The sequence below is a fragment of the Equus asinus genome, chromosome 6, assembly GCF_041296235.1.
Source record: "Equus asinus isolate D_3611 breed Donkey chromosome 6, EquAss-T2T_v2, whole genome shotgun sequence".
NCBI classification, from domain to species: domain Eukaryota; kingdom Metazoa; phylum Chordata; class Mammalia; order Perissodactyla; family Equidae; genus Equus; species Equus asinus.
Genome location: NC_091795.1, coordinates 52174767 through 52246855, shown reverse-complemented (window position 1 = coordinate 52246855; position 72089 = coordinate 52174767). Strand labels below are relative to the sequence as shown.

General features: G+C 41.7%; 1 long non-coding RNA gene across 3 annotated transcripts; it reads right to left on the bottom strand.

Annotated features, from left to right (window-relative positions):
• Positions 1 to 19810: 19810 nt before the first annotated feature.
• On the bottom strand, positions 19811 to 67442 carry LOC139045523 (uncharacterized). Of its 3 annotated transcripts, none has more exons than XR_011504018.1 (4): positions 67211 to 67394; positions 66182 to 66285; positions 48135 to 48211; positions 19873 to 20665 (listed from the first exon to the last, which is right to left on the bottom strand). It is a non-coding gene; the product is annotated as an uncharacterized lncRNA (long non-coding RNA). The 3 variants fall into 3 exon arrangements; XR_011504020.1 differs by lacking the exon at positions 19873 to 20665 and adding an exon at positions 46596 to 46832 and having other exon boundaries at positions 67211 to 67403; XR_011504019.1 differs by lacking the exon at positions 48135 to 48211 and having other exon boundaries at positions 19811 to 20665; positions 67211 to 67442.
• Positions 67443 to 72089: the final 4647 nt, after the last annotated feature.

Sequence of the window (72089 nt, the reverse complement as noted above, 5' to 3'; positions counted from 1 at the left end):
TTCGCCATGGTCAGAGGTGGCAGGTCAGGTAGCACGTGATGCTCCAGGGGTGATGCTCAGAAGACAGGAGCCACATGTGAGGAGGTCTAAGAGATAAACATTGTTTATGCAAACATTTTCATAGGGAAAAATCTTTCAAAACAGGACTCCACCAATGTAACAAAAGTAGCTCAATGAGGAAAGTTTGGGTAGCCACCGGCCTAGAGGCAACCCATGACTGGGCAATAATTGTACCTATGCATCTTGTAGGAAGATCACACTGCAATCTCTTGCATCCGAACTCCAACATGCCATCTGACATTTGCACTCCAGGTCAGCGAAACAGAGTAAAAGCTAACAGTGAGTGAACAAAAGGTCAAAAGAACAAAAAAGATTTTTGAATGGCTGGGATTCCTCTCTCTCCTCACCCCTGCAGTCATTCACACTGGCACAGAGTCCTGGGGCAGCCCGCCTTTGGGGAGTGGTGAGGTGGACCAGCTCTGGCCTGGAAGCCAGGAGGTCTTAATTCTACCACTGACCCCACTGCTACCTGGCCTTCTCACGCGGAGCAAGTCCCCATACGTTCTGGCCTCAGTGCCCTCCACTGGGAAGTTAGGTGTTAGACAGTATCTCATCACTCTCATCTTTAAGTATCTGCGCCTCTGTCTAGGGCCCCACACTTGAATCCTACACCTGTTCCCCTCAGGGACAGATGGTTTCCAGCAGACAGGTTAACGTTCTGACATCCTTGGCCCTGTCTCCCTTCTCCCTGACCCACGGGTTGTCTGGAGGAAACAGAGCAATGACTATAGACGTGGTAGAAACCGCTTCTGTGAAAGCCATCAACAGTCGGAAGAGACAGCTCTCTTTCTTCTCTCTGAGAGTTTTCTTCACCCTGAAAATGGAGAGCGGTTTCCCACTCATGTCTCACTCGCAGGATCTACCACCATCATCCCGCTTTGTTTTCGAACCGCCCCCTGCAGCCTTAGCCCCAAAGTCTTCTTGAGAAAGCTTTTTCCTTTCATATGTCTGGCCTTATGATTCATCTGGCTCCTGTTCTAAAACCAATTATTACGTATTGTCTTTTGAATTTCACCCCTGACACCACTTTGCCCTGACTTAATTCTATGACTGGCTTTTATTCAAAACTTTCATTTTTGAGGAAGGTGTAAGGGCTGCAAATGGCTGCCTTCTGGAAGCCCTGAGTAAAACGGCAGCGCTGGTGGTCAAAAATAGAGCACTGGCATTTGATGCCTGCTGTTAAACAAAATGTGTACTTGCTTCAAGTGACATGGATAAAAAGAAAACCAAAACAAAGGCCAAAATGTTGAGAGAGAAAGGGTTCTGGGTCATGACATCAGCATATTAGGCTGAATCTTGCCCCTGAGCTCTGGACCAGGATGACCAAGTGTCTGTTAGAACCTTCCGTCCTGTAGCCCTGCCTACACTGTTGTCTCTTTTAGAGGCTGCTCCTGTTTCTGTATTCCCTCTGGATGTTCACTAACTGCACCCTGGTCTTCAATACGCAATGATGCAACCAATCTCTTCAAGGCCGTCTCATAAATGTCTCCCAAACCCACCCTCCTCTCTACACTCCTGCCCAAACTGGTCCGGCGCAGATTCGCCTCCTCCCTCACCCAGTCTATTGAAAGCCATAACGTCCAAATTGGTTGCCTTTGCTCTAGTTTTCCTTATCCCTAATGTGTTCTCCACAATGCACCCAGGTTTTCCTAAAACAATGGTCTGATCATGCCAGTTGTCAGCTTTCAAACCTCCAATGGTTCCCCAGCATGTGTAAAATAAATTCAGACTTTTTGGAGAAGTGTACTAGCTCCTCCACAATCTGACCTCAACCTATGGTTTCAGCCCCTTCTTTTTTTCCACTACACCTTCTCACACAGCAGATGGTGACCTCAGCTTTGACGCTTCCAGAACGTACTATGCACTTTCCTTCTTCCGCCCCATCCATGGTGTTCCCTCTCCTGAGAATGTCATTTTCTCCACTCCCAGCCTCCATCAAACCCTGTATAAATCATACCCATCCTTCAGGCTCCAGCATTTCCTCTTCTGGAAAACAGCCTCTGCTCGCTCCCCAGTGCAGTTCATGTCTCACCCCTCTGAGGTCCCCTGGGATAGCTGAGGTCCCCTTCTCAAAGCTGGGGAGCCTTTAAAAATGTTTACTTCCTCTTCTAATTAAATCAAAATCCCCAGGAATGAGGCCCTGGGGAGTCAGCATTTTTTAAGAGTCCCCAGGTTATTTTCGTGTTACCCAACTTTGAGAAGCCCTGCTCAAGAATTTGGCTTGTATCCTTTCTATTTTTCACGTTTAATTCACATTGGTTTATTGAGCAAATATACCATGTACAACAATCGCTCTCTATGTGGGAATACGACAATGAGTCAGGCCTAATATAAAAAGTAATAATAATATGGAATATGGGATTATATATTTTATCATGTTTTATACTATATTCTAAAAACATGTTATAATAAAATGTGATACCTTATATTGTAGCCATGTGTGCACAAGTCTTCCTACTGATATTCCTTGAGAATGACAATTTCTCATTTATCTTTGTATCTTTTAGCACCTAACACGATGACTCATACTCAGTAAACAGATGGTGATTTAATTAATTAATATATTTATTGATGTGCTAACTTTTGGATTAATGTGATGGAATGATATTTTAACTTCAAACTCATCTGGCCTGAAAGACACAGGAAGTTGTCCTTGCCTTGCTGACTCTGAAAGTTTCTCATGCCATCATCTGAGGCACAGAGATTGGTGAGGCCCAACACTGGCCTGTGCCCACAGCTGGACAAAGGAGAGGCTGCTGGCCTCTGAACCAAACCTCCACGGGCCCAGGATGAGTTTGCTGACTTCTCACAAAGACAAGGGCATAAGCTACCCTCTTGTCTTCAAGGAAGTACAATTTGCTAAGTCAAGTGGTTTCCATTTTCCAAACACTTGCCCAGCCCCCTAGTTCTTTGGGCAAGGAAGGATGGGGTCCCTTTCACCTGCAGGCAAGGAGCGGGAGGCCCAGAGGGCTGCGTTCAGTGTGAGACCGGGGTGTCTGCTGGCCCACTGCCTGGGCTCTGTGTGCCTGGGAGAGGAAAGAACAAATACATGGAGCCCTCCGGGAAGCTTCACCCTGTACTTTTAAGGAGCCCTTGGATACACTGCAAGCTTCACACTCCACAACAATGAGGGTTTCAACTTTCAAAGAGAATCAACATCTCTCTGAAGAAGCTAAGAGGAGTGAATGTTTTCTTCATGTTTAAGTTTCCAGATTTGAAGCCATTTCCCCTTTGAGAAATTGGAGGACCCACAAACATATTCCAAATGGCACAGTCACATATGGCAACGTGGTTGTCATATTTCTTATAAAGGTAAATATTTGAAACGGACACCTAAGTCTCACTGAGGTGAGAAATTAGTACAAATTACAACTGTAAAGTGCCTAAATTTCACATCATTTATCTTCCCTTTCCCTTTGTTGTAAATAAGCCTTTGAAAGGGGAACATTATTTTCATTTGGTTAGATTTGCCCCCTTCTTTTTCTTTCACGTCATTGAAACTCCCAACCAAAAGAGGAAATAAGGAAAATCAACCTTCAAGCTGAACCTATTGATTCCACCTTCCTTTCAATTTTCCCCTTAAAATGCTTCCGATGAATAATATTTCACTTCTCAGAAAAAAGAAAATTGATATCCTGGGCAAGCCATAATGCAAATGAACATTAAAAGTATCAGAGAATCCACCTTTTTTAATGATTAGTTTAAGTAGGGGAGGGGATCGATGCTCAGTAAAATCCTGACACACAAAGTGACTTTTATGCTCTCATCCACTTTCTACTCTGAGGCCACACAGAATATTCTCAGCCACTTAGGAACCAAGAGACCCCATGCTCTGTGCGCAGGCCCATACTTAACATCCCAGGAGACGAGGTTTGTGTCAGAGGCCTGTCTTCTCTCCTCTCCACCAAAATGTTTGTGAGTCTTCAGCCCCCCAGGGCCATACTCTTCACTGATACATACATTAATCTCATCAATGTGTCAGGGATTTAACATGAGAAATGGGCGTTTTAAAGGGGTCTTCTGGAAATGCCTTTACCCAAAAAAGAACTGTAATAGCGATAAGATGCCAAGCCATAGATAGAGGAGATGTTTGGGGGTAACACTCTCCTGGCATCCTCCAGATCACCCCAGAAAGCCAGCTGCCTCCTTCATGTCCCCACAGTGCAGGGCCTATTTGAAAGATTGAAAGTCTCTTTACACAGACTCTCTCAAAGGAAGTTGTCACTTTAGGCTGCACAAACCAAAACTCTTCCAAAATCAGGTGCTTGGGGAAAAAAAAAATTGAAGCACTTTTAATAATTTAAATGGCTCTTCTCTGCACATGCCCAGAACTCAAATCCCTTTTCTAACTGAAGTGCTTATATAAAAATTTGACAGCTCTTATAATTTTAAATTGCTCTACACTGAGTATGCCTAGAACCTTGATCACTTCCAAATTCAAGGGCTTATAAAAATTTGAAGCACTCCAATAATTTTAAATTGCAATGCACAGTGTAGAGTGATTTAAAATTATTGGACTGCTTCAATTTTTTTAAAAGGTCTTCAATTTGGAAGTGAGTCAAGCGGCATTCTAACACGGTGGTTTAAGACAGAGTGTGCTAATCTAAAACTTAACACCTAAAAATAATGAAAATTAAACCCCATGAGCTTTTTTTTCTTCTTTTTCTTTCTTTTAATAGATATGGGACATTTAGAGCACACATGAAAAGTTGGGAAGTGTCTGGAGAAGAAAGTAAAAGTTCAGACCATAGAGAAAGGTGGGGAGGAAAAGTAAATGCAACAGGGCTGGGCAGAAAAGGCGCTCACGTCACGGAGGTCCTGCCCAGCCGTGGAAGTCTTAGACAGGGAACAGAGAGAACAGGAAGTAGGAAGAGCTAGAAGTGAGCGAAGAAAAATTTGAATATAACTTGGAGCATTGCATTCCATAAGCTGCTCAATATCTGGGGATATAAGTTGGACAGCCACTCTCTCTAAAAATGACTCTCTTTGTTGTTGTGTTGTTGTGGTGATGGTGTTAGTTTGATGGAGCTCTTGAATGGAATTCATACCTGTGTGGATTCAAGGTTTCCACTCGTGATTTTGGTTGACATGACTTTCAAGGGGCTGGCTAATAATCTAAATATCCCCAGTCACAGCCACTTACAAGCAAACAGCACATTGTTGTACGTCTTTCTCATGGAGAGCTGCACCTTTATTTTTAGCTCAGAACGGCTGCTTACGTGGATTTTCTTTGTTTCCAAAGTATCAATGTCCTTTTCTTCTGGCCTGCTTTCTAATTTTCTTCCTGCCTTTCTTTCCCTTCCATCGCTACTTCTTTCTTCACTACCAAAAATTTCACAAATTTAAAGATTGTAGTGACTTGTACTCAATGATCCTGTCTATCTAACCCATAGGGCAAAGCTGCAGGTCATGGAAACAATTGCAGCAACAAGGTTAAGACCCTGAACAGAGTCCCCTTGATAAACATCTTGCCCAAAGGCTCCCTCACCATTTACTGCAAAGCCACCAGTGCTTTTCAACACTGTCTAAACACACTTGATTCCACTAACTTGTTGTGAGCTGTTTTGCTTTATTTGCTAGATAATGTACATCTTAAAATAATCATGTAAATAATTATTTAAATGATAGCTTGGAATGTTTCCCAGGGACCCAGTGCAATCAGGGCTCAGGGTGAGAAGAAATTTGCAGAAGCTGAATTTTGGCACCCTTTTCACCATAAGGGACTAAGCATGTCATATTGTCTTCTGAATGGGGAAAAAAAAAAAAAGAACACAATGTGGTTAAGAAAAAAGTGAGGGAAGTACATTAAAACAAAAATGTTTCTCATGCAGAGAAGCGAGATTCCTAGGAAAAGGATAAGGGGGAATGCAGACCTATGCAAAATTAAATGGTAGGAAACATTTTAAAGAAATAAAGTTTGGAAGGAAGTTAGTGAAGAAGACTGGGGAATTTAGAGCATGTTGTACACTTTTCTTCTAAGCTGGGTGATGTTCCCCTGTGCCCTGGACACAGAGTTGCCTCACACGTGAACACACACTGACCGGGCTGGTGTCTGATAGGACAGACGCCATGCTCATGGGTCCTACTGGCTTCATCACGGGTCTGCACAAGACTTACTGTAAATAAACCTGGACTCCAAAGTTAAACTGTGATTTCTTATAATTTCCTATTTCAAATTTGGAGGATAACTTTTATTGTTATTTCTTACAGTAATGAATGAATAAATTAATAAAAGCCTATTGGCAGGAAAGTAAAATTTTAGAACAGCCCAGATTAAAACTAACTGTTGAAACTGTGGGTAATCAGGAACCTTTAAAATAGGCTGGAGGGTGGTCCTGAGTGGGAAGAAGGACATAAATGCACAGGGAGATGATGCTTCAAATCCCAGAGTTTTCTTAATAGATATGCGAATATATTAAACAGCCTGATCCAGAGTCTAGACCTGGACTAGTATTCTGACTAGATTATTTGGAGAAGGGCAGGTTTGGGGGGAGCAGCCAAATTTAGGATAGCTCAAACAAACAGAAGTGTCAAGTTTTTAAAGACAAGGAGTTGACCAATGGGCTATGGGAATACATCTAGTCCCCCGGTTGTGAAACATACCATCAGATGATTAAGAATACTTTGCTAAGGAGCAAACAGATTTTTAGGTCACGTGTCTGTAGGGATGTCACCATTTAATAAAATGACAAAATCTATCTATCACATAGGCATGAACACAGAACAATATAAAGAGGTTAACAGAAATTGATGGCATCCAAGGTTTAATTTTACACTGAATCGGAGTCTTTGGTGATTGAAATAGACAAAGATGTATAGGGTTATCTTGTTGAAGAGGCTGCGCTAATTACTGGCACTTGTCATTTCTCCATAGCTTTATCTAAGTCAAGAAGGCTAACTAGCTTCTTTTTCCCCAGTGTGCATTGTTTGTTCAGGAGCTTTTGCTGAGGAAGCCTTTTTTCATAACTGCTCCTCATTATTAACAGGTTCATAAATAAATGAGTCCTAATATTTTTCTCCGTTAGCATTTATGATAGGGACATTTGGTCTACAAAAGATTACACTTGTCTTTAATAAAAATAGGCACTTATACATGAAGCCTATTAGGCCCTTGTTACTCTGGAGGAGGAGGAAAGGGGAAGAACCGGAGTTTAAATATAAAACAATAATAATAACCTGGTGTGCTGGCAGCATTGTAAATAGAGAATATTTAATGGAGCTTCATGACTTCCCCCCACTACTAACTCTTCAGGCTTCTCTTCAGTCTCCAGCACGCGAAGACATGAAAACAAACAAAGTCAAGGAGTATTAAGGGAGCATTTTCCATATGACTAGCGCTGTACTATGTATTACAAAGGACATCATATTGTAAACCATAGTGACTATCCTTAAGGGAATTCCAGTCTAGTGCAAGACCTGAAAAAATAATTCAAGGATATGCCTGATCCATGTAGAGCCACTGCTGTCAGGCTCTCACTCTGTAGGATTCAGAGTGGGCAGAACTTGTGTTGGGCTAACTTAGTTTCTTTAAAGACGTAGGGCTTATGGGAACCTCAAAGGCTGTTTTGGGATTTAGAGAAATATGAGGAAGGAGAAACATTCCAGGCTGAGAAACCCACATGGAAAAAGGCAGAGACAGGTAAGAGAGAGGTATATTTGGGCAAATGAGGAGAAAAGTCTGGAGTGAAAAATCTGTTGAAGAATTTCTGACTATTATTGTGGGAAATAATGTTTAATATGTGCCCTGAAGGCCATGATGGGGAGTTGGAACTTTACCTGATAATATGGAATCTCTTTAACTCATAATCAGATGAAAGCCATAGTAAGTAGGGCATTTAATAAAATAATAGTCAAGCCAAGAGACATCTCAGACAGTGAATATCACCATTCAGTCATAAGGGGACCAAATGGTGGTGGCTCTGGTACAGGGAAAGGCTTAGAACCTGAGAGACATTTCAAAAGGAGTCTCAATGAGACTCGATGGCCCTTGGGATGAGAGTGGAAGAGAAAAGAAAGGCACCAATGAGGATGAAAAGGCTAGGAGAGGAGAGAAGACAGGGACAGCAGGTCAAATGCCAGGAGGAAGAAACTAAGGAGAGAAAACCAAATATAGTTTTAGGCATGCTCAATTAGAGATAATGACAGCACAATGCAACTGGGCAACGTATGAAACAGGCAACAATGAAACACAGGTGACTGGTGTCGATCAGACTACAGGCGATGATGGAAGTCATGAGTGTGCTTGGGCTCAGAAAAAGTGAGAATGTTCAGAGAAGAGGAGAGCCAGGAACAAAGCCTTGATGGATACCCATAGCTGTTGGGCAGAAGTTCATCTCTTGGCCACAGGTCAGTCTTTCCTAGAAGCATCCACAGAGCATCACAGGCATAGGCAAAACAAAGGAAGGAAGTAGAGCCATAACCCAGCAGGAAAGCCAGCGTCCAAAAGAGCCAAGAGAAGGTCCTCCAAGTCACCATTAGCGGACTGGCTCAGAAGAAGATATGGACTCTGAATGGGAACCAGGGGCCAGAGCCTGGAGAACAGGCAGATACAAGCCAGTGACTGGCAAAGGAGGGCATAGTCCTGGGCCGTGGCTTAGGATCCCTCAGGTGGATACTCATAGCTTCCTTTCCTGAGCCCCACTGGACGTGATGAGATTTGAGCGAGCAGCACCGAGACTTAAAGTGCCAAGGACAGACAGAAGGGAAAAGGAAACCAGAGAATGACCTGGAACACATGAAGCACCTCAACACTCTGCATCCATTCCTTGTACAAGGGCCATCATTAACTTTTTCTGCATCATTCCAATTGATAACAAAAATCTATGGTTCCAAATGTTGCCCTTTGTTTGTATGTATAACTTTAACATTAACCAGAACAACGCACCTCAAAACTAGGGTATGGCATTCATTAGAAAATGCCAAATACTCTAAAAATGTACAAACTCCTCACATTTCATTAGAGCTAGCATACTAATATTTATTAGTTGACTCCACGACACCTTAGGTAAGTCCTTTATTAGGGTGAAAAAACCCTGTATGCCTCTCTGCCTATTTGGGAAAAAGTAGCCCTTCTTCAAAAAGTAACAAATGAACTGTGTTCTATCAGGACTTTCCCTGAATGGGGGAAAAAAGAAAAATATCATCACATACCTACCTATTTTCCTGGCACTCCTCAAAATTCTAGCAGGTTTCTGCAAAGATATATATGCTTTTAGAGGCACCCCTCCTTCTTGAGGACATCCATTTTGCACTTGCTTCCCCCACATTTGCACATGAAAAAAATCCATCACTGTGTATACAAATGCCAAATTGCAATGCAAATAGGCATTTGTGTGCCCAATTACCCATTTTGTGTGTTTGCAAAACGGATGTGGCGGCAAATTCTGCAGGTGTGAGTTGGTAGCCTGCTGGAAACTTGGCTCCCACTGAGTCAGCACCAAATAAGGTGCTGTCTCCTGACAGCATGGCTGAGAGGAGCAAGTCCATGTCAGGGACAAGCCTTCAGTGTGGTACCAGGTGTAGACAGCAAACAGACGCTCTGTGCAGAGAGGAAGATAAGAACAAATGATTCTAAAAAGAAAAAGGACTTTGGACCGACAGTGGATGACTGGACATGTCCTAGAAGCACTAAGACTTTTCTCTTACGTGGCCCTAAATCCCTTTAGTGCACAGCTTTTTATTGGAAAACTCTATTCTCTCTTCTTTTTTTTTTTAATTTTATTTTATTGTGGTAAGAACACAACACGAGATCTACCGTCTTAACAAGTTTTTTTTTTTTTTTGAAAAAGATTAGTACTGAGCTAACATCTGCCACCAATCCTCCCCCCCACCTTTTTTTTTTGGCTGAGGAAGATTGGCCCTAAGCTAATATCCATGCCCATCTTCCTCTACTTTACACGTAGGACACCTGCCACGGCATGTCTTGATAAATGGTACATAGGTCCACACCCAGGATCCAAACTGGTGAACCCTGGGCCACCGAAGCAGAAAGTGCGAACTTAACTGCTGCGTCACCAGGCCAGCCCCCTTAACAAGTTTTTAAGTGTACAATACTGTATTGTTAACTATAGGTACAATGCTGTACAGCGGATCTCTAGAATTTACCTTGCTTAACTGAAACTTCATGCTCCTGGATTAGCAACTCCCCATTTCCTGCTCCCCCCAGCCCTAGCAACCACCCTTCCACTCTTTGATTCTGTGAATTTGACAGATTTAGATATCTCATATAAGTGGAATCATGCAGAATTTGTCCTTTTTTGACCGGCTTATTTCACTTGGTACAATGTCCTTAAGATTCATCCGTGTTGTTAAATTTTACAGGATTTCCTTCTTTTTCAAGGCTGATTAATATTTCATCGTATGTGTGTACCATGTTTTCTTCACCCATTCAATAGACATTTAGGTTGTTTTCACATCGTGGCTATTGTGATTAGTGCTTTAATGAACATGAGAGTGCTAATATCTCTCTGAGATCCTGATTTCAATTCTTTTGGCTATATACCCAGAAGTGGGATTGCTGGTATGGTAGATCTGTTTTTAATTTTTTGAGGAAACTCCATACTGTTTTCCATAGCAGCTGTCCCATTTTCCATCACACTAACAGTATAGTGGGAAACTCTACTCTTCAAAGCATATTTTATATCTTTTTGAAGTGTGATGCGAAGACAGACATCCCAACCAGCACTCAGAACATCCTGATAAATCCCAAAGCTTTACCTGGTTGATCTGCAAGCCTGTTGGCAGTGCCATGCCGCTCACAGAATCTTCCCTTTCTCTGTCAGAATTCTCAGGCAGTTGAGAAGAGCCAAGGACACTCTTTCTTGACTTACTCATGAATTCCCCTGTAGCCAACTGCTACCCAGGTGAGCCACCATCATTTCCTCCCAGCATCCAAGATGATCACAACAAAAATTCTGCCCCAGATGGTAATGGATAAGTTACAAGGAGGGTGAAAATAGCAAAGATTGATGATCCTTCATTCACTTGTATGTTTGTTTGTTGCTTCTAAGATAAGTCAAGCTCAAAAATGGTACATCCAGGTTTTCAATGTTTTCTTCGTAAATCTATAGTCTGGTCCATAAATTCTTCACTTCACTTGATTTTTTTTAGCAAAGCTACTGATTAAAAATAAAATTAGAGAAGGTTCTACTTTCTTTGGGTGCCTGACTATATGAAAGTCACTTAAAGACCATTGTTGTCAACATATAAATTTCATTTTTAATCCTTTTTTGTATCTAACAGAACTTCAGTTTTTTTTCAAATCAGAGCAAAATATAGACAACCCGCTTAATCATAAAAGTACCACTTCCTTTAGGATGTCAGTAATTCTCAAAATTGCCTTAGATATTTGCTAGATATCAGAGATGGGTAATGTAGTATTTTAAGTGGCAGAAATGCATTAGTACTATGTAAGTACATGATCCTTAATGTACTAATCTCGGCAATATGTGTAATGAGGACTTTCAGTAACACTTATTTTAAGTGTCCTCTGAGAAATGCTAATTTACAATGAAACACCTATGGAAGTACATGTGACATCTACATGAATACCAAATGAATTCATTTTGATCAATGCTATTACAATGAATATAAAATGAATTCACAATGATAGAACATTTAAAGTATTACCAAATTTTCTTTTAATATTACACGTGCTATGGAGATTAGCATATATTAAGAATCAGGTTGACTATAGATGTATCTATGTATGTACACTGTATGACAGCATATGTACAGCCATGTGCTACATAACAATATTTCAGTCGATGGACCGCATATATGACAGTGGCCCCATAAGATTAGTGCCATAAAGCCTAGATGTATAGTAAGCTATATCATCTACATTTGTGTAAGCACACTCTATGATGTTTGCACAATGACGAAATCACCTAATGATGCATTTCTCAGAAAATATTCCTGTCGTTAAGTGTCACACGACTGTACATATTTATGCACACACACATATACAAAAATATATTTCTCTACTAATTGCTTCATTAGCAAGCATCCTTTAAAAAAACATAGAAGATTTGGATAATGATAGCAAGCAAATAAAAAGCCTTTGTGGATTTTAGATTTGACAAAAGATGTTTCCAAATCTACATTTTGAATTTTTCTGACTCTTTCATGGCAGCAATTGTTGGTAAATTGATTCGTATTACCTGCTAAAACTGACCTGTGGTTTTTGTGGCAGAGTCAAAGATAATCAATAATGGTGGTCAGATGTATAGATGGATAGATGAGTGAACGGATAATGAATACTATGATATTTAAATGTAATCTCTGAGAGACTGGAGTTTTTACTTAGAGTTTTCAAAAAGCCAGAATTTGTAGGGAAAGTGTGAATTGGCCATTTTTGTCAACAGGCTATTTCTTTTTGATGATAATCTAAGATCCACAGATTGTGGGCACTCAACTGTGACTTAGGCTGACCCACACTGTTAAGATATGCAACCAGATATCAATCAACAAGAATTGAACTTGGAGGACTAAATCTCTGGTCCTATTTAGAGTTTTAAGGAGCTAATATGAGCAGGCCAACGTTGGTCTCCCATAGGTTCCACCTCAGATCACAGGAGTTTTCAGACACGTACATCAAATTTCAGTCAATGCTGTTAGAGATCTGAACACCTACACCAGCCTTCACTGAAATAACAATCAACACCAGTCGATCTGTGTCACTTCCTACCTCCTCAGCATCGTTCACATGCTCTTCCTCCTCTTCTTCACTGCCGCAACTCTTGGTCAGAACTTCATCATCTCTTGCCCGAGTACTTGCAATAGCCTCATAACTGATGTGTCTCCCTGACTCCCTGCCTCCAATTAGTCCTACGCATTGCCCAGCAGATTGTCTTTCTGACAAGCATATTGGATCATGTGACTTACCTGCTCAAAAATTCCCAATGGCTCGCCCTCATTTACAGGATGAAAGCAGAACGCCTTGTGGGGCATGTAGGGCTCGGCCAACGAGTCCAGCTGTATCTCCCTCCTCTATCTCCTACACGTGCTTTAAGCTCCATTGGTGCTGAAATACTACGAGGTTTTTCTGCATGGTTCCTTCTGCCTGACATGTCCTCTCCTCGCCCGCCTGCCCGAAAAACACCTGCTTGTTCTTTGAATTTCAGCTCAAAAGCTTCTTCCACGAGGACTTTCCTTCTCCCTTGTGCCATCTGAATCCCACAGATTCCACTATGGCACTTTTCACACAGAACTATAATCTTCTGTTAACATGCCCATAGAGTAACTCGACTATAAAATCTTGAGCCAAGAATAATATTTTATTTATCTTAGTCTCCAAAGCCATTGCCCAGTGTCTAACACATCATGCTTATTCAACAGATGTTGAGTAAATACACTTGTCTCCTGAATATTCTATTGTCCATTCTTTGAGGAGACATTCAGAAATTTGTGCTCACAAATTGCTCAGTAAGCACCATTTCTGATTTTAATTGACTCGGTGAGAACATTCCAAACGTGTGTGGGCAAAAGTGTGAACTTGAAAGTCCAAGTTATTCTCTAATATCCCCCAAACCTCCCAGGAAATCAAATCACTATAAGATTGAACTGAAAATAAAAATAGCTAAGATTTATGAATCTATTGCCATGTGTAGGGCATGGTACTTACTGCTTTATGGAGATTGCTTCATGAAAATGTCACAATTGCCATGTCACATCGCTATTATCATCCCCATTTTACAGATGAAGAAACCAGGGTTCAGAGAAGTTAGCTGACTTAATCAAGGCCTCAGGCTAAGGAATGTAAATGGGAATTAAAGCACAAGTGTAGTTGGCTCAAGTCCTAGGCTCATAACCTGACACCATTACCTTTGCTAGGTATTCCAGAAGTTTCTATAGTTTCTGGATGAGAGCACCTAACGACTCCAAGGAGGAGATTTATGTTTAAGTCTAAAAGTCAAAATAAGCCAGGTCGCTCGACTGGCATTCACTCCACATTCAACAGAGGGAAGTTCCTTTCACCTTAGGAATTTTGGATTCAAATCCTCTCACACAGGAATTGACATCTTGATAACTGGGAAATGAAATATGATGGTTTCACCTATTCTGGTGGGTTTCCTTTTCTTTTTGTTGGCAAAGCCTTGCTGCCAATTTTTTAAAAACTCATTTTGCAGTGTTTTCCAGCATTCTTCTACTCTTTCCCTTTTTCCAGACAGCAAACTCGTACCAGTTCTACTTTCCACTTTGATGAAAAGAGATTTCATAAATCTGACACAGTTGGCTTCTGGTCTTTACTTGATTTCTGTAATTGGGTTTTTGTTTTTGCTTGGCCTGGAAAGAATCCTAGGTGGACTGAAACTAGGTTCTTGGAATGAACTTCCTACTTTGAGGTTGAACATTTTTTTAGAAGAGAAAAGAAAAACCATAACGCTTGCTTGTTTCTGGAATGAACTTAGCTTCCAGGCAAGGTCAAAGGTTGGCAGTGGGAAGGGGTTCACTGCCAAAACTTCAGGGACACTTCTCTTTAGCAGCAAATACTGCTGGAAACCCTAAGGCCACTTCTGTCTGTAGGCATGTAGGCGTCTCCTCCTCGTCTGGCACCAACTGACTCCCATTTGCAAACATCAGAGCAATGGAAAGATGGTCCTATATTTTTCAAGACAAATGCAGTAGTGTCTGCAAGCATTTCTGGAGCTTTGAGAGAGTTTGACCAATCAAAATCTCCTGCCACTCCCCACCATCCGAAGCTCCATTCTTCACCAATTTAGTAGGTTCCAACGTCCAAGAGAAAAATTAGAACCACAAAGCCGCCCACGTCTGGAGATGTTTCTAAGCAGAAGACTCAGTAATAACCTTGGTACTGGCCAGGAAAAAGAAACGTATTATCTTCCAAAGAAGGAACTATAACTTTGGATTGGATATTTTGTGGGGGCTGAAATAAGATAGCTGAGCTACAGGATTCAAGTGCTGATTCTTTTTCTCCACTTCCAAACTGCCAAGAAACTCCCAACTCAAATCTTACCTTTGCTGACATGTCATCCTCTAATCCCGCTTCTTAAATACACAATGTTTGTCCTCTAGTTCCCACGGTACTTCATTGAGATGTCCACCATCCTACCCTCCACAAGATAGGGTAATTATAAACTCACATAACTCTGAAGCCACTGAGGACAGGGACTGTGTCTTATCTGTGACTGTGTCCCCAAGGGCCCCGCACATAGGATAAAAGCCAGCATACTTTCTTCTATAAAGGGCCAGATAGTAAATATTTTAGGCTTTGTGGACAACATGGTCTCAGTCATAACTGCACAGTGGCTATTATATTGCAAAAGCACCTGTAGACAATATGAAAACAAATGAGCCTGGTTGTGTTCCAAAACTTTATTTACAAAAACAGATGGTGGGCCAGATTTGACCGATGGGCCATGGTTTGCCATCCCCTGACATAAATTATCCAGTGAAAAATGTAAAGAAACAAGGGAGGGAAGAAAAGAGGGAGGGAACAAGAAAGGAATGGAGAGAAGGAGAGAAGGAGAGATTGAGGAAAGGTGGAGAGGGAGAATAAACCCAGGAATAAAGTAAGAATGAGACAAAATTTGATATGCTTCCCAGATGGTAAAGAGCTATTCCTAGTGAGTTTCTCTTCAGCAAAGCATTTAGTCCACGAGAAACCATTCTAATTAGAATCCTCCTATTATGTTTCACATCATATTCTCTACATGTAAATCTTCCAAACAGTTTTTCTCTTTGGGCAAATCATTATTTCCCATTTATTAAGACAAAGTACAGTTGAAGAGCTCCATTGCTGGCTTATAACTACAGCCTGCCTACAGGTGTCATATTTTATGCATTGAAAAGAGAGTATTGTTCTGCCACTCTCTGTGCAGGAACTACGAATGCCTGGAAACAAATTACTTTTGACTGCTGATCAGAACACACTTTAATCAGTTACTGGTCTATGATCAATAATTAATCATGCTATTCTGTCTAGGTAATAAATAATGGGGAAAATAGCAATGAATATATAGTTGGCCAGATTCTCCCTGGGGCAAAACAGAAAAGGACCAGCGTGAAAGTCTGTCTGGATAACCCTGTGGACTCTCAATACACAGCTTTAGTTGAAATTCCACGAGGGTTAGGGCTGTTAGCATCTGAAGGAGACTTGTCACCATCAACACCTCCCCCCAGACCCCTCAGGACTAATAATCCCTACTTGAATCAAATGTGCCCATGCTAAGACAACTGAGAAAGGGGCCTGTGACAGCATGGGCACCGTGGGACAGGCCAGATGTTTCACAGGTACAGTGGTGGTCCTCCTCCCTTGGAGGCAGCAGTTGGGGAGCAGCAGGAGTACAGAGCATCGTGCTTTACATTGCAATGCTTCTAGGTCAGAAGTCGTGTGCCAACTGCAACTTTATACACTGAGCCCTATAAGAAGACCCAGAGACTTTGCTATTTATAACTTGTATGGTAGAATATTTTATAAGGAGAATAATTGTACTGGTTTTCTATTGCTGTGAAACAAATTGCCACAAATGTAGTGACTTAAAACATCACACATTAATTACCGCATGGTTCCTGCAGTCAGGTGTCCAGGCACAGCTTCGCTGGGTTCTCTACGACCATCACAGTGACACTCAGGGCCGTGTTCCTTTCTGGATCTCAGGGTCCTCTTCTAAACTCACACAGTTGTTGGCAGAATTCAGTTCCTTGAGGTTGCATGACTGACAGTCCTGGCACCTTACTGGCTGTCACCATGAGAACCGTGCCCTGATTTATCTTTTTAGCCAGCTTCAAGTAGAGGCATAGGGAAGGAGAACCTCCACATGGGAGGGAGAGCCACAGGGAATTGCTATGACAGTTCATGTAGCTAGTGTTCTTCAGTGCTATTACACACGAAGAACATCTTGCTTTGTTTTTTTTTAATAGCTTTGGAGTTTTCCCTGAGCAAAAGTCCCCAATGTGGAGTGCCACCCTATCATCATGCTAGATTTATAGGCCAGTGGCCTTTCTCAGGCTAATGTAGATGGAATCATCCTGCATTTAGATTACAACAATATTTTGATACAAAAGTTATGGTACTTTTATAGACCTGGCCCAGTGGCGTACTGGTTAAGCGTGTGTGCTCCGCTTTGGTGGCCCAGGGTTCTCAGGTTCAGATCCTGGATGTGGACCTACACACCACTCATCAAGCCATGCTGTGGTGGCATCCCACATACAAAATGGAGGAAGACTGGCACAGATGTTAGTTCAGAGACAATCTTCCTCAAGAAAAAGGAGGAAGATTGGTAATGGATGTCAGCTCAGGGCCAATCTTCCTCATCAAAAAGAAAGTTATGCTACTTTTTATGAGATGATCCCAGTTGTCTTTTATTCTACATAGGTTAGCATAAGAAAAGCATCATTTTGTACTGTGATATTAGCAAATTGCCTAATCTATTTAAATAACTTGCTTTGAGTCAGGTGTTTTCTTTTTATTAACTTATTTCCCCCCAGACTTCAGCCTTCCCACATTCTGAGAACACGCGGCCAAACTCATAAGCAGCCTTCCTAATAAAGTGTGACATCTACCAATGCCTGGGTCTGCCTCTCTTGGCCTCACAGGAGCCTTGCCAGAATGGTCCAATCGGCCCTGCAGGAGCAGCCAGGACTGCAAAGCACCAGTGTCACTGCCACTCTTCACAGTTCCAAAGGACAGGAAGGGCTCCCAGATTCATTGAGCAAAGGTGATGAGGGAAAATCCTTAAGACTATCTGAGTAACTCCCTAGCCACCCTGGGTGCAAGACCATAAAGAAAACCAGCATTTTATGTATCTAAGAATCCTCTATCTATCTGCCTGCACATCCTTCCATCTATGTGTTCCCCACCTTCTTGGCTGTCAATCAGTTACTGAAGGGCTTATCCCAGGTTTTGTGAATAGACAACTGAACCCTCTTTGAAACTGCAGCACTGGACCCCAGTCACCCTGGAGCTGCACACCCAAAACCTGCACCTTTCACCAGCACGGCTTTTATCAGCTGTTCTCTTTCAATGTTGTCCTCAAACGAAGCAAGTTGGTCTGATGTAGGTTCCCACTAAGCTTGCGAGGAGTGTCTCATGATGGCACTACCTTACTCTGCCTTATTGGACAAAAGCCAGAGAAGCAGGAAGGGGTCTCAGAGCAATGTGAACTACGTTAAAGGAGATGAGTGGATTCAGCTGCTAAAATGTTCGACACCCCAACCTCTCCCCTGAGTGAGGGAGCTCCTGCATGGTCAGGACGCGTTTCCAAAACCTCTTAGAAACAGAGGCAGCATCCACCTCTTGTGAAAGGAAAATGACTCTGGACAGGACAGTATCAGGTCACTTTTACCCCTAAGAAAGATGAAAGGTTAAGCAGAATCCACGTCATCTGGAAATTCAGATGACTGGCTACCAGGTACCACCTTCAGTTGATAGGGAACAGAGTGGAGGAAGGTAGGCATACACGCATGCACACGAACCCCACACCACACAGAAGCACCAACGTGGGAGAAACCTCCTTGGCTTACTGGCCCCCCTGACTGGCTGCCTTAGCTGAGTTGGAGAGGACTTGCAGCCACTTCAGAGGAGGGTACACAGCCAACGCAAACCAAACACAATCTGCTTCTTTGTGAATTACAAGTAATTCCCAACTGCCTGAGCTAATGGTATGGAGCAGTAGAGCAGATAACCCAGTACGGTGGATAATCTCAAAATCATTTTCCATTTGGCTTGTGGAATGAATTAAATGATTTGTTTCAGCTTCAGCAGATTTACCTTCCTAATTAAGTTTTTTGTTAGGCTAGAAACATTCAACATCGCAGGATGTTGCCAGAGATTTAAAAAGTACGGCAGATAATAGCCACGTGAGAGATCAGCACAGAGGTCACCAGGGGTCGTCAATATCTATTGAGCGCCTACTGTGTGCAAGCTACTGAATGGGACAGAAAGTGATGATAGACATGTCTCCTGCAGTCAGGATTGTAACGTAGTAAACAAGCCCAGATCTAGAGTTATAAAAATATACCTTAGAGATGCTTGGTTATATAAATGCATGTAAAGTATGGACGTTTCTATACTTGGGATCTCCCTAGATGTTCTATAAATATTTGTTGAATAAATGAATGAATGGATGAACAAGGCATATTTGGAAAGAAGTCAAATAAACAGTTCCAACAGTAAGCATTCTTGGGCTGCCAAGAAAAGGCAACTCATTGTTCACTAGGGTGGTCAGGGAAGGTGTTCCCCTGCATCAGAAGCTCCTGGGAAGTAGGTTGCATGCTCCTCAAGGCTTTGCACAGATGGGTAATATGGCAGATTCTCTCCCCACCTTGCCTGACCCACTTTCCTTAGATTAATCCTCATCATTTTTCATATCTCAACCCAATACTTCCCCCGGGGATATACGTTCTTAATAGCCTGTATTTCACCTTGTAAGCACTTCATCCAACCCCAAATAAATACTTTATCCTTGCAATATTTGTTGAAAGGGTGCTTCCTCTGATGGAATGTAAGCTCCATGATGGCAAAGACAATAATCTCTTCCACTTTTGTCATTCTACAGACAGCACTTGGCACAGTGTCTTGCATACAGTGAGGCTAAAGAAATATTTGTGGAGCAATGCATTGAGCTGAAGTGCTGAAGTCAGGAAAAAGACCTCTAACTGAGCCCTAAATGATGGGTAGGAAATACTTAAATGAAGAAAAGGGAAGTTTCCTGGAACCCCAGGAAAGGGATCTGCCTGTGTAGCCACATACAGATGAAAATAAACACAAGGATTTCACGAGATCATTAGCAGGCTGCTTCATAAAGTTGTAATAAGGATTAGAAATTATTAAAAAACAACAACAAAAATAATAGCTACCATTTATTGAGTGTTTCCTATAAGCTAGTTTAATGGATTATCTCATCAGCTCTCACAGCAGCCCTGGGGAATAGCTATTATCCTTATTTTACAAGGAGGGAAGCAAAACTTTAAGAATCTAAGGTCACTTAGTAAATATAATACGGCAGAGCCACTATTTGAACCTGGGCCTATCCATCTAGATGACGCCAAAGCCCGTGATCTTCACCACTAAGCAAATGAGGTCTTCCAAACGTTGTGCAAGTTGTAAAGCATTTGGCAATTGTAATGTGTGTGGGTCCAGGTAAACATAGTCAAACACCCAAATAGCACTGACTGACTAGCTAGCTAGCTGGCTAACTAACCAGAGAATTCTGATTTTCTCAGTAACCAAATACACCTCTGTTTAATTGGATTATGTTAAGTGTTGCATTGCATCACTGGTGAAAATCCAAATATTCTGTTATCTAAAGGACAGAAAATCTGGATCTCCTTGATGCCCAAATAAACAGGTGACAGTGGAAACATCCATGAACTTCATCTCCAACTAACTGATTTAACGTTTTTTTTTTCTTTTCTGCTATGGCTTAAGGCAACAGAATAAATATTAAGGCCAATGTGGCCTTTCTCAATACATTCAAGGCTAATTGTTCCAAATAAAAGTGACTTTGATTTGACGCAAGTGTGCAAACCGTGGTGTGGCCAGAATCGTCAAGTGGCTGTGGTGTAAAGATGTCTGGAGCGCTGGACCGTGAGCTCCAGGAGGAGAGAGTCCAGGTCTGTGATGCTCACCTTCGTCTCCTTGCTGCCAACACAATACAAAGCATACAATACAGTCACAATTATGGAATGAAAGAGCGGATGTTTAAGATTCAGTTAATTTTAATCATAAAAGTTTAAAGAGGCATTGAAAGCCCTGGACTATATGTTTATCATCACTCTAATTGTAGAAGTAAGAAATACAGAACATCTTAGGAAGCAGCATCTGGCTAAATTTGGTTTATTCAAAAAATATATTTTAGCCACTGAAAAAAACATTTATTTTGCAACACAATAGCAAACAAATATAACAAATAAATGAACTGACTAAAATTTTCCTTTCCTTTGTAACTGGTTATTTTAGCATCCCATTGACACATCCTGATCAGTGGCTCCTAGACTATCATTGACTCTAGATTAGCATTTACTAGTATTATTTTTAATAACAATCAGCATGTTTAAATTTCCTCTCAGGAGACGTCAATGGATTTTCACTTTTCAATAATGAGGATTTGAGAAATGGTTCATTTTAATACATCTGAAAAATAGGCTGCTGAAAATAATAAAACTTCTTAATAATTTGTCCTAATGACAGCCATTATCTCTTACGCACGTATGCCAGGGTAGAACACAGACCATTTTTGTGTTTAGCAGATCCTGGAGGTTTTCTGGGAGCTGGGTGCAAACCACAGAAAAACAAATAAGTCACCATCTCAGGAAGCATTCCTAGATATTCTGGTTTTTTAAGACAAGTGGAATTATTCTCCACTAATTTATACACCAATGAAACCGGCCGGTTGGCAAGTCCACAATTAATGTGAATGCCAAGTGGGAAGGCAGCTTTGTTTCATCTCAGAGAACACTTCGCTGAACAGCAGCCTCCCCAGCTGAAAATGCATGCAATGTCTCTCTCTTTTAACTTGCAGCAGACGCTGGCATTTCTTCATCTCTATTCACTCTATCATTATGATGCATTATACAATGTAATGATGTAATACACCGGAAAGCCGAAATGTGCGCGCCTTGCCAAAAATAATAATAAGAAAAGTATACAATTATTTTCTGCTATGAAAGCCACTATCACTATCATTTCATCCTTCCCCAGCCAAAATGAAAGCTTCCCTAATGGCTCAGGGTCTCTTTATGTTTGTGAATTGAACATGAATGTGAAAAGTAGGACGTCACTACGTCTGTACTGAGTTAGAACTTTTAAAGGATGTAAACAAATTTATCACTTGAGCAGGGCGGGCTGGCTCCAGAATCTGCTCCGGCCATATTTTCGATGGTGTGATTTCTGGTGTGATTCTAAATGTTACCAAGCCTTTATTTGTTAATAACAAATTTTCCCAAAAAGGGTCTGCCTTTTCATGTTTCATTAACATTAGCCTACAATCACAAGCCACCGTTCTGGACAGGAAGCCCATTTCAGGCAAAAGTCACCGTCTGCTGGGAGCTGTGTTCGTGGCTGATTAAATCAAAAAGAATCAAAGTAATAAAATCTCAGAAATAAGCCAACTAATTGTTACATTTCCCCTCCCCCTTACTGAACGCTATTTTGAGTTACAGGAGCAGAAAATTGTTTTAAGAATCAGATATTTTTAATGCATCACAAGAAAATATTTCCAAAAGATTGTAATATTGAGCAGACTTTTTTCATCCAATTCCTTCTGGTTCTACCCCTCCTTTTCCTTTCCCCCTTCCGCTATCGCACCCCTCCCCTACTCCCATGGATTTTCTGGGTAGATTTTTTACGGCATCTCTAATGTTTTTCGTCATTATTACCAGGAATCAACTTCTTATAAATAGACCAAACCAGAAAAAGGAAGCTACATCCCTGACCGTCCAGCGTGCTGGCAGGAGCTCTGTCAATTTGGATCGCAGCGACATTTCAAAATATTTCCAGCGCTGTTATTATGATCGTAATTGGGAAGTGGTTGATTAGATGGAGGCCAGAGATGAATTTTAAGGGAACACAGGGACCAGAGCAGGGGCACGCTGCTGTCCACCGCATTCCATCTCCAGCTTTGAGAAAACTGCCTTGACAGAGCTCACTCGCAAAACCCAGCCACAGATCATAAAGCTCTTAAGTGGGCTGGCCACCCGCTTTATGCTGAAAATTTGTGGGATGCCATTTTTTGCCTGGCAAAATTAGTAGGAATGCTTAACATAATTAATTTTTATACTAAACACGTGTTGTTATTTTTTTTTAATGTACAATTACCAACCCATCGAAACCACAGTAGAGCACAATCAGATGTGCCTGAAAACACATAATTGACATAAAGGACGTGCAGGAAAATAACATGAAAACATAAAATAAATGGTTATTGCTCTTTAGAATCTGCATTTAAAGAGTGGAATTAATCATAATTATGCATTATTAGCTAATAATTGGGTGGAAGCATACAGGGCATATCTTGTTTATTGTTGCTGGTGCTGCTATTGTTACTGTTATTATTATTTTCTATGGAAAATTTTACAAACCTGAGATTGTTTTGAAGAATTCCCAGTGATTACTCAGCTCCGACAGCCTGTAGACTGTTCTGTGTTATTCACTCCCCAGTGGCACACAGTCACCTCTGGGGAAGACCCCAGAAAATCCCAAACATCACATAAAAATACACCAGCAGGTGCCGGGCACGTCTCCTCATCCAGAAGAGAGCCAAAGAGGGGCAGAAAGTAAAGGGGTCTAGATTCTTCATGCAGAGCAAAAGAAGACAAGAGCAAAAGCAGAAGAACTATGCTCAGTGACACTGATTCAAGCATTATCCAACACATCATTTTTTCATTTCTTCATTCATTCCTTTCTTCTCTCTCTCCCCTGTGTGTATATATATATATATATATATATATATACTTATACATATATATATAATTTCTGGATATAATATATATACATATAATGTTTATATTATATTACATTGTATTTTTGTCTATCCCCAGAAATAAAAGATGAGTAAGACATGGTGGCTAGGTTTTAATGACTGTTCTTGGTCGATAGTTACATACAATATAAATTATATCTGTATCACTGAAGGCAGAAGATAGAAGCTCTGTAGAATTCAGGACTTTCAGACTTCAGGCTTCAACACTCCAGCAAGGCAGCCCCAACTATCTACTCCAGTTCTTTTACTCTGGGGAATGTGTCAAGTGTCCTGTGATCAAATTCTTGTGCTGTGAAACCATGAAGACTAAACAACACTGCATAAAACAGAAGTGGCGTCCTCAAAGTGTCAAAACAACTAGTTGGAAGGTGAAAAATTTGCTGACATAGCAGGTTTTCTTGGTCTACATGAGGTAAAATAACTTGAATGATGGATTTTTTGTTCCTTTTCCCCACAACTTGGTGTCACATAAATTGTCAAAGGAACAAGACACAGAAAAGAAAATGACCAAAATTATAAAGACAGGAAGAGACAGCAAAAAAGTAAAGTAAACTTGACTAATTCATCAAATTTAAATTTGTTATATACTACAAAAAATTACTAGTCAAGCTGATAAATCCAATCCATTTATTCCATTTATTTATTCAACAATATTTCTTGAGTGCCTACTATGTATCAGACACTGTTCGCTGTTCTCGGCCTCGGGGATTCAGTGAACAAAACAGAAAACTCCTTGCTCTCATAGAGTTTACATCATGGGTGAAGTGGGTAGTTAGGGGGTTGGCAGAACAGACAACAAACAAATCATTAAAATATATAGTACGTCAGATGGTAGTACCTATCTTGGAGACAAAGAAAGCACAGAAAAGAAGGCAGAAGGGGTTGGGGGAGGCTGTTATGCAATTTTAAACAGAATGGTCAGTAAAGACCTCCCTAAGAGGGTAATATTGGAGTAAAGACCATAGGCTTATTTAGGTAAAAACTTAGTCAAATCATCTATTTGAATAAGCTTTTCTTCTTTGGGGGCAGAGATAATCAAAGGATTCAGCATCTCATGAAAGCATAACCTTAGGAAATCACTCAAGCAATTCCCAGGAAGGTTTGCATGGACCTCAGCTCTTGTGCAGTAGTATTAGCTCAAGTTAACAGGATCTTTTCAAAGAGGAAATAAACACTTTTTTCCTAGAATAATTCAAACTGTATTTCTCTCATTTGTTTTAAACATAGTTTAGTTTGTCTGAATTCCGCAAAGTAAAATGACGTAAAGTGAAATGAAAGACAGGAGTAAAACTGTGGTGAGCTCTCTGTGTGGGGTTTGAGGGAGAGAGGAGCAGGATCTGGTCTTTCTAAGCAACCAAATAACAAGCTTGGCTGGGTTTATCTTTGTAAGCCACTTGCTTTCCAAGTATTTAGACTCAAGAAAGAAGGGCGGTATACATAACTCTAGTAACCATATTTCCTGGGTCATAATTTAGAACTCAGGACCTAATAAAGAATTCTTTTTCTGATTTGTGAATTCATTTATATAAAAAGCATTTCCAAGTTATAAAATTTAAACCACTTTTAGTTCTTGTTATTTTTAAAAATGCCTCTCTTGAAAAGAATATAGTTACATAACTAAAAACATACCCTTCACCAAAACACACACACACATCTGTATTATTAAACGCAATATTTGAAACTGCAAACTTGGAGTAGACTCCAGAAAACCTATAAGGTCTTTGTAAGTATACCTCAAAACCAGTGTAATCTATATTACTCTAGCAGAAAATGTACTTTTCTGGAGTACACATGGCTCCTGGACTCTTAATATTGTATTTATTTATTTATTTAAATAAGGAGTCAGCATAACCTAGCACCAGACACATTCCTCCTCCCCCCATCCACACATATCCAGCCAATGGAGCAGAAAGCATTAAGGATCGTTTCTTCTCACAGGCTCCACCTCGACCCAGTGCAAGAGGGATAAAGCTAGCATTGGCTGATGGGAAATTCGGAGGAGGTGAATCCACATACTGTGCTCCTTGGAGGATCCAGAAGGAATGCAGAGGAATGCAAACCCTAATCCCAGGCTCTTGGTAGCCCATGCTGCCACTGCTGGGCCATGTTCCTCCCTGGGTAGCCACGCCAATGGAGGGGACTGAGTGAAAATTTCTCTCTCTAGTTACACTAGATGCAGTAAGGAGGGAAAATCTGTGAACTCCTCAGAGCCAGAGTCAAACCCAGATCAAAACTGTGATGTTTGCTATCAACTGCTTATACCTTGATGTGAATACAAGTTTACCAGTAACTTCTAGAAAAATTTGAAACTAAAGTCTCTTCTGTCATTGAAAGAAAGAAAAGTACTGTCGCCCATGACAGGAGTTTCAGGGTTCTATATAGATGTTGTCCTGGGGGCTAGAAATCTCAGAAATATGTTTCAACTATTCCACTTGGGCACCCATCTCCAGATGAGTTTGAGTTCTAATTGGCCTTTGGCAATTGGATGGAAATTTTCTCAAGAAACATAAAAAGTGAAGAATAAAATGACTTGTGCAAAAGTACCTGTCCTTTAACCAGGAATATCATCCTCTTTAAATGGTTTGAAAGACAAACAGAACCAATTTGGCCAAGGCCAAAAAAGATACGCTTTGACCAGACTAAATCAAGTTGCTCATTCTTCTGTGCCATGGGGTTACTTCTCCTTCTCTGTACCCCACACCCACTGCCTCCTGATGAGCTTAGACCCACAAAACTGAATGTGGTATGCTGCTGAGGATTGCCTCACTCAAACTTCCTTCCCACGTCTGAGGGTCCGAGGGGTAGAGGTGGGCGGACCAGGAGGAGTGCAGAGCCATCCGCAGCCTTCTCCCCTGGAGAATCTATTCATCGCTGGCGCTGACATGTGGCTTTATTCACTCAAGCACCTCATGACTTTGAAGGTTGATTTGATCACAAATGTTAATTATGCTTCTCTTTAACATGATTTATAGGACATTAGTGACAGCAGGGGAGTGTTTACTTCATGCAGGTAAGATACCAGTCTAAGGGCTGCCTCTGATTTCCATGTAATTAGGAAAATTTGGCCCACCCAGGGGTCTAATAAGATTGCCACTCTCTTTCTCTCCCCAAAATGCAGAACAAGTCACAAACTGGCATGCTGCATCTCCAGTTGCCCATAACTTTATTTTTACTACAAAATTTAAAGTAACCAAAGAAATCACATTGCTATGGGTGTGTCATCTGTGAGTGGCTTCGCACCAACGAATGGAGTTGGTTGCTAGCAACTATATAGGTTTCCTCTAAATGAAAATCGAGTTGGTATTTCCTTTCTCGAGGGCAAAGTGTATGCTTTGGATAAGGATTTTTTTTGGGGGGGGGGCAGTATAAGCTTGCCCACATACACAGGGCCTTGTTTTGTGTGTGAGTGTGTGTTTATGTGGTTGTGGTGTGTGTCCGTGTATGCTTTATAAATACCCTTGGGGAAGAAGCGTGTTGCTCTAATGCCTGCAAAACAGGTCTGTGGAAGTCTCCCTCTTTTACTGCTGAAATGATTGAAAATCTGGAATGGGAAGAAGAGTTAAGGGCCTAAATACTCATAATAAACACAGAAATGGTAAGAGTTTCCACCTTTTCATGCCTCCCCTGTGACAATCACAGGCATGGTCATGAAATGGTTACCTACTTTCCCTCTCTCTCACATCTAAGCCCATAGGTAACCACGTTTAGATACATCTCTTCCTCCATCTGTGCAAGCCTCTTTCAGAAACACAGCCCCTCAATTAAGAGCTCCCGCCAACCTATAGTTTTTGTGCCTGTAACATATGCCGTGATGTGGCTTCTAGGAAACTTACAACATTGCGTTTGCATGCTGTTACAGCACGAGGCATCTACACAGTATAAACAAGACTGGAACAAGACCCTTTTAAAGGGGAAAATCGGCAGCAAAATTCCGAACCCATTTTAAGGATGTATAGCAAAAGGGTTTTACAGCTATTCTGGAGAGAAGGGACAGGGATTACAAAGGAGAAATGGAAATCTTTCTTCCTTTTTTTAATCAGAGCGGCTTTGTGTGAGGGTACACTGAGCTTTGACATGAGCAATGTTTGGGTCTGTGTTGCCAGCAAGAGAAAATTCAGTTTGTGCCATAATATATATGTGTATGGGAACAGTATTTTTAAAAATACAATAAAATGTTATCTCTGATTAGAAAAGAAAGATGAATTCTCCTGCTAAACCAGGTAACCCTAAAAGCGTGTTAACACGAAATACTAAATAAAATGCTACTCATCTATAATAAATCTTATTACACATTTTGGCAATTTTACTACTAACATAGTGAAGGTTTCAAGCAATGTTTGAAAATAGAAATCTTAAATTGAATCATTGTTGCATGAATATATGCAAAATATTCATTTCTAGCACTGTGAGGGTTGAGTGCTTTTAAATTGGAGAAATCACTCATGACTTCACCTTTTCATGCAAGATAAAGTTGTATGTGGTAACATCATTACAATGTCATGAAAGGAGTGGAAATCATACAACAGTTCTGCCTAAAGCTAATATACAAAAAAAGAGCTTCAATATTTTTCAATATTGTTCAATATTTAAAGGTGCAGTGCAAGGCTTTAAATATATTTAAAAAAATCATTAGGCTTTAGATGTCAGTGAGGCCTTTACTGAGCTCGGAGACTAATAAAATCATTGATGAGATCTCTTTAATATTTAACGGAATTCATGTCTTAGGTAGTCGCCTATTTTCCACTCCTGTCTCTGCAGATGAAGCTAAATATAGATTTTTTAAAAAAGATTTATGAGGAGGTGATTATAGATTTTTCTTAACTATAGCACTAAAATAAAACTATTTACTCAGTGATACTGTCATAACAAGAGAAAAAGCATTATGACATTTAAATAGGATTTTCTATCAATTCTTTAACAGAAAATAGCTTCAAAAGTAGCTAACACATTTATACACACTAACAATCAGGGAATTCAATCAGTGAAAACAAATGAGCAGATTTTCAAATGAGTTGCCGAACCATGAATCATCAATAGAGGGTTAGGAGGATTGTGAGAAACTGAAAGATTTTTATTTTAATATTGAGGACAGCAATAATTGTTGCTGCTCATGGATCACTTTGCTTTTTTCCTATCCAATGATAAAGAAAATTAGGTGCCAAAGTTCAGACTCAAAATCCTATGTCGTGTGTGCATGCATGTATATACATATGTGTATATGCACACACTGACATAAGACTAGCTCTCATTTAATTATATTATTTTTTATCGTTACTCTGTACGGGAACATCATCCATTCTAAGGTAAAGTAAGGCATTCACAGGCTCAACTTTAAACCCTGTTTATGTGTGAAATTGATAGCTCCATTTCTATTATCAAGTCACTAGTCCAGCACTTTAAAGTCATGGTCTGCAAAATAAAATTGTCTCCCTTTTGAATGTCAACCCCTAAAACCAAATATTCCCATTTATTAAAATAAAAATGTAAATTTATAAATTATCATCCTATTTTTATGTAAAAGCATTCTGGAAAGTACCACATACCATTGTCACATGGCAAACAGCCCTCCCCATCATTGGCTGTTGCTAGGCTACCAGGAAATGGAATGGACCATTGCCAATGATGAATTAACTGATGAGCCAGGATGACAGTAATCTTTGTCACTGGATGCAGTAGCTGTCTGAGCCCTGTCATTTTCTGCATTTCATGTTAAACAGATATACCTAGATTGTAAAACAATACAAAGAAGAATCTGAAAAGAAAGAAGTAAACTTTGACAATCAGAGAGCGGTAGCTTTTTACATATACATGTAAGGCTTATTACCTTCACTGAAGAATGTGATCCAACATTCGTTAGCTTTCCTTTTTTAAATTAAAACCTGTGAGCAAATGAAACTTTGTTCTACATCAATAAAACTGATTCAAAAAGATACCTACTGGGAAGTACTCTGTAATCTGTGTCTACACAGAGTCAAAATATCCAGCTAAACTGTGAACAATTCACAAAATAATCAGGATGTTTGGTCCATGATGTTAACCATTGGGATATGTGTATATGTAAGAGTATCCTTATTTGGGGAATTGTACAGACAAGGATGACTGACCAAATCTGGGTGTTTGGGCTTTGTAGACTTTATAGGCATAAGTAACTAGTGATTGAAATACCCCGTGAAGAATACCATGTCTACACAGGATACAAGATTTTTCCATTTGAACAAACTAACTCAATCAAATTTTCTTTTTCTCATGAATTTATCTAAAAACATATCGAACAGGTCAGTGGTTTTGTTCTACTTGTATATTCAACCTTAGACCAGTCATGAAATCTCACAAGGCAGAGGACAGGGACTCAGGAGGTCTGAGCAGTGGACTTCAAGGGAAGACAGAAGTAAAGTGAATGTATGCTCAGAGGTGTGAGCACACACCATCGCAGAAATCTACTGAGATAAAAGGGGGGAAAAATGAATTTGTGGACCCAGTGCAGGGATGAGGGTGTCCAGGAAGTTGGCAGAGTGAGACACCACCCGTCAGGAAATTACACAGCAACAAACATGGCTTGACTCCAAGCAGTGAGACCGATTTCCATAAGTCAAACAAGAAAGGCTGTCTTATCATGTTTCTAAGAGATCAAAGGAAAAAATAAAGGGGGAAGTTCCAACAGTGGCACCAGAGATGCTGGGAGTATTTAATGATAAAGACCATAAGGAAAAAGCAATATGGAGAGACAGAGGGACAACATCAGGTGGAGGCAATTAAAAGTTAAAAATGATGTCTTGCCCAACCACTTCTGAATCTAGTTTTTCCCCAAATCATCCTGCGGACAAAGCTCAACAATCTGGACTGACACTTGTGCTAATACCATATCCCCTCTAAAAATTTCAGGAACGGCACACTAGTTAGGTATTCTTCTCCTACTTGACTATGCAGCAACCGACTCACTGTGAAATGGATTAATTCTCTTAGATATACAAAGTGGATGTGAGTCACTGAGTGTGGAAATGCATACGTGTGGGAGTGTGTGTGCGTGTGCGCGTGTGTGTAGTTTCATCAGTTTTAGGACAAAGGATCTGCCAATGAGACAAAAACTCTAGGGTCTTGTTAGTCCCTGCATTGGTGAGAAGATGAATGGCAGGGGGTTCTTTGGACGTAATACTTCACAGCACTCAGGGCCTGTTCCGCGCTTTTTTAACATGTGGATTTTTGAAATGATAGATCATAACTATAGACCCAATGCATGTGGATGTGGATTGTATGCACTCAATATTTCAGGAGAAGTGTATGCAACCTAATCCAATCACTCTGAAAAATGTGGAAAATGGAAATGCATAAAGAAAGCTGCTGGCATAAAAGAGAATAAAGAAGAAATATTGATGAAGCTCTGTATGGATTAGGCAAATATATCCATTTGGCATTTGAATATATATGTATATGCATGCATATATTCTGATCTATGTATGTTTATATATATTTAATATATATGTATGCAGATATATATTGGATAATCAATGTACCAAACAAAACATATCAGACAAGAAAATTTCTTTTCTTTGAAGTTAAAATAGCCACCTAGCTTCCACTGTAGGTTTTTGTCATCTCCTTTATAAAGAGCTAGAGAATTATGGAAGATTTTTATTGAGACCATAACCAATACTTCAAAAGTATTAGTAAATATTGGAAGGGTAGCCTGATTGGTGGATTAAAATGTTGACTTTGGAGCCAGAGCTGGGTACACAGCTAAGAATTTCAGCTCTGCCACTATTACCTCCTACTCTGAGGCAAGTTACTTAATGTCTTCTTGCTTCTTTTCTCCATCTATAAAAAGGGGGAGGGAAGGGGATAACAATGGTACTACTGGGTGCCTTAATATTTATTTTTGAACCACTTATAAGCACTAGTTAAATAAATAAATACACACATACATAGTATTTAGCCAGGAAATGCTATCAAGGGAGGTTTTGAAAGCTTCTTTCCCATAAAAAAAAAAACCATCTCATCTTGATGGTTTGATCCAGGCTAACTATTGACCCATAACCCAGTGTGGGTGTGGGCCAATGGTTCATTCTCTGTCTGGGTAACTTAGTCCTATGGATAGAGTAGGATGCTTGCACCCCCTTGGATCTGCCTTCCTCACACCAGGATGCTTTCCAACCTCTTGTCTCCTGGGATAAATTGCTAGTCCCCTTGTCTACCCTAGGTTGTCATCCTCATCTTTCTTACACCATTTTATGGCTTAGCATAAAGATTTTGTGGAGAGAAAAAAAGAGAGAGGGAGAAACAGAGAAATTTGCTCCCAACAACAGTGAGAAACACTGGATGAAATACAGTATGGAGGATAGAAAAACAGAGAGAAAGAAAGCTGAGGCCAAAAAAAACCCCAAAAACCCAATTCAGCCAGTCACCTGGCTACAAAATAGCTCAGACAAGACAATGAGAGAGGAAAACAGAATGACTATTGTGAAAAAGAAAGCAGAGGCACTGCCTCCCGGCCAGACTGTCCAAGTGGGTTCCAACAGCATTCATTCCTTCAACAATATCTATTGAGCACCTAAGAAGATCTCCTAAATGTAATCAAAATACTCAAAAATCCCTGCCCCTATGGAGCTTACACTCCACAAAGGAAGAAGCTAAATAATAAATAACCTAAATAAGCAAAATCTGCAGTGTGTTCACTGACAACAAGGAGTAAGGGGAAAAAGCAGACAGAGGGTTAGGAAGTGGGTGGGTGCAGGCAGAGGTTCATACTGGGCGCTCACTCCCCTCCTAATTCCGTACTACCCAGCCACCAGGAAGGGACTGATGCTCAGATCACTTTCTGATCACTTTCTGCTCACACTAATAGGTTTATACCCAAATGCTCCCATTAAAATTTCTCTCCATGCCCTGACGTCTCCCCGCCATGGACCCAGTGGTCTTGTTTGGAGAGGGAGAGATGGACCCAGAATCTTAGGACTCTTGATTCCTCCCTGAGGGGCCAGACTCTGCTTCTCACACTCTCCAATGGAGATAACTCATTGAATGCAGCATCATGGGAAACTCCAATGCAAAGTTTATCTTCCCACATCTGGAGGAGGCTTTCTCCTCAGTCTGTCATAGTGCCGAGTCTCTGATGACCTGCTTTTTGTCATCTCTGGGGCCCTTTTAAGAGAGAAAGAAGCCATTAAAAACAGATGAGCATTTCCAAAGAGGGAAGTAGTGTGCCCCTTCCACGCTCCTTCTTCAAAGGATATAAACAGCTTCTTAGCACTCCTCCCACATTCTCCTCTTAGCTTTTTTTTTGAGACTTTATTTTTTAAAGCAGTTTTAGATTCACAGCAAAATTAAGTAGAAAGTACAGAGATTTCCCATATACCCCTGCCCCCACACATGCATAGCCTCCCCCATTATCAACACCCCCCACCAGAGTGGTACCTTTGTTACAACTGGTGAATCCACATTGACACATCATAAGGGCCCAAAGTTCACTGTTTTCATTAGGGTTCACTCTTGATGTTGTACATTCTATGGGTTTGGAAAACGTACAATGACGTGGCTCCATCATTGTAGTATCATACACAGTAGTTTTACTACTCTAAAACTCCTCTGTGCTCCTATTCATCCCTCCCCACCCCAACTCCTCCTAGCTTTTTCTTCTCTTCTTCATCTTGTTTTCCCCTCTTTCTCTCCTAATCTTCAAATTCCCACAATAGTAGATGGTTTGGGAAGCATAATTAGGCTTGAAGTCTGAGGAAGAGAATTTAGGTATGACTGGAAGGAAATGATCACAAACGGAGGGCAACTTGGTCTTGCCCTTAAATGCCCATATTACTACTGGCTGGGTGGATTTGTATTCAGAAGGTGATATAACAGTGGTTACAAACACAAAGTCTGGACTCACGTTGTGTGCCAGTCCTAACCCACTCCTTTCATGCTCTTTGACTCAAAGCAAGTTACTTAACCTCTCTGAACCCCAGCTTATTCTGTTACAAAATTGGGACAATGAAAAGACCTATCTCGAAAGGTGCTTTTTAGAATTAAATGAGATGATACAGGTGAAGTATCTGGAATACTGTCTAGTAAATAGGTTACTTTAAAACGTTGTTACTCTTGTTGTTGTTTACATGGACCTGAAAGGAGCAGGAACTGAGGGCTATGAGTCTCTTTTGCCCATGCACAGCAATCCTCCAAAGGACAAGAAAACAAAAGCCAGCACTCTTTCAAGTGATTCTGTTGTTGTAGGATTACATTCCAGCTGGGGTTCATTACATTTTTATATCTTACCTAGTGGAGCAATTTGACAGTACTCATGGACAAGGCAATCTCTCAGCATCACCCCAAGGTTAGGCCCCTTAGAGAGGCTAAGGACAGAAGCAGTAGGGACAAAATCTAATGCTCTTAAACAGTTTTCAGAAGATGGAGAAAACACAAAGCTCTCTTGTGCTAGAACTCTCCTTTCAGTAGAACTAGAACACCGTACTTCGAGCTCCTATACGCATACCTGTCTCCAATTGGACAGTGAAGCACTTTCGGAGAGAAATTAGCCACTCATAACCCTCAGCCACTCACTTCAGGGCCAGTGACCTGTGCAAAAAGCACTTTTTGGAAAAGAAATTAAGCAAATTGGATATTAGAAGTGGGATCATATTTCTTACCTAATAGACCACACTGGTCATCCTGTGATGGCAGAACAATTCTGCTTGGAACCTTAGAGCGAAAGGAAGAGACTTGATGTCTCAGCCTGTTCAAATATAGATATTTCATCTCATGAGAGTGAGCTGGCTGCCTGGGAATGCCTCAAGTCTGGTGAAACAGCAGTTGAACTGAGTGAAGTTCTGTATGACCAAACCACGATGCTGCTGCCAGGAGGAGAAGGAGGGAGCTCCCAGGCACCAAGAGAAGTTGCCCTCCAATCGAACCTTCCCCAAGAACTGATGATAATTTAACCTTTCCTCAGCAAATCACAGAAATCTACTCAGGATTATTAGAAACACTGATTATGATCTACAAATAGCTTGATAGAAATATCCTAATAACTAACTGAATTTTTCAGGGTTCCTCAAGACTTTGGGGGCCATGTGCACAAAGGCAATAATACCTGGCAGTGGCTGTGTCTGCATATGAAAACTACATGGATTAGGGTGGAGAAAGGTGGTTTTCTAGTGTTTTCCGGGATGGGGGTGGAGAGGGGATGGAATATTTGGCTGAATTCAACTTTCTCTTTTCCCTGGATTCAAACAAATGGGTTTGTATGTAGAAATAGACATGAAACCTCCCAAGATACACTTTGTGACTTCAGTCCAGAAAGAGTGGAGATTTTTGACCTGAGATCCAAGATCAGGTCCTTCTGTTTCTCTGGTGCTCTGTAGAAGCCCTTCTATCTAAAAATGTCCAGCACATGATTTTCTGCATGAGAATTTTGTTTCTCTTTCTTAAGTATAAGGTTTAGAAACCCATCATTGTACATAGTTAAGTCCACTTTTTCCAGATAATCTTTACTATGCTTGATTCTAGAGAGACAAAACTCTCTACCTCTAACCCATTTCTTAGGAGACCTTCCCAGTTTCCTGAAAGCAGGAGCCCAGCCTGCCTGACCTCTCCTCTCCAGCCACCCTCCCCTATCACAACTGTTTAGAGCAGGAGTGGACACATGACCCCAGCTGCAGCAGTCTTTCTCCCAGGAATTTGAAATAGGAAAACTAGAATCTGCTTTACTTTGACGTGGGAAATATGAACTGGATGGTCATGTAGATTTGCAGGCCAGGGCCACCATTTGAAGGCAGCCATGACGGGCCATGTGTAAGCAGATATGTAAACAGAGAAATTGATCATCAGAGATGAGAATAAAGCATAGAAATGAAGAGAAGCAGAGAGGAGAGATGATGGGATGAGAGAGAGGATGAGTGGATGCCCACTTCTACTCCCATTTCTGTGAGGCAAAGCGCTATGAGTACACGCAGGTTTCATGAAGTGCTCATGAAGCCTTTTAAAACACCTACCTTTTTTTTTTAGCTTATTCAAGTAGATGTTCTTCCTTTTTTTTTTTTTTTTTTTACGAAGATTAGCCCTGAGCTAACTACTGCCAATCCTCCTCTTTTTGCTGAGGAAGACTGGCCCCAAACTAACATCCATGCCCATCTTCCTCTACTTTACATGTGGGACACCTACCACAGCATGGCTTTTGCCAAGCGCTGCCATGTCTGCACCAGGGATCCGAATCGGCGAACCCCAGGTTGCCGAAAAGTGGAACTTGCAAACTTAACCACTGCACCACCAGGCCGGCCCTGATGTTCTTCCTTGCACCAAATAATTCCTAAAGCAACTATTAAGTAGTATGTAGACACAGCATGGCATAAACTCTTCAATATATCTTGTTGTGGTTCAAAAGACTGCTCAGCATCACATAAGAATTTCATTGCATTAATGTTGCACAAGTATAAAGAACATAGGAGTTCAGATAATGAAAGACTGGCAATATTGAGAAAATTAAATGGTTATCTATGACCTAAGCCCTGAACAGCTCAGAGGAAGGAGTTATTCTTCCAGTACCATTTCATGAGAAGTTAGCAAGCACGACAATGGACTTAGGTACCACAGTGATAAGCACTTTGTCAACCAAGAGAGGGAGATAAAAGTCATCAAGGATGTTGAATGCTAATTGCTGTCTTCATTTGTAGCCCAATTGGCTTTAGAGAGCAAAGTTAAGCATCCCCTGGTCCCTGGAGACAACCCTTCTGGATTTGGGCTTAAAGAACATTACAAATGTCTTTACTTAGAAGAAAGATGGGGAAGCATGTTTTTGCCTATCATAAAGGATATCCTTCTAATTTACTAGTCATTCCACCAAAAATCAAATGGGTATTCTGACATGTGAGGGTGTAATTAATAGATAAGTGTGTACGAATATCCATAAGAGAACATGGTATGGATTTAAGTGTCAACATTAAATTGAACAAACATTTAGAGTACGGGAGATTTGATTTTGAGCTCTCCACTTTATTAGCCATATGACTTAGTGTGAATCTTAGATTTCACATAAGTAAAAAAGATATAATAATACCAACTTTGTTGGGTTGGTGTGAGATTTAAATGACATAATATTTTTAAAGCACAGAACACAGTAGGTATTCAAAAATGTGCCATGGAATCTTACTCCATACCAAGTACTTTCCCAGATTAAACATTAATAAAATCCCAAATGTAATCACTTTAATACAACATTCAGTATTAGATGGAACTATCTTAAAAGAAATCCTTCCTGTGCTATTGAATGTTTCACTCTTTGGTATATTTCTTGATATTTACATTACAGTGTCTATGTAAACCTAGAATATCTTCAACAAGCAGCAGCAGAACATGAAGAAAGAGCCCAGGCCTAGCAGCTTCCAAATTCTTGCCATTGTGTGGTTGGCTGGAAACAATAATCTGGCCCATTGCAAAGTCCATATGATTTTGAATATCACAGAGTGTTAATTAAATTAACTTTCTTGTGCTAACAGATGATAAGCAAACTGGCATCTAATAAACTCTTCTAATCACCTTTCTACTTTGGGTCACACCAAAATGGTGTTCTGCCTCCTCAGGCCCCTTTGTTTTAATCAAAACCACCTTTGCTGACCCTATTAGAGAATACAGACACCATTTCAACAGTGCTTTCCCTATTTCACATCTTCCCCACCCTCAACCACTAGCTGTTTTCTGCTTCTCCTCTCACAAAAACTACACCAAGTCATGAAATAACATGGTTGATCCTCTTGAAAACCCGACCCCCCCTATTTTAAAGAACTAGGAAGTGATACTCATCCTATACTGAACTGAGCAGTTTCTTAGTCAACATTTTCCCATTACCTCTCCCTTGCTGCTCAGACAAGATGAACCCTCCTCTTCTCCTCCACTCACTTCCCACCCCAACGTCCCCAAAGGCTATCCATGAGGTCATTCTCCAAAGATCCTCCTTCATAAAAAAGGCAATGTGGCGCTTCCGGTAAGAAGCTTCTCTCCAAATGCAGCCCAGAATGTTAGCAAGAGAGCCAAACGAGGTGAGCACTCACATCTAGCAGTGGCTTAAAGGATAACAGCTTTGCGTTGGGCACAGGTCAGGGGAACTTTGGTTCAGAGAACAGGTGGGCTACCTGACAACCAGCAGGCAGCCTTGTTTTTGACTACCGCCATCTTAAATCAGGATGTTGGGCAAATCATTAGTGTCTGCTAGTTATTAGACAGAGGAAAGTTCAACAGCATACGCATGTTTTTCTCCCAGCTTCCCAGGTGGTAGCTGTTTCAAGCAGCAACCTTTTCACTTTGTGCAGCAAGACTTATAAACTTCCCGTGGCTAAAACCGTGTTTTCTAACCAGATTCCCACAACTGAGCCACAGCCGCACGAGAGAGGCAAAACCCATCTGGGAACGTCCGTCTGAGGAGTTGCCATTCCCTCTCCTCGCAAGTTTATTGTTGAAATTACTGAAATGTACACAAATGACTGCATTTGAAGGTGAAATTTGGTGGAAAAATAAAGATATAATAGGATTCTTTCTTAAATAATTTCCTGGTGCGATGTCTGTCTGAAAAAATGAAGCGAAATTATATGATGTCAAAAAATCATGTTTCAAAATGATTGACAACATGTGAATGTTTTGCATTGTGAAATGAGGTGGAAAATTTTAATTGCATGATGGGAGGACATAATATTTATTAGAACCTTGTAACTACAGAGGATTGCAATGAAGAGGACACAATTTTAAATTTGGCGTTAATACGTCAAGTCTAAATCTTAAATGAACATGCAGGAGTAAAATTCTTTATCAAAGCCTTTTCTTAGAGTATATGATTAAGTTTTCAGATTCTAAGAACTAAACAGGATCAACGTGTGGGACACGTCCATATCCTGACAAAGAGGCTCGCTAGTCTGCATTTGTATTCCATTCTGAACAGTGTTACCACACAGCACGTGGCTGGGTCAGAGAGAAATAAAGTTGATCCATGAGCAGGGCTCACATAAAAAGTGGTTGTCTTGCTGAAGACCTAGGATTTGTAAAGAATGCAAGGAATGGGGGAAAGGACTGGACATTAAACATAGGGGTGAGAAAAAGATACAGAAAGGAATATATATGAAACTGGCTAAACAAAGCTCAAAAGCCAAATCACCTTTAACTCACCCTTGAATGCAAACAACTCAGCTGAAGTTGGCAAATGTCATCCACATTTGTTGGTCTACTCATCAACTTATAAGAAGACTGGAGCAGGCATATATTAAACAAATGACAAGAGTGGCTCAGCTCCTTCCAACGGATGGCTCCATAACCTTCAACACCCTGATAATAAAGGAAGAAGCGCTCTGTTTCCCCAAAGGAGAGAGATGGTTCTAAAGCCAAGGCAGAAGGACGTGTCCCCAGACCCTACCCTCCCTTTCTGACTCTCCCAGAAGTCAATAGCTTTTATTGATCAGACAGTTACTGTAGGATCACTTCTCTCCATCCTGTCCCAAACTCCACCACTCAAGAAAATGTTGCCTCTCGGTCTACAATAGCTGCAGCGATGAAAACTCAAAAGAGGAGTTCTTTTATTTTTTTTCCCTGGGCAGGCATTTCTGGAGACATCTAAAATTGCCAGCAACAAGATCATTATTAATATTATAAGAAAAGAGAAACGTAAAGAAAAGTTGCTGTGACGCCAAGCAGGAGAACGGTGGGGAAGCACCTCTCTCTCTCTCTCTTTCTCTCTGAGGTTGATGCTGGCGCTTCACATGAATATGGCAAGGACATAAATCACTGAGTTGGAAATCCTAGAGGGTCAGTGAATGGGTCTATAACTAGTGGAGCAGAAGAGGTCAGAAATTAAAATGGTTAGCAATGAGCAATAAGAAATCTGAGCAAGGCTTAAAGAGGGCTCGGAAATAGATACTTTATGTCCTCTTTCTCGCAGAATTGAAGAGATGAGCTGGGAGTAAAAGAACAAAGATTTGGCCAAGGAAATAGAAAGTCACCATCTCATGATCAATTTTTTGTTCAAGAACCTATCTTTTGTATTTTCTATTTATCCCCATGTCACACGTTCTTGAAAGCTAAACATCTAATAATATGCATACAAATATATTCCTTCTTTTAAAGTATCTTTGCTTTCCTGGATATGATTAGTGGGTGAAAAATTTCTGTCAGATAAATACAATAATATTTTTTCATATAGCCTTACATTCATTTGTTAGCCAGAATGATTTTCTTTTCTGGTAGTAAGAGTCACTGTTCCAGGAAATTAACACCTCATCTCATGCATATAGTGCAAGATCCCAGATTTTTTAAATGCATCTTTCCCCTCCCAGACAACAGAGTTTAAACAGAATTCAGAACTTCAGAGGCTTCTAAATTGCAAGCCACCAAAGACTTATCTTCCACCTGCTCATATTGTTTGCTGCATTCAGATCAGAGAGGGAATTTGCATCTCCGAACCAACAGATATAAAGTGCACGAGAACATCACAAAGTAATTACGAGTTTATGACATCATCTTAATATTACAAAGGAGAGAATGAAAGACCCGAGAGAAACGTGCGATTTCCCTTTTGGGAAAACATTAATGGATGCTTACAATCTGTTTTCTTTTGTTTGGATGTTACAACCAATAATACACTTTTATGTCTATAAATAAAGACTAAAGTTGAATAAATCCAACAAACCCCTGAGCCTGCAGCTTGGAATCTTGATTCACATTCAAGGCCAAGATTTATGAGTCACTCGCAAAGAATCAGTTGAAGCTGCAAGATTTGGGGGGAATGTCTCCACATGGCGATTATTTGGGGGACTGATTATGCATGCACACCTGATCACGGTATCACCTGTCCCAGCTCATCCGACATGATAGAACATGGCAATTTTCTCTATTTCCCTTTGCTTGCACAACAGAAACTGATGCACACAACCTCATACCATTCATTTTTAAGTGTGCTTCCTTGTCAGAGGCATCCTTCCCTTTCCACTTTAGCTCTGACTTCTGGAGGTGTTGTGCAATGATGTATGTAAATGTCTTGATAACTGCAAACAGAAATGAGGAACACCAACACTAATGACCGACAATACAAAATAACAGCTTTTTGGAAAGATATTTCCCATACACATAGGATGGGCTTTTCTCTTGGACGATATTTACCACCTCCACCACCACCCTCCACACACTCACTTTACGAGGTTTAAATTACAGTTGAGACCATTGGCAAAGTCCTCCTGGGTTTTCTAGCCCAATTCTCCTATATGGGAATGTCTTCAGAACAGGGTAGGCTTTCTTTCCTTTCACAGGAGCTCTCTGAGTGTTTTAGCTCCTCTTAAATACTTGCAACACTTGCAGTGATGGGGCCTCTGCCACCTCCCCAGGCAGTTCACTTCAGTGCCTAATTGCCCTTACTGGGAAGAAATTTTTCCTAATGTCTCCTAACCGACATTTTCCCCTTTCCTTAGTTTCAAGCCGTTACTTCTTATTAGACCATTCTCAACCACGGCAAGCCATCCCCTTCTTTCCTTAAAATTATTATTGCTCAAATATTTGTAGACAGTTAGCATAGGCTTCCATCTCTCCAGCTCCTTTTCCTGAAAGCTTTAAATGTTATGTTCCTTTAACCTTTCTTTATAGGTCATCTCTTCTAATCCTTTTATCTTTTTTGTCACCCTTCTCTGAGTTCTCTCTAATTTACAGTATTGATGTTCCCTTTATAATGAGGTGCCCCAAACAGTATGCCGTGCTCCGTAAGTGGCTGCCAGGAGAGGCACGATCGCAGGAACTCCATTTTCCTATAAGCAACACCTCCCTCGTATGCTGTGTGTCTCCGTAGAACATTTGTCTTTTTCACAGCTGCACTACATTATCTAAATACACTATCAGTCCCAATTCCTTCTCTCATTTGTCTCTTGAAGACATACTCACCTAATCCAGGTTTCTCCTTTTCTTCCTACCCACCTCAGTCCCCCAAACCCCCAAACCAGGATTGTTCACAACTTGAATCCAAGACTCCTTGGTCAATTAAAATAAAGCTTTAATTTCTTGAGTTATCAAGGCTCTAGTCTATAGTAAACTAGACACAGGTAATCGTAAGCTGTGACCCTTTTATTTACAACACCATCAGATTGGGTTTATTTTTACAGCATTGTTAGAGATTAAGAGCAAAGCTTCTGTCTTCGTCACATTGGTTTTACTGTGGGTTAGGACCTACGGTGCCCCACTTCATTTCCTGAGACCCAAGCAATGAGCACAGAATCATTTCTAGTAAGTTCTGACTCTGATTAAAAAACAATCTTTATGAAATAGAAGCTAATAAAATTGCTTTCCTAATTACCCCGAGCTAGTTCATTTCCCAGCAAATATAATAAAATAGAGTTACTTGGCTCCGATTCACAAAATCTGAACCCGAGCTCATTATTAAGGCATTTAGCAGGGAAAAAAGCATGTGTGCATAAGATGCTGTCCCATCAAGCAGAATGCAAAAAACCTTTTGAAGTTTAGACCTTTGAAGTTTGAAGTTATTGCTGCATTTTTAAAAAAATGCAGGTATTTCTGCTAGGAAAAAATATACATTGGAGTCATTTATATTAACAGAGCAGAGTACCTATCCCAGCATAATCTTTGGAGGTTTTCTGTTGAGAATAGCAAATCTTTATTTAAGAAAAATATTGAGACCCTTTCCATTGTACTTGCTAATCTGCAGCTATTATACAAGGCAGCAAGACTTTTACGTAATAGAATAGAGTAACTCATGTCCCAAGGCTATTTCTGCCATGACTTATGCCACTCACAAATCTCTTTCATCTATTTAAAGCGTGAGATTCTGATGACTACAAATGTATGAAAATGTTTGGGGATTGTTTTATTTTCCTCTAAATGTCCTATCATTCATTAACATGGACATGATTTGCTAATATTTCTAATGCATGCATGAATTCCTCACTAACGGAGGTTTAAAATGCTCCATTCCCAGGGGAAAAAAAGACAATTACCAAAATTAAGAGAGACTTTAAGAAGAGACTCTCTATTAATGAAAGGGGAGATATTTACATGGCAGAATCAGGTAGTCCAAAGAATGAAACTTCTCCTCTGTTCGGCGATATGACACACCCATTTTCTGTGATATCACTAACAGAGTTACAGCTCAGGGTGACTATAACACTAAAGTAAATACAGCCAGGACTGACTCATGAGCAAGAGCCAAGCCCCTATGGCCAGTCACTGGGATGTTAAAATCTTCTTTTCTCCTTTTTGGATATTTGCCTGAAACCAATCTCTTAGAGCTCAGTCTCACAAATCTGAAATGGGGAAAGAAATTGCCTCTGTCTTCTACCACGGAGTGCAGCCTCTTCTTGGGGAAATTTGTGAAATTCCACCCCCTGGGCAAAAACCATGGCTTTTTGTCAATATGCCCCGGGTGGAAATCTGACATTTCCATAATGATATGACAGATTTCCATCTGGGAAAACTGCCTTCTGTTTTCACAATGAATTTGAAGCAAGAATGAAAAATCTTTCACTTTGTCTATAAAACTATTTAAAAGAAAAAAAAATCTGCACTTTTCCTGCCTTGAAATAATGGAGTGGGTATTAAACGAGAAAAATCTGTAACTATTTTGAGTTCAATCAAATCATCAGCAATACTTAGAAAGAGAAGAAGGAACTATGCAGAGAATCGATCCTTCCAGACAAATTTTGTTACCGTTTTTTGATAGTTACCATCAGATGAAGGAATAATGTATATCTAGCAATAAGTGAATGTGCGTCGACAGTATACAGCTGGAATTCAAGAAAAGATTGACACAGGTCGTCAGTAAGTCTATTTTCTGAAACTGGTTCTAATTGATTTCGATGGGAGTATTCGATGGGAGTCATACACACTGAAAATCTGCTAAAAGATGATAAACAAAGAACAGCAATGAATGAAAAGCAAAGGGGATGACATCGGGGTTAATGTGAGTTTAGATCTCATTTCTCATTTTTAGAAATGCAACAGGAGAGGAGCAACCTGGACAAAAATGGAATATGGAAACATACTAAATGAAGGGTGTTACAATGGCCAGTGAGAGCTGAAAAGTGGAATTCCCTTAGAGAAGGGGATGTGGGGGTCTGCCGAGAGAGGGCAATAAAAACACGAGATGGGTCTGGAAAACTGGAGCCAGGACGTTTCAGGGGGAAACGATCAAACACACAAAATGAAAGAGCAGCTCACTGCCTTTTGAAGACTGATCCACTCTCAACCATTTGAATTGCTTGTTGTTCTGTTTTGTTAGCCAGCGGAGGGGTGGGTCGCACGATCCCCGGCCCTCTCTTCCTGAAGTTGTGATGTCCCCAAGTGAAAATCAGGGATCTGCAGGGTTGGATTTTCTTTTTTCTGTGCAAAGTTAATTATCCCAGACTCTCTGAGAAAAACGGACTATTTCCCTTAATGCCTTAATGCCAACGCACCTTGTGTTTTCTTCTCATCACCCCAGAAGGCCATGAGCTGCCATTGTCGCTTTTTGTTGTTAGTGTGGTTTGTTGATGTTTTTAATAGGATCTGTAGAGTCAGACCATCCTGCAAGTTGGAAGGCCACCGACCAACTGAATGCAAACACAAAAGAGGAGGGAATTACAGAAGAAATCAGAGGTGAAAGGAATGGAGGAAGCGATTTGCTCGGGAAAGGCAAGTACGTCCTGATGATTAACACCAGGTCGGCACGCTGAGAGAAAAACGACACAGACGCAGCCAACGCAAGGCATCCGGTTTGCCGGCACCTCCTAATGAGCACGATGGTCAAATGCCCTGGGTTTGCCATATGTTGTGGCCATATGCATATCTGGTGAACCAGATGCCCTGCTTTTTTTTCCCCATATTGCACCATTTTTCTCACAGCATAAAGACATGGCTTAAGTGAGAAGCAGGAGGGGGCAGAAGCTGGGCAATGATAGCTTGTTATTCCAAAAGGTTGTCGGACCGAAAATATCAGTCAATACGTCCAGGCTCTAATTTTGTTTTCAAATATTTAATGAGCACCTACTAGATTCAAGAAGAGCTTAAATAAAATCGGGGTGATCATCTTTCTTGAGTTTATTAAGGAGAGGTCAGGTCTGGGCAGCTGTCACAATTTCTCTCAATAAGCCCTCCAGGCATTCCGTAAGAGGATCTGATTCCATTGGCCATATCTAGCGTCCATAAACTCTGAGGCCATTTAGGCATGGTGATTGTTCAGATGGTTCCCTCTCCTGGAAGACTCCTTCTCTATCCCAATTTCCAGCTATTTTTCAATGTCCACTCATTCATTCATTTATGGAGTATTTTTGACTGCCTCTAAAGGGGCACCATTCAAGACCCTGGGCACACCATAGTGAGTAAAAAAGAGACAGTCTCTACCCTTGCCAAGCTTACAATCTAGTGGGACAGACATTATTCAAATAATACAATAATGTAGAATTACAACTGGGAGACATGCCATCAAGGCAAAGCACCAGGAGGCACAAGAGTTGAAACAGAGACCAGGCCAATGGTGGAAGAACAAGGATGAGTCATCTCGATGACACCTCCTGCCGGAGACCTTTCTGATTCTCCAAGCTGGTGTGCCAGCGTACTCTGCCTCTCTCTCCCTCTTGGAATCCTATCGCATCCTGCTAAGCCCTTCACTATGTCCATCCGCGTTATTTACCAATTTGTCTGGCCTTCTTAATCCTCGACAGCACATATTACGTGTCACCTATCCTTGCATTCTTAAGTGCTTCACCCACTATTTAGTTTGGTGACCAAATTACTGATATCTCAATTACTCCTCAAAAGAGAAAGGAAATATAAATAATATAAAACATCAGATAATCCTAAAATCCTTATGGCTAACTTTCGCCACGCCTCAGGTTCATGTCACTACCACGGTACTTATCACCAGTTGTGTTTGTCCCCCAAAAGCTAGTGAGCTTCTGGAGGGAGGGGATTGGGTCTTTGCAAAGGAAGTCAGGTTTGAGCTAAGTTTAGAGGAAAACTACGCAACAGCCTAGCACCATTTCTGGCACTTAGCAGATGCTCAGCACCTGTCTGTGAAACAAGCACATGAACATAAATGAAATAATTGTCACCCTCCGTCAGGTGTCCCCCCCCAAATGCTTGCATTGTGCCTTTTGACTTCTACATGCCTGTCTGTTGTTGGCACGTAATGGGCAGTCAGTAGCTATTTATTGAGTTAGAAGTCAAGCCTGGCCTCAGCAATGCACCATCCCAGGGGACACCACCTCACTGTGGACTGTGGAAATGGAGCCTCCCTGAAGCACCATACAGATGGCCATGTGAACAATGCGCCCTATAGTTGTGCGACACAGAGAACCTGCGTCCAGACATTTCATCTCACGGAGAGGAACGTGAAGCTCAGAAGAGTTAAGGGAACTGCCCGAAATTCACAACAAGCTTGTGGCAGGAACGGAGCTATTCTTCTGACTCCCACACCGCTACAACTAGTTGGCTTATATGATTAAAATGAAACTGAATTTAAAATAATTAACTTTGAGCATCTTTTGACTCTCTTTGAAATGAGTCCAGCCCCCCTGGAGCACCAACACAGCAAGGCTTGGAGTTATTACTGAAGTGAATTTCTGCTGTGAACCATAGCCCACATGCTTATAAATCAGCCCATTACATAAGGTGAATACTCCAAGACCAACTGTAAAAAGCTTGATTTTCCTTTAGCAATACACCTCCTGAGAAAGAAAAGGGTGGGGAAATTGGCTAAGGAAAATGTCCAAAGCTTTGATTCAGGTACACTCCAGATTTTTTAATTTTTCTGAGGGAGACTGGCCCTGAGCTAACATCTGTGACAATCCTCCTCTATTTTATATGGGATGCTGCCACAGTGTAGCTTGACGAACAGTGTGTATCCAAGCCCAGGATCCGAACCTGCAAACCCCAGGCTGCCAAAGCAGAGTGCACAAACTTAACCACTACGTCACCAGGCCAGCCCCCTGTCCAGATATTCTTATGTTTATCTTTGCTCATCCCCATTAAAGACTCAGCAGAAGGGAAGGTCTGCACACAGGGAGCACAACGAGGGGCCACGTCAGCTCTTCTCTGAAGCCTTGAGATTATGGGCGATGGTCTCTGAATACAATTTCCTACTCAGGAATGCAAGATAAACAATAGTAGAGCACCAAAACAAACAGAATAAGTCTATTTACAGAAAAGCGCAAGTTGTGCAATACAAAGTTGTTCTTTAAAATAATCTGAAGGAAACTAGCGAATAAACAATCAAGTCGTCATTCCACCTGACATTTCCATTCCTCAGTTTGTTGAGTTGTGGGTGACATCCCAGCCTAGTCCCATTAAGCCCAAGTGAAGACAAGATCCAGGTCCTGGTGTCTTCTATTCCAACATTCCATCCTACGAGGAAAAGTTCCCTTAGTGAACAGGATTCTACAGATCAAACGGCGGCCCCTTCCGTGGCAGATTCTAAAATGAGCCCTCTGTATATTTTCTTTGGGTACTTGCAGAACATGAGAGAGACTGCATTTGATTTCCTGTAAATGGGTCATTTCTCAATTCCTAATTTAGAAAATTCACTCAGTGAATTTTCTTGCTCTGGGTATCTGGCAGGGAGTTGGGTGAAGGGAATGTCAGAAGAAATAATACGCCATAAGTTTAAAAACATATTTAAATTATTCTCTTCTATTTTTTAAGGCCTTACGTTATGTATCAGTGTAACTGAGTTGGTTCCTGAACACTTTCATTTGGTTTCTTAATTGGACATTTTATAGATCTGGGGGTACATGTTCAATATGTCTAGGGAGAAAAATCTAACTAGCCAATAATATCAAAATAGGACCGGAACCAGGAGATAATCTCTTATACCCATAATCCTCCTGTTCCACTTTGCTCTACTTTTGTTAGTGGGGGGAAGAGGAGAGAAGGGGTGCAGACCCTGGGTCCGCACCAGCAAAATAAATTAGAGAACTGAGGCAGCTAGTGTAATAATCCAGTTCAAAAAATTTGGTGACCTGAATTTTGCAGCCTGGATGTCTAATAAGCACCCTTCCGTGCTAATGGTCTTTTCTCCCTGCCCCTGTCAGCTGAGGGTTTTCTAAGTCACATTTCTTCAGTCAGAGATTTTAGATTTGGGATCAGGTTGTTAACAGTATAGCCGTTGCATGCAGAGTAGAAGAGCAGAAAAAGATGCCTTTCCCTCCATTGACAGAGCCAAGAATCTAACAGTCAATGTGCTGCCCAGAAATAAAAGGATATTTCTAACATGAGCCTAGACAAATGGCCAGTTGTAATCTTGTTGCCTGTTGGCGGGCAGTCCTGTACCTAGCACTGTACCAAATGCAACATGTGAGTAAGTGCCATCACTTGGAGAAAATAAGTGCATTAGTCAGGGTCCCAGCAGGAAACAGAGTTGTCTCCATATGGTTCAAAAGAGGAGACTTTAAAGAAGGGGTTACTGACAGAGGAGTAAGCAGAGTTAAGGAAACAAGCAAGGAATGAGGAATGAGCTGAGAGGCACGTACAGACTCAGGTTAGCGGGAAGCCCTAAAGCTGATGGAAGGAGGGTGGGAAATGGCTTCCTGAGATCAGTGAGAGCTGGACCAAGGGAGAGGACCAATGAATTGGGAGCTACAGCAACAGAGGGGTGCAGCTGTAATGAGAGATGTGCACTCAAGGAAGCGAGGGAGTAGGCATACCCACCTTCTCTCTCCTCTCTCCCTCCAGTCCATGCCAGTGCCTTCCATTGGCCAAATCCAACCAGGAGCCAGGGTCAGCCTCTTGGGACACAGAGCAGGATGTAAAGGATGTAGAATGGATTCAGAGGTGGGGAGCAAACAGACAATAACTAGTACGATCAGTAACATTCTTTAGATTGTGGTACATTGAGCTGTGACTGGTGTTTCAAACTACGTGAGGCACAGGGCCATTATCCCCACATATTCCATCAAATGGCCCCATACACTCCTCAGCCAGCACTATGAATGCTCCCCCATCCAGCCTATCTCCCAATACCCTTCTCTCTCTCCTCCCCAGTCCATCCTTCTCTTTCAAAAACTTTGTCAAGGCTCTCCTGACCTTACTGTCCTACCCTAAGTCTCAATTCTTCTCTCTACTCCCGTAGCCCTCAGCAGAACGTGACACCTGCTGTTAGCAGTTGATAATTATTATGTCTGTATTTTTTTCTTCCCACAACTGAGTAGTTACTGAGCTTTATTATGTTCCAGGCACTATACTTCACACTGAGGATACAATGGTGTATAAAAAGGAAAGAGTTCCTGCACCCTGGAGCTTTCAGCCTAGTAAGGTAAAGAACAGTCAGTGGAATAGTCACAAAAATACATATGCAATTACAAACTTTTTTAAGTGCTATGACTAAAAAGTGCAAAGTGCCTTGAGAATGTATGGCAGACAGATCTAGTCTGTAGGTTATGGATGACTTTCCTAAGAAGTGACACTTGAATTGAGATCTGAATGATGAATTGGCATTAACTAGGCAAAATAAAGGCTGAGAAGGAGATGGAGAGTGGGACTTCCAATGGAAATAGCATGTGCAAAGGTCCCAAGGCAGGGAGAGTTGTGTTGTTCTTTGATGAACTGATAGAAGACCCATAAAATGGGCTATGGAGAGCCAGGCAGAGCAGCTCAGTAAAGCTGGAGCCTCACTCTAACACATCTATGGCCATATTTGAGCAAGTTTCTAGAAATTTAAAGTAGTTCTGCTGAGAATAAACACGAGGCTGCAGCCTTTCCTGACGTATGTTTCACCAGTGAAGCCTAATAAAGATCGCATTAGTTTCTCCAAATCTCCTTCCCAACAGTCATTGATTTGCTGAATTTTGCTAAATTGCCCATTTCCCCGAGGCAGAGAAAATATTAAAGTAACAGGTCTCCACGCTATAATGTTCTGTTAGCTCCTCATATTACCTGGTTATTCAAAAGTTGGGAGGCTAAAGGATTGAAGTCATTTTAAAGAACAATTAAGAATTGAATGTTACTGTTTTTTCCTTGTCTAGATGTTCTTTGTCTAGATTTTGGGTTTGTTTCTACATTTACTGTGCAACCAGTTTCGTGGGAGCAAGACATGGCGGACTCTTAAAAGGCAACAGGTACATACAACGGGAGAGGGGACAGTAGTGAATGATCGCATCCTGCTCACAGCCTCATTTTCCTTGAGCTCCAAAGAGCACAGTTCTCAGAGGAAGCTGTTTATTACCTTGTGCTCCCCCTGCTGGTCCCTGCTCACAGAGCCAAGGTGTGTACAGAGGTGAGTCTCCAAACTCTGTCCATTCCTCTCTGCCACTTCTGGTCTCAGTGCTTCCAGGAGGCCCCCTGACCCAACTCACAACTCCAATACTCATGTCTCAAATACTGGAATTTCCCTTTCTCTGAACCGCCGAAGCAGGGGTTGTCTTTGCCACTAGATGCAGCACTTTACTGCAAATCCTCTTACTTTGTGCTCTGTCTCTCTTTTTATCAATATATTCTCTTTGACCAGTCCATGTTTCTCCAGGTCAGTGACCATGACTCTGACTTCTTTTGCACCTCAGAGCACCCAGCTCAAAACTAGGCAAATTCTGGTGGATTAACCATCAGAAAGAATGATTTGGCAAGTCTGAAAACAATTAGCAATTGAGAATGAAAAGAAACGGCTATGTCCACCCTCGTTTAGAAGAGCATATCACAGGTAACATATTGGACAATACTCTGTGTCTCCAGGTGTTAAACTGATATCTGTTAGCTACTTCTTTTCCTTCTCCACCCTCTCTGCTACTTTCTTCCCACTGCTAATGGAGAGACCCAAAACTTTGGATTAAGAGCCTACATATAAACACAGCACACACACACACGCACACACACATTCTCTCTCTCTCCAACCCCGCCCCCCACACTCTTTCCTCTTTAAAAGGCAAAGCTCCTTTTAATCACAATGACCATCCCATGTCCAGGAGAAGACCATAGGGCTGTGCCGCCCATGAAGCCAGCCGGGTGGACTGGTCTCCCATTTCTCTGGGCTTGAGTCCCTTTAGGCTTTCTGTCCTAACCCCAGCACCTCAGGTTATGGTTTCTTTTTTGCTGATATAAGCTCTGGAGGTGCCCCCATGGAGACATAAAAAGGCTTCTGGTTTCTACTTAATAAGAAAAACTGAAAATATACAAGACCCTAAATGCACGGCCTCTGAGAGAATTTTCCCATGGGTCACATACTGGTGTAAGAAATAATTAGGAAGGGCACAGCTGTACCTAAATTAAATTTGATATTACATTTATATGCCTGCAAAACACTGTGGCTGATCCTCAACTTAATTTTTCTAATTATATCTCTTTTTTTATTTTTCTTCTTTTTCTCCTATATAATGATAATACAATTGTTTCGTGCTCTAGACTTTCCCAGGTTTTTCCCCATTATTTTTTTGCTTGATCTTCAAAATAACCTTGGACAGTAGGGATGGGAGAGAGGATAAGTGGCTTGCCCAAGGTCACGCAGCTAGTTAGCGGCACCACCAAGGCTAGAATATAAATAATCCTCTTTACCTAGCTGCCTATCTTAATGCAGATCTCTAACACCAGAAATAGGAATTAAAAAGTATGAGAGAACTGAGTGAAGGAGAGAATGAAGTCAGGGCTTTTGAGGGCCAACAACCCCTTTCTGGCCACCAAATCATCACTAAGCCCCCATGTTGAGTATGCATTTCCAATTGGAGTGCTTCTATGGATGTAGCTTGAATAATGGTACTTTCTAGTTATCTGATTTTCCACCAGAAATGAATAAGGAAAGGGATGCTTATAAAGTACTTGGAGATCCCCAAGTCCTAAGTGCTATGCTGATGATGTCAGCATCCACTGCGAGGTAGACTGTTTTATGTCAAGCAATTGTAAATACTGGTGGCATCTGTAATGTCTACCTGGAGCAACTTACAAGTTCTACTCTTACCTTTGATTTTGACTTGTTTCTGGGCCAGTAACTTAGATCCCTACCCTTACCTTAATGCACTTTTTATAGTTTAATTTCCTTTTCATGGTGCTGTTCAGGGTTGGAATTTTTTAAAAATAATACGACTCAATTGAAATCAGATTTCCCCTAAAGAAGTCAAGCAGATCACAGAGGGGCCCAATCTGAGAACTCTGCCCCATAGCCTGTGGTCATTCCATGGAGAATCACACTCTTCCTGTGCTACCCTTTTGTTTCTACCTGAATGATTGGCGAGTTTCAGCCTTACGACCGAGTAGTATTGGGGTGATGAACAAAGCCTCCTGAAAGTACATAGAATTTACTAGTATCACCCACAAAAGCTTTGTGGGTGGGATTCTTCTTTCAGCCCCTCTTTAGCCCATCCTGATAATTCCTTTCATGGTTGGGGCGGCCAAGGTATGAACATAGAGACAGGAATCTAAGGAAATCTGTTCACTGCAGACAGGGCAATACTTACAAAGGGGGCTTACTGCCTCCTTCCCAACAGCTTCCCTGCTGAGGCCATAGCATGTGACGTTCCCAAGAGCATCATTTTAAGAGCCTCAGGAAACAAGAGCCCTGCACTGAGATTAAGGCATGTGCTTACACGGGAGTGGGGAGAGGGCAGGTAGCTCATCCCTTGGCCACCCATTTTCTCCAGAAAAGACCAAGACTTTAAAGAAATGATGGGGGGAAGAGGACTGGGAGTGGACGGAATTCCAGGAGAAGGTGATCAGAAGAAGAAGAAAAAGGTCTAGAAGAAGGAGGTCACAATAAGCCCTGCCTCTTCTCACTTACTTACCCTTGGGAAAATCGTTTAATTGCCCTGGGTCTCATATTTGTGTTATCCGTACAGTGGGAAACACACTAGAACCCACCTCATAGCATTTTTGTGTGTATCAAATATATAACATACAGGAAGCACTTAGTAGAGAACTTGGGGTTTGGTGGGGTGCCGGTGCCAGCTTTGGCAGTAGTAACAACTCTATTGCAGGGACAGCCCCAGGACCCCATTCATCCTAGGGAGAGCAATGGAGAAGATCAGAGAGACAAGAGCAGACCAGGGACAAGCTCTGCTTCCATGACATTGCCCAGAGTGGCCTCTGGGGATACTCATAGCTCAGTGATGAATTAATGAGTTAATGAGATCAGACATGCTGTACGTAACTCTTCTAATTTTTTCTTCAAAGTTTTCATAAATGAACCAAGGCTTGTGGAAGAAAGTTTTCTAATATCCTTAGCAGTATATGTGTTCCACACCACACAGTTAGTCATTTAGAGGGAACAAAAGAACTGCGAGACAATAAGGTGGATGATGGATTAATAACAGAAGTTTATGTTGTTTTTCCTTGAGTAAGATACCTGCATTTATTAAACCATTTTAAGAAATCCTTTCTCTAGGATCAAAATGTCTTGGCCCTTGCTTGAACTGGAAGTTGGGGAGGGTATGTGGAGGGGTGAGAATTCCTTTGAATTAAGATTATTTACAGAACAAAGCTACGTTTAATTACTCTAATTATTTTTTTAAATATTTTTTCTACTTTATCTCCCCAAATCCCCCCTATGCACAGTTGTATATCTTAGCTGCAGCTCCTTCTAGTTGTGGGATCTCTAATTATTTTTGAATGAAGATCCTCACATATCTTTTAGAGACTCAGGGATGGTTACAGATATTGCTAAGAATTTTCTGCAGATGTTCAGGTTTTATAAGAATGCAAAAAGCTCCAAAGGTACCATGCCCTTTCTCCTATCCTCCATTTTCTTTCTAAAAATCCCCCAGGTAGAAGACACAACAAATTGCATCTATTTTACAGAAAAGAGACGTTCTGTTTTAACTTTTTTTGGTCTTTATCAGACATTGCACTACTGTATTTTAAAATCTGGCAACAGGTTTCCGATACTCAATATAACAATCTCAGTGTATTAATTAGTTTTCAAGACCCCCAAGCAATAAAAATCTAGTTGTTCAAGGTCACAGTTTGACTTATTTACAATTGACAAATAACTTGGCAAACTCTGCACCAAACGTCTCTGTACAATAGAAAATATATTGTCATTCAAGTTAACAAAAGAATCTTTCTTTGCCATCTCACTACAATGGCGCTGCAAATGAACATCGCCTGAATAAAATCCTAACCACATTTTCACTCTCATTAACCACAGTAGGGTATCACACAATTTGCCTGGCTCCTGTTTAGACCACTGTGCACCATTTTAGTAGCAGTAGTTTGATGGGTTTTATGGCAGGTGATATATGGAGTGGGAGTTCCGGGAGTCGTAAACAGAAGGCACTGTGTATCACAATGTGGTTTAGGGATATAATGACCGTGTTGTAAAGCAAGGGATGACAATAGTGCACTAGGCTTGGGGTACTGAACCAATAGACCAAACAACTCAACATATTTCAAGAAAGAAAATATCCCAGGAAGGTGTGTGTGCATGTGTGAGTCTGGGCTTTCTTCTAGCTTTCATTAATTACTTCGGATGAATTTGAATAAGAACTATTAAAAACTGAAATAAATCTGCATCCCTCTGAGAAACTAGAACATTTCTCTTTCCTTCTAGCACAATCTTTTTCTGCATCTTCTGTCTAACCCTTAACCACGTTTCCTGGCAGAATAATTAAGTAAACAGTCCTAGTATAAGGAAAGGAGCAGCGGAAATTTGAGATGGATGCAGAGGAGAAAAATAACAACAAAATAAACTTTCCTTCCTTTCCAGGAGAACCTGTGCCCTATGGCAGAGGTCAAATTATGTCTGATCTAAGAGGGACCCCTCCTGCCCAGACAGCAGGCAGACTTTGTGAGGTTCAGCTGGTCTCAGGATTCCTTCTGTTAACATTCCTGGATATCCAAAACCTTGACTGTCTCTAAGTCACTTACAGTCACTTTCTCCCAGACAGTGGGTTTGGTACTCTGCAAACAAAAAAATGGCAACATGTGGCCTCTTTCAAAGAAAACTATATTGAACCAACAAAGGAGGGCTTGTGGTTACTAACTTGCTGTGTGGACTTGGCCAACTCACAAAACCTCTCTGAGTCTTCATTTCATTTTGGCACACCATTCTGTCTTATTGACCTACTATAGGGATCACGCTGGGTAGTGGTTTGAAATTCTAAAGCAAAATGCCAATATAAATCATCATCTTCATCACCGTCATTGCCATCACCGCCATTATCACAGCAGTAGAATATGCTAAGATATTAATGTGCATTTTGTTCTATGTTTCCCTTCCTTGGTTCCCAGAGAGTAGCCAGGCTCTTTGTGTTCCTTACTTTAGCAGAGGATTGTAAAGGCTGAAAGTAGAAATTGCCTGCAGAAAAATCTCTACCTGGCTTTTTTTCCCCCCTAAAACTTTGAGCTCCTTGAGACACAGGAAAGGAAACAGATGCTTTTGAGTTGGGAGATTTCCCAAGATTGAGAAGGGATTGGAGTGGAGTGGGACTCAAAGGCTCTTCTGCCATTCCCTGGGGAGGTGACAGAGCCTCTGGTGGGGAGTTCTGCCTGAAGAGGCTGACCCTAGACAGGAAGGCTCCCAGCCTTGGCAAAAATATGGCGCCGGGGAAGCATTGCATTTACCAGACTTCAAGGAACCGGTGCAGACTGGGGTCTGAACAATACCCAGGGTGGCCCAATGCCAGACAGGCCTCAAGAAACATCTTCATCCCCGACTCTCCGCCAAAATGAGTGACACGGAATTTCTCCTCTGAGTGAAATCAGATATCGTTTGATTTAAATAAAATAATTTTGCACACCTGAGTTTGTGGCCTAATGCTCAGGTCTACTTTACTGTCACCCTGGATAACTGTATCAGGATGGGAAGTAGACCTCAACCGGCATTCAAATTATAGAGCTAGTCTGCAGTGATATTCCCATCCCTGTTCATTTGACATTTGCAAATTACTCCTTCAAAGATCTGACACAATTGGGGACACTCAAAAAGAATATACCACCCCCCAAAAAAGAAGCCCCACAAAGGAAATGCAAGAACAAAGGCCACCTCACTAGCAGGCATTCTCAGCTTTGCAAGGGGGCTCCTAGGAGGAGGACACCTCCTTTGGAATGTGGAAGTTCCAACGCACTTTCTAAAATCTCTGTGGCATTGCCGCATCCACAACCACTCCTGATATTTGCAAGTGTAGAAGGGAGACACGGCCAGCTGCACCTCCCAGGCCTCACATCCTGATACCCAGCTCCAGCCAGGCACGCAGCCATGGTCTATATGGAACTGCCGAGTCTGTCACTTCATTTCCTCCTTCCTTCTTAACAAGGAAATGACTGACCCATGTGTACCACGTATCTATTTATCAACAGATCATAAGCTCAGTCTTCTGAGATCTTGTGACAGGTCCCATTAGCTGTGAGCTACCCAATAATGTGTATAATCAGTTGTTAATGGCACTATGCTATTCTGTGATAACTGGGCCATTAGCGAGTGTCAGCGCAGTCCCCCACCTGACTGATATCTGGCTTCAGGGAAGCTGCGCATTTCCATCCATGATGGTGCCCCCACAGGTGAGAGGTGGGGTGGGTGCCTTCTTAAATTGCCCATTCTGGACACCATGTGTCCCTTTACAGTCTCTTTTTGGGACTCCTATAGTAAAGCAGCTTATGGACAATTGGGTTATAAGGGAAAACAGTATGCCATTTGAAATGACAAAATGAAGTCTGAAAGCAAATAAATAGGTCCCTCTGATCCTCAAGGTGCTTTGAGTCACAGCAAGATAACTGCCCCTTTGGGAACAATCCTAAACTTCCAAGTCATGCTAAAAGCAGATCTTCTCAAAGCCATTCCATACACAAATCTCTTACAAGGGTTCCGCCATAGCTATTCTTTTTGACTGTGGAGAAACTTCAACAAGCTCATAGAGTTTAGAGTTTCACAGACACACACACTTCTTTTCAAATAAAAATGTCTCCACCACCAAAGCTTAGGTTTCATTCTCCATGCTTATTCCAAGACCCACTTGATTTTTTTTTTAATCCATTTCATTTAAGGGACCAGGAGCAAAAAGCACCAAAAGCCTCAAGCAAAAGGGAAATGCGCAAGATTCCAGGTCCTGAGTTTCCCTTTGTGCGCACTACAGAATCCACGCCCGTCACCCAAACAGGACAGCCTCCAACCTCAGCCCAAATTCAGACACTTCAGAAGTGTTCCCAGCTCAGACCTTCATAGGTCAGAATTTGATTTATTTGGGAAAGGAAAGTTTCATTGAACCTAAAAATCTGTCAACCGAATCCAGCCAATGCTCAAGTGATTTACATCTGCTCTACGGCCCAGCACTGCCTATCAAAGGCCCTAGAGTTTTTACTGCTGCCTCCATAAAAAAGAAATTTAGCACTAAGGACTTGCCAAAGGGTCATCACATGTTGTTGGAGGGAAATAAAGAATGAGATATTTGTAAAGCACAGGGAGAAAGGACGAGGCTCAGCTTACTCTCTCCCCCTCCAGTTCTGACTGCCAAGAAACTGCGGCCTGGGTCTGTTCTTTCCGGAAGAATCATTTCCTCAGAACAACTGAGGAAACAAAGGTACTCCCAGGCCTTAGAGGGGAAGAGGGTTCCTGACCCAGCTTGGTGTCCTAGGGCAATGGCAGCAGTCTTGGTCCAAATTCACCCCAGAGTGAGAGGGCTTAGGTTTGGTATGTCACAACATGGCAGAGGTGGGATGGCGAGGCAAAAACTCTGACTATAAATGGCTTAAAACATCAAATTACAGTGTTCAGAATCCTTTCCCAAGGAGAGGTGGATCTAATACACATCCAGAGGCATCAGCCATACCAACTCCAATAGAAACCAGGCACCCAAGCTCAACTGTTCAACAGTAAAATTATAGATAAGCTGGGAATGTGAGGAATTATTCCTCCCTGGGCAGTGATTCATTCATTCATAAGGGAAAAAAACACATTATGTGCCCACTGCATGCCACACACTGAGTTCAGCACGCAGAGAAGAACCAACCAGAATACAGCCTCCAAATTCCTGAACCTTGTAGGAGAGTGAAGACTCCTTATGGTTTGAAAGGTGAGCTCAGAGATAGGACCAATTAGGGAAGGTCTGAGCTCCCTCCTGATAAGATGACTCAGCTGTCAATGCCTCCCAATGACCCTGCACTTTTGTACAATGCCACATCCTGCCTCTGCCTGAATCTCTGCTTGTTTATGAATGTGCCCATTCATTTATTCACGGGTACATTTATTCAGTTAACCATTGTTTATCAAATCCCTAGTATATTCTAAACATCATGCTATGCTCTAGATATATAATGCTGAGCAAAAACCAAACATGATTCCTGCCTTCATGGAGCTTATTAATAACTAATTACAAGTATATGTGGAATTTCCATTGTCTAAGTGCCATAAAGGAGAAATTTGTGGTGCTCTATGAGAGTCTAAAATGGAGAGGGAGGGGCCAGCCCGGTGGCGCAGCAGTTAAGTGCGCATGCACATTCCGCTTCCCCGGCCCCGGGTTCACCAGTTCAGATCCCAGGTGCCGACACGGCACCACTTGGCAAAAGCCACGCTGTAGTAGGCGTCCCACATATAAAGTAGAGGAAGATGGGCACGGATGTTAGCTCAGGGCCAGTCTTCTTCAGCAAAAAGAGGAGGATTGGCAGCAGTTAGTTCAGGGCTAATCTTCCTCAAAAAAGATAAATAAATAAAATGGAGAGGGAGGCTTGACCTGATCAGGGAGATCAGGGATAATTTCCCTGATCTTGACCTCTGATTGAGAGGATGAGAAGAATTAGATAGAGAAAAGGAGGAGGGAAGAGTGCTCCAGGCAGAGGCGACTGCAGTCACAAGAGCTGGGTGCAGTGTGTGAGTAGCAGGACTGAAGGCAGGCCAGGGTTGGTGGAGCACAGCGTGAAGGGGCACCTGGAAGAAGACACAGCTACAGAAGAGCACATGGCAGTTTGACAACACTCAGCAGGAAGTGCGACTTTGTCCTAAGAACTATGAAAAGATTTTGCAGGCTGCCAAATGCTCATATTGGTTTTTAGAAAAAGTCCCTCTGGCATTTTCTGTAGGATGGAGAAAAGAAAGTAAGGAAGCCAGCATGGAAGCAGGGAGATCTGTGGGGAGGCTTTTACAGTCCAAGGAAAAGATGATTTGACTTGGTTAAGGGTGGTGTTGGAAGTGGAAATTGGGGGCAGGGGGAGTGAATGCATTAGGAGGTAAAAGCAAAAAGGGTTTGGATTGGAGATGTCGGGGGAGGGGTTGCCAAGATGACATCTAGGTTTCTGGTTTGCATAGCTGGAGGAAGAGTTGGCCAAACCACAGTCTGCATTGTGGTGTTGATCTGTGTTCATCACCACATCTCAGCTTGCCTGACTCTTTCCCACTCCACAAATGCTCAGTTCCTCACCTTCAGCCTCAAGGATGAGCTAGCTGGTCTCACTCTCGACCTTCTGGACCAGGTCTCCTGATGGTGCTCTTCAGAATGTCATCTGGCTTCACGCACCAAGACACCTCTATACCTCTTTCTTGGGTCCTGTAATCATCCTTCTCCCCAACCTCTCCACTCCTGCCTTAACTTTAACCAATCAGATCTCTTGAGTTCAAGTTACTGCACACCCTGCCATGCTGGTTAAAACGGGGCAAGATACTCCTTCATGGTTGTTTGCAGACTTATTCCTGATAGACAATATTGTGCTTTCATGGTTGGACGTGCAAAAAAAGTCAACTCTCATTTATACAGCAATGGAGAAATTAGTAATGATGCTGTCACTGAACTGCTATTTACTGAATAGCACGTTGTACACTTTATGTAGTTTAAACTCCTTAAAACTTGACAATAATGCCATGAGGAAAATATTATGAATATTATCCCCATTTCACAGATGAGGGAACTGAGGCATAGAGAGGTTAAGTATTAACCTAAGTTCGCATGGCTGATAAGTGACAGAAATGGTATTCAACCCAGGCAGTCTGACTCAGAAGCTGGTTCTCTTGGCCACTACCCCCTAGTGCCTGAGACAGAGATTCAAATTTGTCTGGCTTGAAAACTCCTGCTACAGGCAGATGGACATGTGCACAGGTTCTCCCAGACTCACAACCCTGGGTACAGGTCTTGAACCCCTCTTGGTCTAGCCATATTACCATCATTACAAACTGGAAGGAGTCATCAAGTAACCCCAAGAAATAAAGCCATCACTGCATAGAACCAAAATCAAGTGTCATTTGCTTCTAAGGATTTTCTACTGTCCTCTGTATCCACCTTTGCTATGGTTATCTCTCATTTTCTTCCGGAAACTGGATTCCAGTGGTGGCTATGAAATGACGCAAGGCTGTTTGTCCTTCACACTGTATAACCCCACGTTGTTGCATATTTGAGTTGGCTTATCCATTTACTGACTCCCTCCCTCCTCCTTCCCTGTTCCTTTTCAGATCTCAAGGCTGCTACTAGTTCAGTATCTCACAGCTTTTTTCCCTTCATGGAATTCACTGTTTTTAATCTGTTGTCTCCTCTTGGAAAATATGTGGGGTGTTTCCCTAGGAAGAAATATACTACTCTGAATAAGAGGACAGCTGCCCTCTTTGTCTGTTGTACTTGGTATATTGTATAATAAACCATGTCAAATTGGGGGTGGCTCTCCTCCACTCCAACAGAGTAAAATGCTTGAGCTTGCAGACATCTACTCATTTTGTGTATTAGATTACGGTTAATTTTAACAAAAATTGCAAATATTTATTGGGCATTTTACAATGTGCTAGGCATTGTGATGAGCCCTTTGTAGCCACTATCTGATTTAATCCTTGCATCAACCCTATTTGCCAGATATAATTAATGTTATTTTATAAAGGAGGAAACTGAAGTTCAGAAAGATGGCATAACTTTCCCAAGGGCACACAGATCAGAAGTTACAAAGTCAAGACTTGAACCCAGGTCTCTTGGCCCCAATGCCATTCACTTACCCAGTATGTTAGACAGCTAGAAGACCTTTCCAGAAGTCAACATCAACAAAACTTGTCAGAAATTCAGAATCTCAGGTCCTACTCCAGACCTACTACGTTTCCATAAGACCCTCAGATGACTTGTATGAACATTGATGTTAGAGAAGCACTGATCCAGACCATTCCCCAGACTTCAAGCTTCATGGCCCCTTCACTGCCCCATAGCTTAACGTATTTACCATTCGGCCCTTTAAAAAAAGTTTGTTTACCTTTGGGTTAGGTGATCGATAACGTCTCCTCCAACTGTAATACTGTGTGATTCCCTAATTCTTGTGTTGTACCCAGCTCCATTAAAACTTACAGTATTTAGGAGAAGATGTCTGAATAAATCCCCCATATACCCAGTATTTTAAATGGTTGATGCAGCATCCATTCCACAGAAAATATGGCTCATGAGCCTGAGCCAGTGAGCTGAGCTAGAGGGGGGAGTTTCTTTCAGAAGTGAGGGAAGTCTGAGATGCTTGCAGCTATTTCAGCTTTTCAAGGAGACCTTGTGTTTGATACTCTGTGTGTGTGTGGCGGCGGGTGGAGGGGGGGGCCTGAGAGTGTGAAAGCTCTATGTATCCAGTTCCTTTCACATTAATAGAAGGCACATGGCTCCTTCAAGAGGGAAAATATCTTTCAGGAACAGCATAATTTGCACTAGCAGATAACAAATAGTTGGAAGTTTTCTCAGTGAGCAACCATTGTATCTGGTTTCAAATTCCTTTTTCAAGCCAAAGAAAATGATGATGATCTCTAAGCCATTGCTGTTTTTTGCACAGACCTGAACTCAGCATTCTAAACAGGACTATGCAGAATTGGATTACATTTCATCTCCCTCACCCATCCGTCTTCCCCTTTCCTGCTCATTTCCTGGGGCTGCAAAAGTATTGAGTGCTCCAGGAGAGACTTGGTTTTCCAAACCATGCAAAAGTCATTATGAATGGCCCTGTGTCCAGGTAAAGGTTAAGGAGGTCTTTTGTTGTTCTAGTTTAACTTGTCCCTGCCACTGCAGCCTAATCATTCCACATAATAACAGGCCTGATACACAGGCCCGAGTCAAAGTCGCAAGTCAATAAATCCATTCCTTCCTCCCTTTCCGGCACAGTGTTGAATAGTAGTGAGTGTGCAGTGTCACCAGATCCCGTAGTCCATCACGTCAAGGTCGTCTGGTATATAGCACATAAAAGAAAAAAAAAAAAAACTTTCTTTCTTTTCAGTGCCTTGCACATCCAAGAGAAGCGTCGCTGTCCCACACACAAAGGCGGATGAGGAAGGGGTCGAAAAGCAAAGAGCGATGGCCCTGGTTCAAAGGATCCTGGAGCCACTGAAATTGAGAGCCATGGGTTCTAGATATCAGGTGCCTATGTTGTCCTCCTTGTTTTACGAATAAGGAAACTGATGCCAGAATTGGGGAAGGGATTTGTCCAAGATGGTATGGTCAGCACCTTCTAGGGCTAGGACTGGAATGCAGGCCTCCTGTCTCCCAGATCACTGCTCATTGTTTGCTTTGAAAGAAGAAGACAGGGGGATGCACAGAGAGAAGGACAGAAATTTCCCCCTTTCCAAAAAGAAAACCCTAGCCAATCCCACCTCCTACACAGTCCATCCTTTGCACTCAGACATGCCCCATCTGTAGATAAACAGCGTGAAGTCACATTCAGACTTTGTTTCTAGGGGGAAAATATCCAAACATCTAAAAACCTCAGTTTCCTCATCTGTAAAATGGAGATAATAAAGGTGTCTATTCCAAAGGGTTGTGATGAGGCTGAAATGCGTGGGATTGTACCTGACTAATGGCAACAGCTCAGTAAACGCCAGCTCTTACTGTCATCATCGTTGTCACCAGGACAAAGACAGCTGCTGCGTGTTAACCCGCAGACGCTGCCTAGTCAGCCCCTCTCTTCCTGCACCATGCAGGCAGACTCTTGGTTGCTGCCAATGAGACAAACTATGGCTCACCAAATTATCTTTTCACCTCTGATGTGAAAATAAAACCTGCTGATAGAGGCTCCTTGAAAGTGTGCAACCCTGAGTTACAGTTTGTTTACTTTGCTAAGGGACTTCCAGCTCGTCCAGGTTCATAAATTCCTTGTGGTGGACCGGGGAGGGATTGTAAACTAACTTGAATAATAGGACTACATTTGTGTACCTTCCAAAGGTTTAAATCGCTTCAAAAAGGAAAAAAAAAAAGTCACACTTCTCATCTGATGTCTCAGTTTTTCCCTTAATTAGCAGTTGGATTAGATACTCTGGGAGATGAGGGATTAAAGGCCCCTAGGAGAGACCTGAACCAAATGTCAAGAATTTCTGCCCAGAGACCCTTGAGTCGGTCTTTCCACCACACCTGTGAAATGGATATAATGCTGTGGACCTGAGGCCCAGATCCTGCCAAATACCTGCTTCTGCTTGGCAACGCCTGGGCTTCTCTGGCATAATCAGCACCTATTTTTGTAAAGACTATGCCAAAAGGGAACATACGGCAGGTGCAGGGAACTGGGCTTCCTCTGAGGAATTAAGAAGATGTTTAACATCTGTCTAGCGTAGTACTAGGCACATAGTAGGCATTCTTTATAAACTTCTCATTTCCTCAGGAACTCCTTCCTTGTCCGTTTTTCACAACTGTGAAAGCCCCGCCCTAGAGAAGGGTGTTTTCCATCAAGGCACAGGACAATCACTGAGAGTCAGAAGTGTAGTAAAAAGGACTCCAAAGGTCTGGTTTTGGGGCATTGACCTAAGCCAGTCTGAATTGGTCAAGCTATTTATTCTCGTGACATTCTGAGATACTGCAAGGATGAATGGAATAATGTCCATAAATACTGTTTAATGTCAAATAGCACAACTCTCTTTGTTCGCCTAAGCTAGAAATTACTGCATAAGAGTTATCATTGGTACCATTTTTGCAAACAATGATAGGCTGGCTCAATAACTTATAAAGGGCTTCTTGAATCCTGCCCCTACCCCATGTCCGTTCTTTTTTATTCTCCTTCCCTTTTGATGTTTAAAGTTGATCCTAAACTCAAAAAAAATAGTAAAATAAAAATGACTAGCATTTATGGATGACTTTAATTATCTTAAGTTTTAAAGAATAAATACCTACTACTGTAAAAATTTCAAAGAAAATCCAAATTCTCCTCAAATGGTCCTACTAAGTAATCCCACAGATTTTTACACAAACTTGAATATCTCAGATACATGGGTGATATACAGAATGTCTCAGGTAGGGCAACAGAAGACACAGGAAGGGGAAAAAGAAAAATGTCCATCTTAAGTGCTGCTCAGAGCAATACTTGAAGGACATACCATATTTTCCAACCAATGGGATCTGCCCATGCACTGGCATCTGATATTCCCTCCAAACAAATTGATCAGGATGAAAAATGTAACTTATATTAGTAAGTATGACATTCAAGACACCTCAAAAAATGTATGAGTTACCCTGGAATCTCAGAGCTCAAGAGGAACCCCCGCAACCGAGAAGGCTCATTCTCAAACCATCTTAGAAAGAGTAGCAGAAAAAAGAGTTGTCCACTCACTTGGCAATACCCAGACAAGAAATCTGCATACTGACTCCTAGTAAACCTGAGGAACAAGAAGCTACACTTTTTCCTAATCTGGCTGCAATCTTCATCTGCACAAGTGTTTATCCCAGTGCTTTGTTTTGTTCCACGTGTTCGTTATTTGCACAGCACTGAAATAGGTCCCACAGTGGAAGAGAGAGGGGAATCGCTGCATAGCTAACACAGCCCTGTAACCAATAAAATCGTTTTCTGATGAGGAAAGAACTTATCTTTCCAAAGAAAAGGAATTTTGGAAAAAAAGGATGAGTAAAGAAATCAAGGCAATAACCATTAATTGAGTGACTACTTCATTCAGGCACTGCGCTGTACGATTCATGTGCACCAGTTCATGCCGGAAACAGCATAGATGAATGGCTAAGTGGTCAGCCTTGGGAGCTAGACCACCAGGTCTGAATACCAGCCCTACCGCTGACTAGAGTGGTTACTTTGGACGAGTTAATTAAATTCTTTTTGACTCAGTTTTCTCATCTGTAAAATGAGCATAATTGCAATGCCTACCTCATAAAATAGGTATGAGGACTCATTGAGTTAATACAAGTAAAGAGCTTATAACAATGCAAGGCTCAGAGTAAGTCCTCAGTAAATGTATACTGTTATTGATCCTAACATCATCCCTATGATGAAGGTGTGATGAAGGGTTGAGCCTCGAGAGTTTCAATAACCTGCGAGGTCCAGTATTATCTTCACCCACACAGCTGCTGACTCCTGTGCTAAAACATCCCTCTCTGACCCCTACCTCCTCTTGTTTAACCACCTCCTCAAAACTCAATTCAGATGCCCACTCCAAAGAAAGTTCTTTGATTCCTCTACCTACCCCACCATTGAGCTAAGTGCCAGTGTCCTGGGCAATCCCATAGCACCTGCTATACTCCATTGAAGCTCTCCCTTCAGTGTCTGTCTCCTCCACTGCTATAGTGGCTCCTCAGCATCAATAGCTCCCAACGTAATGCCTGGCACATACTAGGCACTTAATAAATCTTTGTTGCATGAAGAAAGAATGAGGTAGGGAAGGACAAACAGCTCGGAAGTATTAGCCCCCCTCACATGAAATTCTTTCCTGCATGGCTTCTGCTCTTAACAAAGTTTTCTGCAGCCATATGAGGAAAATGTTAGCAAAGGATCTTAGAGCAGAAGTTCTGAAAGGGTTCAGAGGAGAATGCCCAAGATGGGCAGAGCAGTCAAGGAACGTTTCATGGACAACTCAAGCTAGTCCCTGAACGGTGTGGAATTAGCATAAGCAGAAGTGTGAGGAAAGGCGTCTACCCACAGAGAGGTGGAGAAACACAGGGTAACGTGAGAAAAGACTGTGTAGCGCTTTGGATCCTAGACCAAGGGAAAGAGAAACCACTGAATCCTGTTCCCCTCTCGTACCATCCTCAATGTCCTAAGGAGCCTCACCTTAGGGGTTACACAGACTCACCAAGGGTATTTTCAACCATTCGTTTTATTAGAAAGGAAGACTAGTCCATGAGATAGAATCAAACAGTCCTGGATTTTAACTCTAGCTTCAGCTGCTGAATACCTCAGCAGCACTAGGCAATCGGATATGGACATCTACGAAACAGGGATATACAATCTCTCATAAGGTTATTGAGAGGATTCAAAATAACATAACATCACTGACCCACAGTCGCTGTTCAATAAATATTACCTACCATTCTCATCCTTACCTTACACTGGCACCCACACTCTCTGAGAATCACTAGAGTTACGCCACAGTCATATCCTCTCTAATGAATCTGTACCCCCTTCCACATCTCTGGGAACTCGATTCTAATTAGACTGTTTACAGCTAAGTGTTGTCCTTTCCCCAACAACCTGACCAGAGGTTTCTGCGATGGAAGAGGGGGTTCCCATTAAACCAAGACTAGTCCCTTGGGAAAAGGGAGAAGGTAAGCTGCGCATCCCCCTACACCACCACCACTTCTCAAACTAATGGTCAGGAACAGGCAGCAAAATTGACGCTGAGTCCCTCTCTGTCACTTTTTCATGAGGTGGCTCTGCGCACGTGTATTTTGCACCACTCGCCAGCAAACAAAATGGAGTGGTGTAGTTAATTGAAAAACAGCTCTGCCCTGCCTGCCATAATTGACATTAACTACTGTTTGGGGTAGGAAATCAGCCATTTCCAATTGATATTAAACAGGAAATCATTTAACATCAATGGATATAAACCAGGCGCAATTGTGCTGAATTAGGGAGAAACGCTTTGGCTCATGTTAAAAAATGTTTCTGTGAAGTGGGATTTTTCAGAGTAAGTGAATATTAAGTCAGCTTAATACCTGTATTAGGAAAAAGAAGAAACCACTTCTCAGTCTCCCCTCAGGCTTGGAAGAAGGCTGCCAAATGCTCTCTTGGAAGAAGCCATGTTCTAAGGTGGTCCTGTCTTTGAAAAACAAAGTAGAAAGAAGGTATAATCTGGGAGAGCAGATGAAAGGAGGAAGAGAGTCTCCTGCAAGTTTATCCAACATTGTCTGCTGTCGGGGGAGAAGCTGGAGCCCTGTGAAGGGGCAAATATGGGGAATCTCTTGGCTTCCCTCTAAGAAGGGGCCGTAGGGACTGTGTCCCTGATATGAGGAAGATAAATAAGAGCACAGATACGTGAAGGGAAAGAGATGCCATTGCGTCTTTCCCTCTCATCTGAATTCTTTTTTCTATCATGAACCAGCACGATTTGGCAGTCCATGGCTTCTCCCCAACCTACCATATCATGGTGCTGATTCTGCTAATCAAAGTAGTACAAACCCTTGTAATTATGGCTGACATATTATCAGTCGGGGCTTTAGAAATCTCCCCATTATTGTCCAAAAAGCACAAACACCTAATCTGACTTGTGATCCTCCCCTCACAGCAAGAACAAGGAAGAGAGAGGAGAGATAGGAGAAGACAGATGTAAGAGAATAAGATGACCAGAGAGAGAAAATGAGGGCCTTGTGGGGAGGGGAGAGAAAAACTGACTGTCTAGGGGAAAAAGAGGCAAGGAAGATCTGAAGGCCAGAGTGGGCACTTCACAGGGTACTCCGAGAGTCCAGTGCTCCATTTTCTAGATGAAGAAACTGAGGACGAAATGGGTTCTGTGACACGGCCCAGGCCACACAGCTACTTAGTGCCAGAGCCTGGTCCAGAGGTCTCCTGATTCACTCTCCATCTTTAGTCCCTCATACTATCTCAAGAATAAAGAAGTAACAAGAGAAGAAAGAAGAGAGAAGGAGGAAAGACAGTAAGAAAGGGGTGGAAGTAAGTCTTAGAAGTACAAAGCCAGCGGGTCAGCATAGACTTTCTATTTTAGGAGTAAATTTAAAATATCATACTCATCTCTGAGTCGACACCCACGTATGGTTAGCAGAGTCCAGGACACACAATTTGTCAGCCCTGAGAGCTTTCTGTATGGAATGGTGGCAGTCTCAGACACCGGGCCTTCATCCCCTCGCCTGTGAGATTTCCATGCCAGGCCTTCACATCTGTGGCATTTGTGTGGCTGAAATAGCCAGCGAGATTTCATCCTGGGCACAATTTTCAGTCCTTGAGTTCTAAGCAATCGCTGAGACCTTGTCCTTTTGAGTGCGTTTTATATGGAAATGAAATTTGTCCTCTCTGAGGTAAAGAGACTAAATGAATGTTTGTAAAAATTATGTATCTCACAAACATTTCTTCTAACAGGAGGCAACCCAGTCAACGTATGGTGAACAAGGGAGGTGATGCTCTCAAAGTGAAAGAAGGGAAAATCTTCTTCATGGTCTGTCTCTTTTTGCAAGCAAAGCTAGCTCTTTTATGGCGCTGTGCCCTAAAAATGAAGCAACAGATAAAGGTCGGCTTGCAGAAAAGCCTCCTGGTCTCTTTCCTCTCAAAGGAGGTGGAGGAATCAACAGGGTGCTGCCACTCTGGCCTCAGGATGCAATCAGCTAAGTCTGGTCCTGGGGTAAAGATGTGGAGAGAGCTGAGCAAGCTGCCACCAGCGTTCCCAGATTTTTTCACAACTGTGAGCCAAAAGCTCTTGATTCCTGGCTTCCTCACCAGCCGTTTGCTCACATAGGACAATCATGGAGGGGGTAAAAAATGGCCAGAATATGCTTGGCTACACTGTGACCCCCTGATTTGGAAGAGGAACACGTATCAAGCTGGACTATGGCTATTTCACTTGCTTTGTCAAACAACCTGCACATGTAAGGTCAAGGCTAGTTTGTTCACTCATCTATTCATTAAGTCAATCAACAAGCATAGCATTGAGCATATACTCTGTACTAGACACCCTGCTGGGCCAGAGCATTCAGACATGAAAAAACACATTCCCTGCCCACAAAGAGCTTGCCAACACAGAGAATTCATTGAGTGTTACCCTGCCCAGTCACTAGACCTAGAAACAAATGCTCATATTGACAAAGCTGCCTCGCTCTGCTTCAGCCTTGTTTCTATTCCTGAAAAGCTGATGATCTCTCCTTTACATATGGCACTCCATCTTTCTGGATTGTTTTTCTCTGCTGCCCTCCTCCTTCATCTAGCTAACTCCTGCTTAGTTTTCAAATCTTGACTCAAACATCACTTCCTCAGGGAAAATTCTCTTCACATGCAGCCTGGGCAGCATTCCTTGTTCTCTATTGCCCCTTTCCTTCTGGGTTTGTGATTATACATTCGTGTGTGTGTTACTTAATGTCTATCTCTGTCCCTCCACCTGATGGTGAGCTTAGAAGGATAGGAGTGGTGGGTTTTTTGCTCAATATTGAGTCTCCATGCCAGCACAGAGCCTGGAACAGCTCACACTGTAAATACTGGCTGATCCTTGTGGAATGAACCAGGAGGAGGATAGCAATAAGACACTTGTATCAGTGAAACCTACATCCTAGTTCTTCATCTATATTTCTAGGTTGAAACTACTTAAATAATTGCATTGAAAACTTCATCATCACTGTAATGCCCACGTGGATTCCAGAGAGTCAGTGTGGAGGTTGAAGAGAATGAACTCTGAAGTCAGACCTGGTTATGTTCAAACCCCACCTCTTTCACACACATAACCCTGGACAAAGGCTTAACCTCCATGGCAGCCTGGAAAACGGCTCCCCAGAAGATATCCATGTCAAATCTCTGGAACCTGTGAATGTCACCTTCTTTGTAAAAACGGTCTTTGCAAACGTGATTAAGTTAATGATCTTGAGATGAGGAAAAGACCCTGGGTTACCCAGGTGAGCCCTAAATGCAATCACACGTGTCTTTCTAAGATAGCTACACAAAGGAGAAGACACATGGACAGAAGATGGGGAGGCAATGTGACCACAGAGGTAGAGATTGGAATGATGCAGCCACAGGTCAAGGAATGCCAACAGCCACCAGCAGCTGGAAGAGGTAAAGGACACATCCTCCCCTAGAGCCTCCAGAGGGAGCACAGCTCTGCTGATATCTTGAATTCAGACTTCTGGCCTCTAAAACCGTAAGAAAATAAGTTTCTGTTGTTTTAAGCTGCTCAGCCTACTGTCATTTGTTACAGCAGCCACAGAAATCTAATACAACATCTCCAAACCTCAAGTTCCTCGTAGGTAAAATGGAGACAATGACACACATCTTAGGGGAGTTGTCGATCTAAACAAATCAAAAAGGTACCTAAGGAATGTCCCAACCCTAACGGCCATGGCTATTCAAGACGAAAACATTTAGATCAAAAGAGAAGTTTCTGCCAATCGTTTGGTAGTTGGGTCTATACGTCACTTTTCAATAGCCTGAAAAGAAGACATGTTCTAGGCACATGATGACTCTTTTTCCACTTGTGACTCAGATACCCCAGTGTCGTTTACACACGGCCATAATATTGTCAGAAAAGCCAGAGACATGCCTGAGCAGATTGAAGGGAAAGATCAGGGTCTCCCTCTTAGTATCCCCAGAACCCAGCCCAGCATCTGCCATGTGGTAGATGCTCAGTGAATGATCGGGGGGTAAACGAGCCCTGGGTTACAGGTTAGACAAGTACACTTACTAAGTAGGATAAAGAAGGACAAGGGTTTCCGAATGAAGGAATGAGAAACACTTACTATCCATATGAGTCACAAGCTTCATCCTTGAACCATCAATCTAAAGATGATGATGATGATGACACTCTCTATAGTATTCCTGCCCAAAATGACAAGCACCCCTGCCAGCATCAAGTTGGCCCTAACATGATCAAGTAAGGGTTATTCTCCTTCCATATCCCTGCCTTTCCAATTGCTTTTAAATTGGAAGAGATATTCTCTAATGATTCCTGAATGACTCTGCATCACACACACTAAAAATGGTAACAGGTTTTGTTTATATTTTTGCTTTTAACTTGAAATGAGGGCATAATGGGAGTTGATCTGCTAAAATCAAAGAGGTTAATTTCATTCTGAGAGTGATGCTCATTCAAGGGACTAATGTAGGTTAAGCTAAAAGTTAGTTTCATGACTCATGTCCATTTTCACAATTTCTCTTAGTGTGATCTCCATCTCTAGGCAATAAGTGAGCTATTTTGAGAGCTGTATGTGGAGGTAGGTTAATTTCTTTTGATTGTATTTTCAGTTGGTTTAAATTTGTTGAAGTGATAACCTTAGTAATTATACCTACTAGCGTAACATTAATGATAAATCTATTTTAAACAGGTGAGAGATATTTTATAACCATATAAATATGGATCACTAAGACCATAGCCAACATATCAAGGCCAAAACTTTCCATGAACGTCTGTCTGCAAGAAGAGAGGTTGTTTTCCTGCTTTTTAATTTCAGGGTGAATAATAACTGCCAGCTGATTTGAAGCTGGATCAGCATGTATGAACCCAGACATGGAGCTAGGGAGGCGTTAATTTAAGATTCTGGGAAATCTCAAGCTATATTTTAAGGGTGACTGTCTTAAAGACTCAGAATTACACGATTTTTAAAGTTTTTTATTTCATTAACAGATATATGGGAAATGTAGAGGAATCCACAAAATACCCTAAAATGTATTAGTTGCATATAATGCTCATTATATATATTTACTCCAAAGAGGCCTAACTCCCCAAGGAACAGTTCAATTCTTTTCAAGGTCATATATTCATTTACTTATTCCCCACATGTTTGCTAAGAGTCAGCTATGTGCCAGGCACTATTCTAAGCACAGAGGACACTTTAAATAAACAAAGTCCTTATGCTTTTTCAGCATACATGCTAACAGAGAAGATGGACCATAAACAAAATTAATCGGAAACTATTGGAAAAGTGTAAGTGCTATGATGAGAATAAGATAGGGTGATGTGATAGAAAGCGAATGGAGGTGACTATTTGTTGAGTGGTCTGGGAGGGCCTCTCTGAGGGGCTGACATTTAACCTAATCTCTTACCACCCTTACTTTTCTCTGAATATAAGTCAAATGGAACCAAAATGGAAAAAAGAGAAGGAATGTGTGGCAACATCAGAAAAGAAGAAGCTGAGATCCAGCATCTGAGTGAGACATTCCAAAAGCTTCATTTGAAAAATCATAGTGATAGGCAAAAGGGCCGTGTTCACAAAACTCCCAGTTAAAAGCAACAGAAAGCATTCCTCTGGCCCTCACATCAACTGAGGACTGTTCGTAGCCAGAGATTCATCTCTTTCTTGTGCCTTTATGCCTTTAACGCTAGACCATATTTTATTAAATCCAAGATGCCATCAATTGTGAGGGGCAGACCAATGCCAGAAATGCTGAAACGTTAGAAGATGAATGTCTTAACATCTATGAAACAGAGTAATTCTGACCTTCTTCTTTGTCTTCAGACTAAAGTTTGTATTTATTTCCACAGCTTTACTCAACTGACTTGGTTTCATCCTCCCACTTCCTGCCACACTTTTTGAAAATCCTTTAAGCCACCATGACCATTCTTACAATGCCCACTGGGCAGTATTTCAGGGGGAATGGGAATTTTTCTTTCACATCCACCAAATGTCTTAGTTCTGAATTCTTCTCTTGAACCATGTCTCCTACCCAATTCCACCATGTTCTTGACTCTCTCCTCTTGCCTTCTGTCATCATCCTCATATCCATCTTTGGACTTGACAGTTTCCCAAATCCCCTCACCCCGTGGCTACACTTGGTATGCTGACACAGATAAGCAGTCTGCCCAGCTGATTTGGCCGAGGACTGTCCTTCCCTGGTTACTGCCCTTCATTGGCAGCTCTCTCATCAGGACATTGCGCTCGGGAGACAAGAACATGAGCTATGTTCTTCTTTACT